The sequence below is a fragment of the Perognathus longimembris genome, chromosome 4, assembly GCF_023159225.1.
Source record: "Perognathus longimembris pacificus isolate PPM17 chromosome 4, ASM2315922v1, whole genome shotgun sequence".
Taxonomy (NCBI): domain Eukaryota; kingdom Metazoa; phylum Chordata; class Mammalia; order Rodentia; family Heteromyidae; genus Perognathus; species Perognathus longimembris.
Genome location: NC_063164.1, coordinates 5,615,274 through 5,684,533, shown reverse-complemented (window position 1 = coordinate 5,684,533; position 69,260 = coordinate 5,615,274). Strand labels below are relative to the sequence as shown.

Genomic DNA, 69,260 nt, shown 5'->3' with positions numbered 1-69,260 from the left:
ATTCCACACGTGACTGGAGTGGAGCTTATTTAACCTTCTGCCTTTGCTGATCTTTTAGTCCTTCCAGTAAGTAACATGAGGCAACAGTTTTACAAATTAAGCTCTTTTTCCCGTGTCTCTGGTGATTTCTCTAAGACATAAATCTATACTGTATAACATCGTGTTGCTGAGAGTGTAGCTCAAGTGGAAGAGTGCCTAATGAGCACAAGCATGAGGCCCTGAGTTTGAACCCCAGTACTTGAAAAGAAAAAAAGGAAAGAAAACACTGAGTCAAAAATATGAAAAATGTTAACCAATGTGGATTTGAAATATAGGTCTAACCTCAGCTACAAAAAGAAAAGGATGTAGTTGTAATTGATAGAATTTCTTAAAATACATAGTGTGTGCGTGTGTGTGTGTGTGTGTGTGTGTGTGTGTGTGTGTGTGTGTTGTCTTACTTAGAGAGGGCTGAGAAGAGCCAAGCAGTGCTCTGTAGGGAAAGCATGTCTGTGACTTGAAGCTTCTGGCTTCATGTGTAAAGAAGGGCTTGTTTCTGGTTTTGGATGTTCATCTGGGTCAGTAAGAGGACAAGCCATTCTTGAGAGCCTGTTCCCCTCTGAGGAAAAGAATTTGTCCAGCATCTAATGATGCAGATCATTAGCTATGTAAACAGCCCTGAAGTTTAAAATAATAATAATCATGTATCCTCCTCATATGCAGTTAATTTTTGTTAAAATTACTTTGGTAATTTAAAAGTTAGTGATGTAAATTACTTTGGTGGTTTACAGTTTACAGATTCAGTAAAGATAGTAATTGGCTCTGGGCCCTAAAAAGACCAGGAGCCTCTCTGAGCTCTGTGGACCTGGGTGCTTACTTGAACCTCCCACCAGAGTCCAGAAAGGACCAGTACTTCCCCAGAGTTGCTGCCCTCATCTTCCCTAACCACATGTCTAAAGCCACACCTATGCCTCCCTCCCCATCTCCAAAGGCAGTCTCCCCTCTCAGCCATGGAATGACCCCTCTCTTGGGTGTTTAGATCAAAATCATGAGCCATCCTGAATTTCCTCCTTTCTGTCCCCTCCATTTCCAATATCAAGCCTGCCCATACACCCTGCTTTTACTCCTAAAAACTTATTTCTAAAGCCAGGCTCTGGTGGCTCATACCTGTAATCCTAGCTACTCAGGAGGCTGAGATCTGAGGATCATAGTTTGAAGCCAGCCTGGGCATGAAAGTCCATGAGACTCTTTATCTCCAATTAACCACCAGAAAACAGGAAGTGGTACTGCCACTCAAGTAGTAGAGCACTAGCATTGAGCTGAAGAGCTCAAGGACAGCTCCTAGGCCCAGAGTTCAAGCCCCAAGACCGACAAACACACACACACACACACACACACACACACACACACACACACACACACAAAACCCACCTTACTTCTACTGGCCTTCCTCTCTAATGTCACAACTCACTGTGTTTCCTTTCTCTATTGGGGTCCACTTTTACCAACCACCCTGTTGATGCAGCTCCTGCCCCAGTACCTATGTACATGCTGTGCCCAGGAGAACTCACTTTGCTTCCTCCACTCACAATCTAGGTATCCCTCTTTCTGCAAATCCCATTCCATTGTTTTTTTTCTTAGAAATATAGGAAGTTTCTTTCATGCTTCAGAAAATCTTCATTAATGTGAAGTTCTACCTCTGTATGCATCATGTTCCTTAATGTGGTGGTTTGATGGCTCCTCTCCTAGACTACAAGCTCTGTGAAGGCAGAGCTGTCTTCTCAGCTAGCATAGTGAAAGCCCAAAGGAGCACCTTGAAATACCTGTGGGATGAACAGTCCTTGTTGATGAGAGAGTTCCTGCAGGTGGGCGGTTCCCAGAGCAGGGACATGTTTGCCAGAGGAAGTTGATTTTGCTTACTAGTTTTTTAATCCATTTCATCTGTTGGAATGAATAGAATGTGCTACCTAGTATTCACTTGTTTTTCTCTTCTTGTTCAGCTAAAGCTTGCTTTCACTGTGGACCACGAGACTGGATTGCCTCAAGGATGCCATATATATGAATACAAAGACAGCAACAAGTAAGCCACCATGAAAGAGTGTCTCTTTGTGTTGTGCAACAGTCGCCTGTGTTCTGACCATTAGCTTCTCTTATAAAGAGTGCTTAGGAATGGCTCATACTTTCTGCATACCTACTAGCTAGCACAAAATAGCTCTTTCGTCTACAACAGCTCTTTTGTCCCTAAATTGAACTTGTGTAAGAGTGATTACAATATACTAGAAGTATATTCAAAGGCATGCTTTTCTTTCCAGCTGTGCTGGCCTCCCACTGTCTGAGCCCTGTCACAAAGCATGTTCTTGCTCATTCAACTCAGGTGTGATTGAGCTTGTGCTACAGTTCTCTAATAGCTGCAACAGTACTTATGGGTTCTGTTGTGATCATCCACCTTTTGTAGTTGGGAGGTTAATTTCTGGACAAGATTCTGGGTGGTAGCCTTATAAGCAAGGTTGCTGTGGGAATAATTTTAGAGCACTTATCTTCTCTAGACAGTGGTAGTGGTGGTGAATGAAGCACAGGGAATGTGCCATGATGGTGATGATGATGATGATGGCAGCTACTGCTGAGTACCTGCTCTGTGTGGGGCTCAGTCCTGGAGATGTCACATGTATTATTGCCATTTTACCACCATAATAGCCTGTAGAGCTTCTTTCATTCCTTCTATATTGTGGAAATTGAGGCCTGGGGAACTCAAATAACTCACTCAGGTAACTTGCACACCTCTAAGAGGCAAAGTCAGCAGTATCATGTTCACATGAGGAAAGGAATAGATAGAAGACAGTTGTCTCAAGTCATTGCCACTCCTGGAATAAAGGAAAGAAAAGAACTCAGCCAGAACTTGAGAACAATGCATTCAAGTCTCCAGTCTCCCTCCTGGGAGAAACAGTAAAGCTGTATATTACCTCCCAAGAGAAAAAGCCAGCGTCTTCCTCAAGAATTCTTGCTTGGTTGTGAGTAGAAGATAGTTACCAGGAGCCCTCATGAGCAAATATCCCAATTGTTTTCAAGGTATTATTACTCTGTAACATATCCTTAGTGAATGCTATCGCTGCTATTGTGTACTCCCAGTTCCCACCACACGAATTATAAGGTTGACCAAGAATTCATTAATGCTGCCATCCCCCATCTGGGATGGTACTGTTTCTAGACAGTTGTTCCAATGCTTCTAGGCTGTTGTGTCAAACCTATCTTAAGCTGGGCACTGGTGCCTATAGAGAATAATCCTAGCTGAGGAGGCTGAGATCTGAAGATCATGGTTCAAAGCTAGCCTGGGCAGGAAAGTCCGTGAGACTCTTACCTTCAGTTAATCACCAGGCTCTGAGTTCAAGCCCCACAACCAACAGCAACAACAACAAAAAAACACATCTCAGCTTCATAGAGTGTTTTATTCGGCTGAGAAGTAGGTCCTGGTACTGGATAGGATGGTTGAGCAGATAGAACCTTGAGTAGCCAGGCAAGAACCTCTGGGAAGTAAACAAGCCATAATGTGACACACAAACCTGCCTCCCTCCTGCCTCCTCCTGCCCTCTCTGTTTGCTGATTGTCATTGGGTGACAGCCCCAAGCACACAGACTATAACAGTAGAAAAAGATCTGCAAAGACACAGGGTTACAGATCCCAGTTCTGGCCATGTGCTCTTTTGGGGGTGGGGTGGGGTGGGGGGACGAGCTGATGGAGAGTATCTGTTGAGTGAAAGAAGAGTGATGGCTCTGCTCCTTCAGGTTCATGTCCTAGCAATGCAGGAACCCAATGATGACAACAACTGAAGTCTACTTTGAATATGAAAGGAGAAAGTACCCAGACCATTCTGAGCTCCCAGAATAGCAGAACAGGGGGAGAATTTAGGGATTGTAAATATAGATCTTTGATCCCCAAGACCCTAAAGGAAAACATCTGTGGAGGAAATCATGATTTAGAAAAGGCCACGATCTAGACAAGTGTGGCCATCAAATGCCTCCATGCCTGTCTTTGTCCACTTTCTTAAAAGACTATATTGAGGTCCATTCTTGTTCCTTAGACTATTTACATCTCTTGAACATCAGGTTTTTTCATCTGCTCAAACTTAATAGGATGAGTCGTCCTGTTTCCAGGGATATCGTGCTAATGTCCACCACCAGCCGCACATGCAAGAGGCCACCCCTCCTTCCAACACAGCAGTCAGCTCTTGGCTTCCTTCTACTTCCCTGTCACAAATGGCTGCAGCCAGGAGTTGCAGCTATAGCTAACAGCTTATTAAGCAGGGAAGAGTCGGTACACTTCCCTCTGACTCACCTCAGCTGTGTGTGTGATGCTCTCTGTTAAAAGAAGAATCTTCTCTGGATTTGTGAATTCTGTGGTGAAACACGGAGCCTATGAGCCTGAGAGCAACTCCTCCCTGCCCTGAGCTCTGCCTACCCTGTTTGTGTCCCTCTGTTTACTCTGAGGACCATTTCCCCTAGAATGCATTTAGGCTATTCATAGCCCAGCCCCTCTGGAGTCCATGTTGTCCCAGCTCTGTGATGCACTTTCCTGCTTGCCTGTTGCATCTGCAGAGGAGAGATATCACCAAACTTCTAAACTATGGCAGTCCATTTGGCAATATGTGGTTAAATGGGGTACACTGCTAGTCTCCTGGACTCAGGTAGTACATTCATTCCACTGTGGCCCCCTCCCCTACCTCCTTCCCTGCTTCCTCTGCTATCTGCCAGAACAGTTCAGGCTCAGCTTTTGCTTACCTATCACTTTCTCATACTTCTCAGGAACACCTAGATCTGAGTTTTCCCCATTCCTAGATTTCTTGCCCAGGGCATTAAATCCTCATCCCAAGAAAACGCCCCCAAATCAGTGAATTCCTATTCGTCTACGCTTATTTCCTGGTCCCGTGATAAAACCCATTCAGTCTTGAAGTTGATGCTTCTCACTCTTCCCTTTGAGGGCCACACACCCAGATGGACGGTGCCATCATTCAGTGCTCCCATTTGGCGCTGGAAGCCAATGGGATAGTCCTGTGAGGGAGAAACCTCCACAGTCTTCCAGCCAGAGGCACGTAGTAGGGAAAGGCAGGCCAAAGAGACCTCAAGCTCTCGCACTGGGCCTTTATTTTTCATATCTTTTTTTTTTTATTAGCTTACATTAGATATACAGAGAGGGACTTCATAGTTACATTTCCACACATGTTTACAACATATTCCTATCCAGTCTATGACTGTCCCTTCCTCTCTTCCCAAAATAATTTCAACAGGTTTTTCATTCAATTTTCATATTTGAAAACAATCTATTTTGACTATTTATCCTCTTTCAAAATGTATTTCAAATTTACTTACTCTCCATTATTTTTCCCTTCCCCTTCCCTTTTCCTCCTAAGTAATCCCTTAGATTCATGTTCTATATTTATCCATATATACTTATGTAAATGGATATGAATGTGGCCATGAATATGTATATCTTCTAGGTCTAGCTTCCATGTATGAGTGAAAACATATGATACTATTTTGTCTTTTGAGCTTGGCTTGTCTCACTCAGTATAATGTCCTCCAGTTGCATCCACTTTTCTGTAAATGACATGATTTCATTTCTCTTTGTTGCTTTGTAATGTTCCGTGCATGGTACGGATGTATGATGCATGTGTATGTGCATGTGTGTGTGTCTATACATACCATATTTTCTTTATCCATCTGTTCTAGGGTACCTTGGCTGATTCCATCATTTAGTTAATATAGACAGGGCTGCATAAACATATTAATGCGATGTCTTTCTTACATATTAATTTACTCTCCTTTGGCTATATGCCCAAGAGTGGTATGGCAGATTCACTGGGAAGGTCTATATTTAGTCCTCTAGGGTACGTCCATACTGATTTCCGCAGTGGTTCCACTAGCTTACAGTGTATTAGAGTTCCTTGTTGTTGTTTTTCTGATGGCTGCCCTACTAACTGGGGTAAGATGGAACCTTAGTCTGGTTCTGTTCTGAATTGAATTTCCTTTATTGCTAAGGATGTTGGCCATTTATTTTATTTTATTCTATTTTGGTAGAGACCAGCTCTGAGGCTTGAACTGTGGGCCTGGGAGCTGTCCCTGAGCTCCTTTTGCTCAAGGCTAGAAGCTGGCTTCGAACCTCAATCCTTACATCTCAGCCTTCTGAGTAGCTAGTGTTATAGGTAAGAACCACCACTGTCCGGCTATTTCTTAAGCCATTTGTGGTGGTTGTGAGAACTGTTAGTTTGGCTCACTTGCTGATTTATTAATTGGATTACTCACTTGCTATTTATTTATTTATTTATTTTTGGCCAGTCCTGGGGCTTGGACTCAGGACCTGAGCACTGTTCCTGGCTTCTTTTTGCTCAAGGCTAGCACTCTGCCACTTGAGCCACAGCGCCACTTCTGGCCATTTTCTGTATATGTGGTGCTGGGGAATCGAACCCAGGGCCTCATGTATATGAGGCAGGCACTCTTGCCACTAGGCCATATCCCCAGCCCTTGCTATTTATTTTTTTAGTTTCTTTTATATCCTGGATATTGATTCTTTATCTGTTGAGTATCTAGCAAAGGTTTTCTCCTCTTCTGTGGGTTTTTTCTTGGTTTTACGGTTCCTTTTGCTGTGTGGAAATTCTTTAATATTATGTCCCATATGTCAATTTTTGCTTCTGGACATCTGGAATCCTATGCAGAAAAATATTTACCTGTGCCTACATCTTCCAGAGTTTTTTCTATGTTATGGTAGACAGAAACTTTCAGTGTTACTTTGAGCTTTTTGATGTAACTAGAGTTGATTTTTGTACAGGGTAAGAGCTAGAGGGTCAGTTTCATTTCCCCCACAGGTAGATTCCCAACATCATTTGTTAAAGAGGCTCTGTCTTTCTCCCATTGTATGCTTTTTGTTAAAAGGAGCCAAAACTATCTGGCTTTAGCTGTGTGGTTTTATTTTTGGGTGTTCTGTATTGTCCCATTGGTCTTCAGATCTGTTTTGTGCAAGTATCAAGCTATTTTTGTAACTATGGATCTATAGTATAACTTGAAGTCTGGTATTATATACCTCCAGAAGTATTCATTACCTAGAATTACTTTATTCAGGATCTTTTATGCCTTCATATGTATTTTTTGATTGATTTCTCTAATTCCCTGAGGAATGACATTGGGATTTCGGGGGTATTGTATTGAATCTGTAGGTTGCTTTTTTTGGTAGGATGGCCATTTTCATAATATTAATTCTGCCAATCCATAAGCATGGAAGGTCTATCCATCTTCTGATATCCCTTTCAACTTCTTTCTTTAAATTTTATAGTTTTCATTGTAGAGATCTGTCACTTCCTTGGTTAATACCTAGATATTTTATTGTTTGGAAGACTATTGTGAATAAAATTGTTTTCCTGATTTCTTTCTCATCTTGTTCAGTGTGTATGTGTGTGTACATGCATACATACGTACATATGTACATAGATACATATATACATGCATACATATATATACACATACATATATACATACACATATATATAGCCAGTTCTGGAGATCTAAGGATCATGGCTAGCTTAGTCTTTGAGAATCTTTAATAGTCTGAGACTGTTATCTCCAGCTAACCAGGAAAAAGCCAGAAGTGGAGCTGGGGCACTTGTTTTGAGTGAAAAATTAAAAGCTAAGGGACAGGGCCCTCAGGCAAGCCACAAGTTCAAGCCCTAGTATTGGGGGGGCGGGGGCAGGGAGGGCCAGGAGGAAAGAGTCTACTGATTTTTAAGTATTGATTTAGTACCCTACTGCTTTTCTAAAGCCATTTATCAGTTCTAGAAGTTTTGGTGTAATCTGTAAGGTCTGTTAAGTACAGGATCATATCCACAAACAGGGATAATTTGGTATCTTCTTTCCCTAGTTGAATCACCTGACTTATTATCTGGCTAGGAATTTTAGTACTATATTGAATTGGAGTAGGGAGAGTAGACATCCTTTTAGGGGAAATGATTTCAGTGTTTCCCCATTTAATACGATATTAGCTATAGTTTTGTTATATATAGCCTTTATTAAGTTCAGATACATCCCTTCTACTGCTAGCTTCTTCAGAGCTGTTATCATATTGACTGTACCGGCATCTAACCTTCCATATGGTATGGAAGCCCACAAGATGGCCCTGAGAGGAGGGAGAGTTCCCCATAGTCTTCCAGGAAGATGCACATACTAAGGAAAGGTAGGCCAAGAGGCCCTTAGGCTCTTTAACTACATCAAAGACCTTCAGTTTGTCATTAGCTTTCTGTAGAGCAACCTTCACCTAACAGGCAGCTACTTCTATGGTCATGTAAATACTCCTTCCCAGGATTTCCTAGTGCCTGAGTCATTGGAAAGTGTGACAGAACCTGCTGTGGTTGCTCCTGACGAATCTTGCTCCAGCACTCTTTTGTGCTAGAGCCTAACCAACCATACCTACATACCACTTGATAGAGAGACCCTTTGCCTATCACTCACTTTATTTTTCTCAGCCAAGGATGGTCTTGCTATGTAGTCTAGGCCAATTTCAAATTCATGATCCTCCTCCCTCATCCTCCTGAATGCTGAGATTACAGGCATATACACCACATGACTTGTTCCCTGACTCCTTCCTACATTTTTTTTTCTCAGAACCACTCTAGTCCCATCTGGGGGATTTTGGGTCTGTGAAGAAGCAGATATCAAGGCAAAGTTAGATGTGCAAGAGACATAGAGGAAGCCACTTGTAAATGGAGAGCAGGGGGAGGACATAGCGAAAAGTCCCAGGCTGCAGCTCACCCTTGAGCCAAAGCAGAAGTTACCTGTTGGAGGAAGAGCCTCGCTTCTGTCTGACCCCTGCACATAGCTGCTAGGTTGCTGTCAGAGAACAGTCCCCATGGCCACAGGAAGATTGTTCCAAGAAGAGGCAGTGGCAGAACCAAACAGCCACCCCTGGGGCCATCAGCAGTTCCATGTTCTGTGGTGGTGATCTGAGTGGTGCCTTTCCCTGGCTGCCACACTTGGGGAAATGAGCAGAGCCACCTGGATCAAGTGCTGCACTTAATTTGTCTCTCTGTCTGCTGGTTATTTTCCTCTAATAAGCAGAGTGAATATTTCCCAGCAGCCCTGACAACTTCGAACCAGCACCAACACTTCCCAGCACTTTGCAATAGGTGCTTTCTGTCTGCACTTGGAGCTGCTGCCAGTTCCTTAGGCTAAGAGTGAGGTTACCTAAAAGCCATTCATGGCAGATGGGGAGTGCCTCCAGGGCTCCCACAGATGCTGCCAGGCCAGGAGGAAGAATGCCTGTCTTGTTCCTGGTTAAGGCCCAGGGTGAGTAGGAAGCAGAGTTCCAGTCAAGGGAGAGGAGGGGCTTGGGGAAGCTGGAGGCAGCACTGCCAGAGGTGACCTCATGGGAGCAGCTGCAGCTGCACCATGCGTGTGGGAGTCAGCCACGCGCAGTGCAGGTGCCAGCTTACCCTGACCTGTGATGGCAGGTGGGATTTAGCAAGTGCACAATGCTGCTGCAGCTACTCCTTTAGCGGCTGGACTCTAGGTCGTGCTTAGTGAAGGGCGGTCTGTCCACTGTCCCATGTTCCATGCTCAGAGTAGCCATGACTCTTCATGTTCTTCTGTGCCAGAATTCAGTGTTCCGTCCAACTCAGTTTTCCATACCAGAACACTACGGGCATGGGTGTCCTAGGTCAGGCTGTAAATAAAATGCAGAGCACAAAGCCAGATGTTGGTAACTCACACTTGAAATCCTCCCTACTCAGGAAGCTGAGATCCAGAAGATCATAGTTCAAAGCCAGCCAGGGAAGAAAAGTATGTGCGATTCCACCGCCAAAATATGAGTAAAAAGCCAGGTTGGGGGCTGGGGATATAGCCTAGTGGCAAGAGTGCCTGCCTTGGATACACGAGGCCCTAGGTTCTATTCCCCAGCACCACATATACAGAAAACGGCCAGAAGTGGCGCTGTGGCTCAAGTGGCAGAGTGCTAGCCTTGAGCGGGAAGAAGCCAGGGACAGTGCTCAGGCCCTGAGTCCAAGGCCCAGGACTGGCCAAAAAAAAAAAAAAGCCAGGTTGAAGGTGTGACTTAAGTGGTAGAGTGCTAGCTGAGCAAGCAAGCCAAGCCAAATATGAGTAAGCCTCAAAACCAAGAGGGAAAAAAAAAAGGAGTAGCAGAGCATAGGTTTCTCTCTGGGGCTCTGCCTTAACCATGAGGCTCACAGCAAGGTGGGCCCAGAGCTGCTAGGGAGAACTGGTGCTATGTTACTAGTGCTCCAGGGACAGCTGTGTAAGTTCTTGTAGTGACTTACATGTTGCAAACAACCCTTGGCATTACCAAGATTCTGCGCATATGTCGTTTGTACTGAGGAGCTATCGATCCACTGTAAGTACCAGAAGCACTGGAGGATGCCTCCTGAAGGCTTGTTCCAAAGCCCTCAACCAAGGCTTCCTGTACTCCCAAACAGGTACTTGCCTTTCACAGAAATCACTAGTCCTGTTGGGGGCTCTCGTGACCCCCTTTCCCCCTATCTCCCCGGGGAATGCCTGAATCCCAAACTATGAAAGAACACTCGGCTTTATCCCTCTCGCCCGCCAAAGGAACAAAGCGTGTTCTTATGGACTGTGCTGAGCTGAGGAGAAGGTTGCCGAGACCCCCCTCCCCGGTCCCCTCACGTGTCAGGAACGGCGGCGGAGAGAGGCATCGGGGAGACGATTCGATGGTCCATGAGTCTCACCCGTCCAGAAGGAGGGGAGAAGAATTTATTATGGTGACAAAGGCGGAAGGAGAGGGACCCGGGGTGACTAGCTGATTGGCTGAGCTGGGCTGCCCATCAGGTGATGTCATGAAACTTCCTCTGTGGGCGGAGATCACAATCCCCCAAGGGCCAGGCCTCCGCCATTAGACACGTGGCCGAGCCGAGAGGCAGGGACCACTTGCTTCTCTTCCGGTTGAGGCCGGAAGGTGGGAGGGGCTCCCTCCCACACTGCCCCAGGGCTGGGGGAAGGGCAGCATGAATCCCCAACATAGTCCCTCAGCTCTTTGCTACTTCTCTGAAGCCAGAACCCAAACAGGGTAAGGAAATGTGGTAGCCACAAAGATGGGAAGATGGTGCACAGATGCAGACCCACCAGTGCATGCGGGTACACACATGCACACATACACATACACTGACACACTAGGCTATGTCCCAGAATGCAGTGTGACATCCATTCTGTTATTTTCATCCCTGGTACAAGCTAGAAAATGAAAGATAGATTTTTTTTTTACAATCACCTGTAAAACTTGTTTTTTTAACTGTGACATGAATAGAGGATACAAGCATCCCGCTCAAGGGATTATTAGAAAATTAGCATGCCCAGGTCCTGAATCAGAACCCCTTGCTCCTTTCAAAAGGATATCACCAGACCAGGAGCCAGTGACTCATACCTGTAATCCTAGCTACACAGGAGACCTGAGGATCACTGCTTAAAGCCATCCCAGGCAGAAAAGTCTATGAGACTCTTATCTCTAACCAGAAAAAAGCCAGAGTAGGGAGCTGCGACTAAAGTAGTAGATCACTAGCCTTGAGCAAAAAACAAAATCCAAGAGACAGCACCCAGGCAGGCCTTGACTTAGCCCTGGTACCAACATTCATACACACACAAAGATATCACCATCATAACTTCTAACACTGGAGATTATTTTCCCTCGCAAACTAATAAATGGATATATGTGGAACTATTCCATAATTCATCCACTCTGTATCTGGTAGCATTAATTTTTTGCTATTTTCTTTCACCAGTGAAGAAAACCTTCAAAATACTCACTTTTTTGGACAGTCCTAGAGTTTGAATTCAGGGCCATGCTTGCTAGGCAGGCTTTCTACCTAGCTGCACCCTCCGCCTCAATATATTCACTTTTGATGTGCATTTCCACCCAAAATGAGTATATAGTTCCCTAATGATTACATACACAAATAGATGACAATGAGAGATGAAGAATAAAAGACAATCATTAAAATAAATGGATTAGGGGTAGGAGGTATGGCTCAATTGGTAGGCAATGGATGAAAGCAATAGATACTGAGTTTCGAGTCTCGTCAGGACCAGATTTTTTTTTAATGGCTTGGTCATTTAGAAGAAGTATTTGGTTCATAGCAATTTAAAAGCAGCAGCTAGGACATGTTAATAGTCAGATGGTTGAGTCATTAGTAAGTTGATAGAATGAAGTCTAGTAGGACCAAGTGGGAATGCATAGTTAGTTACATTGCATTTCTTTACAAATACTCTAAGCCAGTAGGAAATGTTTCATAATTTACACCTCCAATTAGTATATCCCTCTCTTCACTGAGGTCTTTTTAATTCTTTATCTCAATGTCTTACAGTTTTTCATATAGAGGTCTTACCCATCTGCCATTAGATTTACTCATATGAATGTAATTTAGGATCCTCCTCTCATACTGCATAATGACGTTTCTGTCCCATAAGATTTTAAAAGAACTTCAAAATTCTTGCTATATAGTGACATCATAGCCACCCTAACAGCTGTGATGCATGTTTGTTGGGATGCTGGTATAAACATATCTTGCTGCACTGCCAGCAGGTATGTAACCCATCAGCTACTTGCAATTTGAGAAGACTTGTAAGTGTGAAATGTAGCAACAATGATTATAGACTAGAAGTTAGACAAGGCAAAATCTGTGATTTTATTTAAGAGAAAAGTACATTTTACCACAAGTTATTTACTGTAACATTGCGAGGAAGATTTTATCTTTTCACCCACGTATTCTACAATTAAAAATATTTTTGTGAGTTGAGCAGCTGTGGCTTGTGCCTATAACCCTAAGTGGCGGAGATCTCAGGATCACAGGTTGGGGCTGGGAATATGGCCTAGTGGCAAGAGCACTTGCCTCATATACATGAAGCCCTGGTTTCGATTCCCCAGCACCATATATATAGAAAATGGCCAGAAGTGGCACTGTGGCTCAAGTGGTAGAGTGCTAGCCTTGAGCAAAAAGAAGACAGGGACAGTGCTCAGGCCCTGAGTCCAAGCCCCAGGACTGGCAAAAAAAAAAAAAAAAAAAGGATCACAGGTTGAAGCCAGCTCAAATGCTAGAAAATGAAAGACAGATTTTTTTTTTCAATCACCTTGTAACAGATGAAAGGAAAATCCTTGAGACTCTTATCTCTGAATAACCACTAGAAAACCAGAAGTGGGGTTGAGGCTTAAAGTGCTAGAGCCCTAGCCTTGAGGCCTTGAGGGAGGAAGAGATGGATGGATGGATGGATGGATGGATGGATGGATGGATGGATGGACGGATGGACAGATGGATGGATGGACAGATGGAGAGACAGACAGATAGATACAATTTGATTTTTTTTTTTTGCCAGTCCTGGGGCTTGAACTCAGGGCCAGAGCACTATCCTTGGCTTCTTTTTGCTCAAAGCTTGAGCCACAGTGCCACTTCTGGCTTTTTCTATATATGTAGTGCTAAGGAATTGGACCCAGGGCTTCATATATGTGAGGCAAGCACTCTACCACTAGGCCATATTCCCAGCCCTGATAGATAGAATTTTTATGTGAAACCTACTCTTAAGAAGAACATGCACAAGATATTCACACAAGATATTCATCACAAGATATTAACTAGAATGAGGGAGCAGGTAACAAGTTGAACAAGAAATGTACTCACTGCTTTACATATGAAACTGTAACACTTTGACAATAAAAGGGAAGAGAAAAATAAGGGTGTAGAAAACAAAACAAAACCCTGCAAACAGTACTTAATAAAAAACCTCTTATTCCCACCCCCCAAAAAAAGAAAGATAGATATTAGCTAAACATAAAGTCTTTTTTTTTTTTTTTTTTGGCCAGTCCTGGGGACTGGACTCAGGGCCTGAGCACTGTCCCTGGCTTCTTTTTGCTCAAGGCTAGCACTCTGCCACTTGAGCCACAGCGCCACTTCTGGCCATTTTCTGTATATGTGGTGTTGGGGATTCGAGTATACGAGGCAAGCGCTCTTGCCACTAGGCCATATCCCCAGCCCCTAAACATAAAGTCTTGACCATGGTCCCAGTCACTCTCAGCCTAGTAGACATTAGCTTATTTAGCATGCCACTCTGCTTTATGCAGAAAACTAAACAGTATACTTCCCAGATTCCTTGCTTGTGCTCTAGGTGTTATTTAGATTTTGCTAAAGAGACTCATTTCCTTTTGACTTAGTTTTGGGCAATAAATTGGTAGATAGGAGAGGCTGAGCCTAAGTTATTTAGGTTATTTCAAGAAACAAGTAAAGCTAAGTTGACCAGCTACTTATTTCTAGTCACCAGATAGGCAGGGGATTCCTAGAGCCCTCAATTCTACTGTGTATCGATCACCTTGCTCCAAGATTTTGACTGAGGTAGTGTGATTGTAGAACCGATGTCCAGGCTCCTCAGATTTGTGATTATCACAGGTGGAAAGAACCCTTATTAAGCTGATTCTTCACTGGAGTTTTGCTGGAAATGATTCTTAGGGACCTAGCTTCATTACTGATCCTCCAGCCCTTTGCGTAGTTCTATAGGCATTCATTTACTATTAAGATATCACACTACTTAAAGTAGATGAAGAGGCTATAACAGTTCCCATTGGAACCCATGCTAAACAGTAACTTCTGGACTATTTTTACTAGGATTAAATTAGGAGGGTTAATATACAACCATTACGAAAGTTAAGTGCTAGACCATTCATAATGTTAGACAATTAGTGGGAAAAAACTTTAATCAATACATGATATGAATGACCAGAGGATCTCATGATTATACAGTGAACAGGGATTCAGACAGAACTATGGGATCCCATAGCCTAAGCCAATAGAATATTGAATGTATAACCAATCCCCAAGGCCACAAAAATGGATTTGTGTCATGGATATCCATCAATAGTGTTGCTAAACTCTCTTACTTTATTTTGTATATGTTCCTATTCTCATTGACCCCCCTTCTCCAAATCTCCACATAGGCTTGTCATCTACCCATCCCACCTTTCTCTGATGTCTGCTACCAGGGAAGCAAACTAAGGTAGTTAAAGGTCTCAAGCTGAAAGAACCCCTCTGTGCCCGTCTATAACCTTAAATGACTACCTTTGTAGCTATCCCTATAGCCACATGGCTGAGTCCCTACTAAGCCTGTACTGGTGGGGGATTTCATTTTTGCTTCCTGTTGCCTGGCAGGAAGATCGGAAGGGGCATTAGAGTGCTTCCCTCCTCATCCGCTCAGGACGTAGGCTGCCCTGTTTGAAGGTTTTGAGTCCTATGCAGATTCTGGGCTCAGATTCAGACAGAGGAATGAAGAGTGCAGAGAGCATTAAGAACCAAACCTAACAGGCCCTGGAGACTTCAGGGCTGTGAGGCTGGGAAACATGATCCTGGCTCCTCCTTTTGCAGCCCAAATAATTACTCAAGGATGTCCCACAAGGTTTCCCCACAAGACAGAAAACCTATGCACCAGGAACTCTCAAGACTAAATACTTCAAAATTCAAGGCCCTTCTAAGAAAGTAGGTATATTCTTGGTTACATATAATAGGTGAATACAAGGTTCCATAGAGCAGATGACTCTTCTTTTTTCAAGTTAAATTGCCTTTGTGTAACTTTGCCATTCCCTTTCCTTGTCATCATGTAATGAACTATTACTCTTTTCTTTCTGGGGAGTCTCCTGGGTCTGCAGCTATCCAGTGTGATTTGGAACCCTTCTGTTATTTCCTTTCCAGATGCTTCATTGCACATAGTGACATCTTCTTACTAATAACACTGGGGGCAGGGGAAATGAGCATTTTTGTTGTCTGCCACACTCTTACCTTTCTGTTTCCTGGCTCGACCCATGTCTCTTTCTCTGCCTTTCTGGGATTTGTGCATACATCCCCAGAGGAGCAAGTCTATTAGGGCCACCGCTGTAAGCCTATAGCTTAGCCAGGCCATTTTAAAATTTAAGGAGTCCTTTCTAAGATTTCCAGGAGTTCTGGAAGAAGCTGTAATCTTCAGTCTAGTCTTTGGTGAACACAGGGCCTCCCCTTCCTGACCAGTGGGGCATATGCCACAGCTTCTTCTATGCCAGTGTGTTGCACCAGACACTAGGCATGTCTTTACATGCTGAACACGGAAATACCTCTGTTGGACACCCCTACTTGGATACCTGGAAGCCCAGGCCCAGACCACAGAGGCCTGTGACATTCTCACAAAAGTTACCCCAACACAAAACAGCCCGCAGGATTGCAGGCTGGGTCTGAGCCTGAAGAAAGGTGCCCATGTCTGTTACCTCCAGCAGCTGCCTGGCAAGTGACCAAAACGTGCTTGGCTCACTCAGCTTTTGGCTGTGCTTTCTGTGGGGAAGTGTTTCCGATCTGTCGTCACTGCCACTCCCTAGATCTCTGGGGTATTGTGGCTTTTTCTTGGTGGTTGGGCAGGAAGCTTCCAGAGCCTGAAGAAACGGCAGTGCTTGATGACAGACAAAGGCTATCAATGACTGTAAATCTTTTAGAACTGCTTCATAGATGGAAGGGAAATGGGACACGTGGACTGTCTGTTGTAAGGGTGCTTCTCCAGTGGCAGGTACCCAGCTTAGAGGCATTTCCCAGAGTGACACAAGCTTGTGCCCACTGAGCTAAGTGGGAGGAAATGGCCCACTTAGGCATCAGCTCTGAAAAGCCAGCACAGCAAGGCCTGACTGAGAATATAGAGCACAGATCACTCCTCGGACTTGGCACTGCTCCCAGGCTATCCCCATGAAACCCCTATCAGTCCTAAGGATGGGGCTAGAATTGTTGGGCCAGGCTCCAAGGGAGATGAGTGAGACATGGATTGGTCAGTGGGGGGTCAGCACCATGTATGGGGGTCAACTGTGTTGGGTAGGCAGTGATAGCAGGGGACAAGGGACAGGGCACAGCCTTGGGAGTACGCACTAACTCTCATCACCTGGACCCCGAAGGCTATCTAGTGCTCTCTGAGTCTTGAGTCAGCCTCAGATGGAAGCACTGAACTTGCCCTTGCAGGGCTCCCATCTCTGAAAGGGGAGATGGTACCCCTGTCTATGCTCTTTCACTGTCCCCTGCGTCCTCATATCAGATGCATGGTATCCAGCCCAGTGTAGACAAGCTGTGGTCCTTGTACAGTTGTGTTAGTGTCTGAGCTGTCTAGAATGATTGGGATATATCTGTCATTATTCTGTTTTTCACCTGGAAGAGGCTTTATTCTTTCAGATAGCATAAGCTTTGTGTCAACTAGACACTGCAGTCTTTTTCTTAATAATTTAGGGTTATTTAAAATGCTTATATTATCATAGAAAGGTTTTCTTTAGGGTCTGATGCCCTGTGGTGTTATTTGTCCCCTACAATAAATATCCCCGCAAGGCCATGGATTTTCACTGGACTTTGCTGAGGCCTCACCCATCTGCCTTTGTTCCCCTTCCATTTGGGGCTCTGTTGTCACTTCTCTACTATGAGAAAAGCCTAGTCCTGCCCTCTCCAGCCTGGTTGTGGACATGAGGCCTGGTAGAAATATGGAATTCCTTAGGGAGGTGAGGCCATGTTGGAATTAGCATCCCAGTTAATTCTGAAGGCCATTGGTTGGGGCCTGTGCTGCGCTGGGTGCCTGACACAGCAGTGCGCCCAGCTCCTCGCCGGCACACGGTATGTTGCCACCTGGGGCCTCCTTTGTGGATTTGCTTCTGGTTCTGCAGCGGTGTGGAGTTCCACATCGGTGCAACGTTATGCTTATTAGTAAACTGAACTGACTGAATTGTCTACTTTGTTTTTCACATTAGGTAGTTCCTCCTCTAGTGGAAAACCTTCATTTCCTCTCAGTCTTCGGTGTAAACAGAATATGTATTGCACTTACCACATTGTATGTAATAAGTGTTCTAGGATACCATCATTGTGATTGTTTAGTGTTCTGGTCCTGAAGCAGAGCTTTTCACTCTTTTAAAAGGCCTTTTCCCTGCACTATATTTTCCAGTTATCATCTTGTCTCTCACTTTGTTAACTGTTAACTGTTGGTCTCTCAGAATGACTGCTACCCCACTGTGTACCTCAAGAGGCAGGACCCTACCTTCAGCTTTGTGACACAAAACAGTCTAGAAACTCCTTGCAGTAGAATGTGCATGTTCTTGTGAGTCACAGGTGAAGAACGCATGTAAGCAGGCTTTCCTATAGACACCCAACTGCATGTCCGTCTGTGGGTGTCCATCTGTAAGTATCCAACCAGGAAGGTGCTGGAGAAAGAGCCAGATTATGGTAAAGTTCTATGAAGAGGCGGTGGCAGGTGTGGCTCTGACACCCCACTTTGGGCCCCAGCACAATGTGGGAAGCGCGGGGAGGGGCTGTGCGCGTGCCCAAGTGGACGCTTCCCGGAGAAGTCAGGGTTCTATCCCCCTCCTCTCCATGTTCCTAACAAGCTTCTGTTCTTAATATGTCTAAGCTCTTGTTACCTTAACTTAGAGCAGAAGGTTTTTATATATCAGGTGGGGACTCCCTAATCTGAACATCCCAAATATGAAATGCCCCAAAAATCTTGGCTTTCAAATTTTAGATTCTGGAACACTTTAAATTTGGATTTTTTAGTCTATGAAAATATTTACACACACACACACACCCCAAAAAAGAGATCTCTGAAATCTGAAGCACTTCCAGTCCCAACACTTCAAATAAAAGCTATCTAACCTGTAATGTGGATAATCTTTATAGATATATGCTAGACCCTAAGATAAAGGCTTTGCATAGCTTACTACATTTAATCTTCCTTGGAATAACCCAAGAGGAAGGGAAGGAACTTAAGTAGCCTGCCCAAGATTATTCAAGAACTGTATAGTGGCCCTCCCTTCCTATTCCTGTTGACTCTGACAAAATCAGAAAGCTGCTGCCGCCTGCTGGACTCAGACAATGAAGCTGCCTTCCACAAGGAGGCCCTTTGGCCCCTTGAAGGTCATTTTAGTTCAGGTCACCTCCAGGGGAATCTGAGACCGGTGCTAGTCAAAGTCATGCAAAAGCTGGCCTCCAGCCAGGACCCCTACAGCAATCTTCACAAAGCCTTTGTATTCAGAATTGAGTTACATGTCAGATGGGTCCTAAAGGCCCCAGGGCCACACCTCAAAAGTGACTCCCTAGAAATTTCCAAGTCCAAGGAAGGTCTCTGGGGAAATTCTACCCACATACCTTGAGAATTGGAGAATGGTTGATGGGTGTGCTCCAGTCCTGATGTAAACCTCATTCCTTTGCTTGTCTGACAAACTTTATTGGACCCTTGCTGGTGTCAAGCACAAACCTGAGCACAATTTTTATGGAAATGAGAAAGACCCAGAACAAGATTATTTCTCTGTAACAAATACCTGAGAAAAAGAAGAGGCTCCTGAATCATTCCTTTTGCCTTATGGTTTGAGAGGTTTCAGTCTACAGCAAGGCTGACCACCATGGCAGGGAGTATGGAGTAAAGGAAAGCTATTTGCTTCATGGTGGCCAGGAAGCAGGGAAGAACAAGTGGCGGGGGAGTCAGGGATAAGATGCCTTTCCCATGCCCCTAGGATCCAACATCTCCAGCTAAGCCTCCACACCTCCCAAAACAGCACCACCAGCTGGGGATCCAGAGGGCTGGTATTTCACATTGAAACACTGATGCTGTAACAAGGGATGCCGTGATACCCAGCTCATGAAGGAAAGCAGACGCACTGCTGCTGTCTGTCAGCTGGAGCACTAGTTGGAGGCCCTTTGGGGCGGGCGGGGGGGCTCCCAACCCACCAGGGGTAGGCAAGTGCTCGGTGAAAAAGTTGACACATGGGGTTTCACATGCTGAATCAGGAAGGACAGAGCAGGGAGCCTTGGTCCCGCCAGAGCCTTGCTTGTGCTTTGTGTGTCTGGAGAAGGCCTGAGAAAATATCAGGGAAGCCCAGAAGGCTCTGAGTGGGAACATATCCATTTCGACCACTCTGAGCCTACTTCATAAAAATATGTCAATGTTTTTAAAGTCATATAACTAATGAGCCCTGCCAGACCCAACAGGCCACATCCCAGTGGGTGATAAGACAAGTGTTAGCTCAGTGGAAACAGCCTGGGAGGGGAGAAGCTTTTTTTAATCTGCTGGGTTTCATGTTTATGTGAGGAGCTAGCTGCCCTAGAACAAGAATAGTCATTCTTCGGGTCATCAACAAATGAGTCCCAGGCACTTTGTCACCCTGTCATCCCAGGGGTTGCTCTTAGACAGATAGGGGAACAGCTTTATTCGGGTGGTATCCTTAGCAGAGGGCTAAGACTTGATTCTGCTCTATCATCCTACCATACAGCAGCAAAGAGAAAGAGGCAAAACCAAAGTCTGAAAATAAAGTTTCCAGGGTGGTAAGCAATGACCCAGCCTAACCAGGCCCAAAGACAGCCCTGTGCATTTGCCTACCCAAGGTGCCTCCCTCCTCTGACATACAGGAGCAGGGAGCAGTTTGGGGACAGGCTCTATTTCCAGAGGTTGCTGGGCAGATGGAAAGCCAGGTCACAGTTGGTGACCCTGGGCTCCACCACTGCTGTGGCCCTAACTGAGAGGAGGAAGTCCTCCCTACCGTTAAGGAGCACAAATGATTACCACAAGAGCCCCTCTCCCAGGTACCTGCATGGTCTCAGGGGAAGGCCTGTGCCAAGTCCCTGCTTGCAGCAAAGCCTTTGTCTGGAGCTGGAAACCTTGCCACCGCCTCTTCATCTTCAGGGGTCTGTGGTGCAAGTGACCTTTAGTGTCACCCAAGGATGAAACAGTGGTGGGGTTCCCTGTTCCGTGAGCTTGGGAGAGTTGCCTCACTCCTCTGAGCCTCCCCTGCTCACATGAATAATGAGCATTCCAACTTTGACTTGGGTGAGCTGAAATTGCTACCACAGCTGGCATCAGCTTGCCTAGACACAATCCAGAGGCACCTTTCACCCTTGCCATCTGCAGGCAGCTCCGGACGGCACAGCTTGGGGCATGATTTGTACCTCCAGGCTGCTCCACATCTGCAAGATGGAATGTTACTATCCACTCACCTCAGGTACCATAAGGGTCACGTGGCCACTGAAAGCAAAAACAACATAACGTGCCTAGAAATGCGAGGTCCTGCAAGGCCAAAATCAAACTATTACAGATAAGAATAAGTAGGGCTGGGAATGTGGCCTAGTGTAGAGTGCTTGCCTAGCGTGCATGAAGCCCTGGGTTCGATTCCTCAGCACCACATAAACAAAAAAACAGAAGTGGCTCTGTAGCTCAAGAGGTCGAGTGCTAGCCTTGAGCAAAAAGAAGCCAGAGACAGTGCTCAGGCCCTGAGTTCAAGCCCCAGGACTGCCCCCCCCCCAAAAAAAAAGAGTATTTATGCCCAGTAAATATTCAAAGCCCTGGGAAACGAGGCCAGTAGAACTGTCTCGGCAGCCAGCCGAGATATTGGGTAGATGTGAACGGCTCAAGAAGAAAGTGGGGTTGAGGTGGGCCAGGGCAATAAGGAAACCACAGGTACAATTGTGTTGGAGACCCCAAGCCAGGACTGCAGTGCAAAAGTGAGGATCTGTGCAAGCTAGAGGATTTTGAGGGGCATCATGAAGAACCATCTGGTAAAGTTGTGAACAGTGGGTACAAAGTGCACCCAGGACCCAGCATTCCTGTTTCCTCACAGACTTGAGTGGTGGCCTGGCTAGGGGCGTCCCCAATAGAGGGAGCCGTTCTTCTGCACCAAGGGACAGGAACATCTTCCCAGGAGAGCCAGGCATGCTCTCATGTGCAGAAGATTCCTAGGCGTATGTATCATCCTCTTTCTCCTCGAGCTGCCTTTTTTGGGGGAGGGGAAGGGGTGTCTGTGTAAGAGAAAGAGAGAACTAATACCTATAATTCCTGAACACCCTTCTTCCTTCACTTAGTGCCCAAATTCTAGTTTTAAAATTAATCCCTTCCAAAGTCAGTGATGGCCCATTTGTTTCCCCTGAGCTTGTCCAAACTCTGTTCTCTGTCTGAGGCTACAGGGCCGTTACCCACCACTGGGGCATGAGAGAGGCCTTGGCCTTGGCCAGGAGGCAGTAGGGCGGCAAAGCTGTCAGGGACACCCCAGGCCTCCCAGAGGCGGCGGCTTCTGTGTGCCTTGGCCACGCCTCCTCTGGTCAGTGGTTCCAGTTCCAGTTGAGAAGCGGCTGGAACTGAAGAAGGCGTATGTGTCAACACCATAAAGGAGCCAGCAAACCCTAATTACCCCGCACTGTGAGCCACACGGCACAGACTGCCACCTGGTTCTGCTTAAGGGCCAGGGCCATGCCCATGTGCAGGCCTTCCCCGTGCCTCCCTTCAAGCAGAGCTGAGCCTTGGGAAGAGCAAGGATTCGCTGACAAAGGGCTTTCTGCCCTGTCAACTGCTGGGAGCAAGCCCCCTCCCACCTCCCTACCGCAGCCTCCCTTTGGCAGGGCCTGAGGGCCAAACTTGGACGCTTAGCCTCTGGAGACTTCCTTTTGAGCTAGAAAAACAAGCCGCTAAAACGTGCCTTGCCACAGCAGCAGGGCCCCACCCGCTAAACCTATAGAAAGGCCCCGGAGTGGATGGAGCCTCACAGAATAGGAAACCTGGCTCCGGCCTCACCCACAGGGCCTGTTATGTCTGGCTCCAGAGGCCAGTTCCTCTGGGGTTTTCCATGCCTGTGAACTAGGCCCCATTCATTTCCCTGTGGTTTGATGAGAATGTCCAAAACGTTCAGCAGGTTGCATTAAGCCCTGGAGGAGAGGGGTCAGCGAGAGGCCCACACTGTGATGTGGGGTCGGCCCCGTGGCCCCCCTGCGGTGGGTACCTGGGTTGGTCTGCTCACTGCTACCTCTCTTCCTGAGGTTCCCCCACCCAGCCCCTTCCCAGGCCTCCACTTCCCAGCTCCTGGGTCACCAGCTCCACCCTGGCCCGGCTGAGCAGGGAACTGCAGCAGAGATCTGCTCAAGTTCGCCGTCCCCAGCAGCCCTCAGTGTAATGCAGATCAGACCACTGACTTGCTATCATGCCCTGTTCCCTTTATAGTTTTCCACCACGCTACACTTCATTTGGGGCCTCTGGGAGAGCAATGGGTCCCCTGTGAGCGTGGCTGCTGCCTCCCCCACTTCAGGCTGCCCAGCCGCAGAGAGGGAGCAGTGCTGGAGAGCCCCCGCAGCTGCCCTCCGCAGCTGATGAGGAGCCTGAGGGCTCTCGGGCCCAGGGAGGAGGTACCCAAGTGGGGAAAATTCCATCTCCAGAAGAAAGGGATTTGGAACTGGCTAGAAGCAATTCTTATCAAATTTCAAGTTAGCAGTTTTCACCAAAAGCTAATTGAACAATCTCTGCGAGAGGCCTAATTTTATTAGCAGGAGACTTCACACAGCCATGACAAGTGCCTGGACGGCTGCCGGCAGAAGTCTGTTCCTCTCACACTTGGTTTGGTTTGGTTTGGTTTTGCCAGTCCTGGAGCTTGAACTCAGGGCCTGAGCACTGACCCTGGCTTCTTTTTGCTCAAGGCCAGCACTCTACCTCTTGAGCCACAGCACCACTTCCAGCTTTTTCAGTGTGTGTGGTACTGAGGAGTCGAATCCAGGGCTTCGTGAATGCTAGGCAAGCGCTCTACAGCTAAGCCACATTCCCGGCCCTCACGCTTGGTTTTAATCTTTGAAAAAGGGATGCATTCTCAGGTTTGTGGTAACAGCCACACCCCTTGACCCTGGCTCCAGTCAGCTCTGGGTCACTTACCAAGCCACTTACCCCATGTTCTGGATATGGAAGGAATGGAGTGAGGTTCTCCTCTGTGTCTGGAGACGGGACATCCTTTCTTGTGAGACAGGGCTGAGAGGCCTGGGTAAAGAGGCCAAGGGAAGAAGAACAGAGTGAGAGCAAGGCCAGGATGGGAAGACAAGCACTCCCAGCAGAGAGCCTCACCGCCAGTGCCGCCCTCCTGCCGGTCACCTCAAACCACTGAGCTCTCGTGGAGAAAACTAGCCAGCAAGACAACAGAGCGGACCTGAGCGTGCACCCATGGTGCCAAAGAGACAGTCCCTGTGTTTAAGCCACGGAGAGGTAGCCACTTTGTTTGTCACTCTAGTGGGCATAAGTGTTTCTACTCTGTCCTGAGACTTGAAACGACAGTTTCAGGGACAGTATCCTTATGCACGGATTACTCATCTGCCCTTGAGTTTGTCTCTTCCATTCTGTGGCTGCCTGAGTTCTCGGGAGAGTCCTGGCGCTCTGTGCTCTGACTAGCCGTGGCCCCCTCTCCCATGACGGCTGCAGTATGGGTGTCAGTAGCCCGGTGGGCCTGCAGGGTGCTGTAAGGAAGAAGCATTAGCTGCCATGGCCCAGCCTTCCTTCAGGGTCCTCAGTGCCCCCTGCCTCATCTCCACCCAAACCTTGTGAGCTCACCTGGATCCCTCCCTGGGGAGCCGTGCCATCTCTTCCCCTCTCCTGCCGACAGCCCCCCACAAGCTCCCCTGCTCCCCGAGCGTCCAGCCTGAGAACACCTCAGGTTCCTCTGGCTGCCACTGTGTCTTCACTGTAACTGCATTGACAGGGGTCTTCGCTTGATGGCTGGTCACCCTTCTCTTAGGTTTCCTGAATCAGCTTCCCAGCCTCTCCCCCCCCCCCCCCCCGCCAACTTTGAGGCCCTTCCTCAAAGTGAGTACTGGGATGGCTTGCTGCTGCTTCCCTGCTCTCTCCACTGGCTTCTGCCACCTGGGCTCCCCCTCCGCTACTCCAGTGCGCTCTGGCCCTGCCCCTTCCTTTCAGCCTCAAGCTGACGTGTGCAACCTTGAGATCCTCAGGGGCCCCTGCCTCTAGTTTATGCCTCTGTCACTGTGTCCTTTGAAAGGTCCCTGTCCATCAAGCAGCCACCCAGCTCCCCCAGGGAGGCGAGAAGCCAGGAACTGGGCCTCCACTCTAGATTTTTGCTTTCTAGACATGCCCACTGCGTTTTAGTTTTTACCTTTGCAATTTCATTTCTTTCCTGTAAAACATTTCCTTGTGCCTTGTCATCTCTCAAAATGGATCCTGTTTGTAGCACACCTTTCCAGTGGAAACTCCCACGAGCAGGACAACGGCATTCCCAGTGCATAGTCCCCAGGATGCCACTCTAGGCTGCACATAAAACTGCTGTTGAAGGAGAGCGGAGCTTGGAGCCAGTCACATTCCTGTTTGCATGAGGTTTCTCCCACCCAGAAAGAAATAAGAACATCCCAGGGCCATGGAGGCTGGCATGGCGGTGGTGGTGGCATCTGGGGTAGAGTGAGGCTACAGCTTTAAAGTGTGGCTAAGAGAGCGAACAAAGAGCGCGAGACCCACCTGCTCTGGTTGTTTTAAATAACTGCTGCCCTGTGCGTTGGGGGAGTGGTGCTCAGCAGACCTGTGAGGGGTGAGGAGGGAAGAGCAAGATACCACATGACCTCCTTCTGGCCCCATTTGGGAACAGGCAGGCATGGCCTTAAGTGAACAACACTGGCCTAGAGCATTTGGGTCAGGAGCATGTGGAGAGGACTGTGGAACCAAGCCTCCCAACTCCCAAACTGCAGCTGGCCGTGCCTAGCCTAGGAGGCTTTTTATTCTGCACAGGTTGGCTGAGCCTCTGTGCTGGGACTGGAGCATGCACTGTTAGGGGTGGTGAGGACATGCAGCTTGGGACCCAGAGACCAGCACAGTCGCGGAGACCAGGCACCATGCTGGTGGACGAAGGACATGCTGAGAGTCCCCGCGCCCTCTCCCTCCCCCCCACAGAATGAGAGAGCTGAGAGCAGTGACCCAGACTCACACATACTCGAGCTACAGGAACCAGAGAGCCTGGGGGATTCAATGTAGGTGGAGTGGGGACAGGGGGGCAGGGAGTGTGAAGAGGGAGAGGAAATGGGCACACGCTCCTTTTACCAGGTGGTTGCAGTTGCCCCACATACAGTGGGAGCCACCTGGTGGAAGGAAATTTAGGCAGGCGAGAGACCTGATGGGGTTTGATATGAAGAAGGCAGCATGACTAGAAATAAAGAGGCTTCTTGGTTCAAAGAAATGGCAGCCTACACAAAGGTGGTGGCATTGTAGGAGAGCAAGAGAACATTCTAGAAAGTTCTTGCCTGATTGGAATATTGTCCTTGAAGATGTGTCTCAGCTGTGAGGGATGGGGGAGGAGGGAGTTGGCACATAACTGTAAATCCCAGCACTCTGGAAACTGAGGCAGAAGGGTCACGAGTTCAATCCAACCTGGGCTACATAGTGAGACCTGTTTCAAAAGAGTTTAAAAAAAAAAAAATAATAAAGCTGGCCACAGGGGCACATGGTGGTAATCAACAAGGAGGATCAAGATTCGAGACCAGCGTGGGGAAAAAATAAAAATAATGATAAATCATCATCATAAATAAAAACTGAAGTGGGGACAGGTTGGATCCTTGGGTGGCTGTGTGCTATACCCTGAAACTCCCTCTTGCAAGTCCTGTAATACCACGCTCCCTTCTTAAAGATGATAGGTGCCTCTAATACATAAACCAGCCCCAGTACACGGTTCGAGGTGTACGCTTAAGCAGCAGAACTACACTTTGGAAGATGGCATTCTGGACGATAGCCGCCTTTGCTGGGTAGAGGAGAGTGTATGGAGGTTGTTGCTGTCTTTCCCCACTGTTTGCCAGCAGGGGCGAGCGCCTTGTTCAGGGGCTCACTGGGATGAGAAAGTTTCCACCTGCCCTTTCCCCATGCCCTCTAGACCTTGCAGGTCCGGAGCACAGGTAGGGGTGCGAGGAGGGAGGCATTTGTTGCCTTGGCCCTGGAGTCCTGGCCCACTGCCTTCTGTCACAGCCCAGCCCCGCCTAGACCTCCAGAGTTGTGGGGCCCCCGTGGCGCAGGGCTCCAGATGCTCAGCAGATGCCAGGCCTGGGACCAAGGCCCCATCTCGGAGGGCTTGGCTTGTTGTTCTGGAAGGTGATCCTGGCTGGCAGCCATTCCTGAGCCCCTATTTAGAGCAGTTGTCAGGCAGTTGCTGAGTTCCAGCCCCCCCCCCCCCAAGCAGGGCTGTGATCTCATGCTTGTGCGATGCTGTCAGTTGCTGGGGGAGGAGGTGGCTTACAACTGAGGGCAGGTGCCCAGACCAGGGGAGCAAGGTTTAAACCAGGGTGGCTAGCAGGCTCCCCGCTCATCCCTCTTCCCAGTTCCCATACCCAGCTGGATATGTCAGCTCCTAGCACACCCTTGCTGCCCAGGGCAGCTCCTGGCATCATTTGAGCTTAGCTGCCAGCTGCATAAGCATTACTGCCTCTGAGAAGAGGCAGATCTGGTGAGGGGCACAAATGTTAGAGCTTTCTCGGCCACGCTTGCTCCACAGCCCTCAGCTGCAGGGTTGGGGTTTGCTGCTAAGAAAGAAACAGTGACCTGAGGTCTGACACCATGGACCTCCAGCCGCTGGGCTGCAGTTTGTAAACTGTTAAGGTATGGAAGGAAGTTCATGGGTTCTAAGCTTCTCCTGCCACGTCCCAGGACCTGGGACGGAAGCTGCGGAAGGGCCCCTGCTGGTCATTGTGGGAAGTGACGAAGTCGTCGAATTAAGATTAAGAGGCCCGGATGAGCCAGGATACTCTCTGCCCGCATTGCCAGGTCCATTTCTTTGTCCTAGGGCACCTATCCCCATGTACAAGGAACCTTGACTTCTGTGGAGCCCTGGTTTCTGGCAGCTCGGCCTGCCTATTCCCAAGCTCTGCTGGGGACCAGGACCTGAGGGCCAGAGCACCTACAGGCCCTGGAGGCTTGCTCCAATGCACACAGAACTTGTTCTCCTTGCTCCTGCCCCTCCTGCCTGCAGGTGTGAGAATGTTAACGCCAGATAGCGAAGAAGTGGTCCCTGTGGTCATGCTAGAACACCAAATACTTATCACCACGCAGGGAATCAGGACTTAATAATCTATACCATCTGTTTAGTGACAGTGGTGCTTAGAGCTTGGTATTGCTAAATGATCAGAGAGAGTTCTCAGGCTACTGTCTCAATTTCACTCAAGAGGGAGAGGCAAGAGGCAAGAGGGAGAGCCAGAGTGGAAATGGAAATGGAGAGATACCAAGGACATGCCTGAGGTCAGCCTCTGCGTGCAAAGCTTCACCAGACCATTGTCAAGATTAGCAGCAGGTAGTTCTTTTTGTCCAGGTCTCAGGTGACTTGTGGGAGTCCACACTTAGTGGACTTGCCTAAGGTGTTGGTTGCTGCCTGACACCTTCTCCCTGCCCCTGTCCTTGTGCTTACTTGAGATCATGAGAGGTCTTGCAGAAGAGGTCTTACAGAGGATGCGCCTGGCTCTGCCTGAGGAGTCTCTTTGATCTGTGGCTGGAGTCAAGAAGGGCTCAGACTGGCTCCAGATCCTGCAAGCCACTTTACCACAGCTGTACTGTAGGGCCATGCTGCCACCTGCTGGCCTTCCTCATAAAATACAGCCAGGGCCCAGTCCTGGGGGTTACAAATGTCGCCTCTTCATCCAGGAATCAGACTACGTTCCAGCTGGCAGCATTCTGGAACTGCCTGGAGGGCAAAGTCTAGAACTGTGCCTGGATCACCATAACAGAATCAACTGAGTGAAAAAGTACATGAAAGAACAAATGAACATAAGCATCTGAACATTTGGGCAACAAGCTAACCAAGAAGTGTGGTATAGAATGAGGCAGATGCTTCTCATGGGAGAAAGGAAAGCGCCGCTCTCTCCCCAACTACCTGCTCCCTCATCTCCCTCACGCCCTCCCTGTGGCCAGGTGCTGGTGTTAACTATGTCCTGTGTCTGGGGAGGTTGGAAGAGGTCTGTGACTTGACCAGGGTCCCTGAGCAAGAATGTGGTAGAGCCAGAATTCAACTCACATCTCAGCAAACTTGGTGGTCGGTGAAGGTATTGGGATGTAGGTTTTTCTGCAGGCAAGTGATCATCACATGGACAAATTCAAAGCTGAGAAGCAGGTGGTCACAGCCCTGGCTCAGTGAACAATGTAGGCATACCCAGTGCTATACGCGGGATCTTCTACCTGGCTGGCTTGTAACCCCATCCCACTGCGGGCCCAGAGACCATGCTGGAGGGGCCAGATGTTGCTTTCACCCTGGCTGGTGGGGCCTGCACTTCTTGGGCACTTCTCCATAGCATGCCCAGTCCAGGTAGAGTAGGGCTCTGAACACTTTGGGTGCTTTCCCTTACCATGCCTGTTTTTCCTTCTGAGGGTTTGGCCAGGTGACAAGGCTGACCCCAGCCCCCGCCCCTACCTCCAGGGCCTCTAGCTACTGCCAGGCCTCCAGAGCTTCCTCCCTGCATCCTACCTCCCTGGAAGAAGGTTGGAGCTTAACCTGCAGCCTTAGGGGAGAGCCTCTCTCAAGCCGAACAAGGCCCTGATAGAGCCTCCCTTGCTCTGGGAGCAAGCTTTCCCCGCACAGTGCCAGAGCAGCCAGGATGCGCACTCACTTCCCGAGGGCTTCTGATTAGCTCCTCTTGTCCTACCAAGGTAGCCCCAAGGTGGAGAAGAGCAGCACACAGCCTCCCGCCCTGGCCTGGGGGACAGGTAATGATCTCAGGACTGCTATACATGGTCCCACTTTACACGAGCCCTCGGTCTACTGCACTCCCAACATTTCCCCACTCTGGGCCCTTGACCTACTTTTCTTGGTAGGTTGGTTTTGTTTTTTCACTAGAGAGTCATTAGAATTGCTCTCAAGTGAAGCAGAGCTGGAGTGGGCTGTCTTGGGAGTTAGTCATCCACAAAGGTCTTTGCTGTGCTCTATCTCTGGGCCATGTCTGGGGACTGAGCTCTGGGATGGCACTGGGGAATAAAACAGTCTGTCACACTGCTGTCACCTGTCCTCATCTAGCAGAAGCCCAAGCGCACGTTCACCAACCGAAAGAGAAGAAGCATGTGTGGACCTGTTGGCTCGGAGGGATAAATAAGATTGGGTCACACACAGGTTCTTTACATCAACAATTAAATGGTACAAGAGAGCCACTGGGCCGGGGGCTTGGGAAAGGGGCCATGCCACTTGCCTCCAAGATTTCCCCAGTCACCCTCTCTCACCTGCAGGCTCGTGGAGGAGTTCATGCTCTTGGCCAACATGGCAGTGGCCCACAAGATCTACCGTACCTTCCCTGAACATTCCCTGCTGCGACGGCACCCCCCACCCCAAACAAAGATGCTCAATGACCTAGTGGAATTCTGCAACCAAATGGGGCTGCCCATGGATGTCAGCTCTGCAGGGTCCCTTAATGTGAGTGCTGTGTGGGTAGAGGGGTGAGAGACTTGGTCAGTAAACACCGTCTACTTTCCATTCGTTTATGTCTCCCCTGCAGTGGGCCCGGGGATCTGGGGGCAAGGCCTGAGTCACAGGCTCTGACCGGGTCCGGCTCTCTCATCTTGACGGGTCAAGGGACGCCATCAAGGCTTAGCCATGGGCAGAGGTCCTTTGGCCAGAACTGGGCTGGTATTAGGCCTAGAGGCTTTCAGTGTGCAGGAGCTGGTATTCCTGTGAACTATGGGGTGTTTCTGAGGAAACGTGGTTACGGGGACCCCTCCTGGAACTAAGCCTCATAGGGCTTGGGGACCCAGAGCCCAGTCCTCCAGGAGGGAAACTTCTCACGCATGCTCTGAGCCCTGAGGAGGCAGAAAGGAGATATCTGAGTCAGAGATCTAGCCATGCAGCTAGATACGGAAGGGCTGATTCGAGGCCCAGTGTGGGCCACAGGCCATTGGCTTTGCACCCCAGCTACCTGAGCAGGGCTGAGCCCGTGGCCAGGGGATCCCTCCTCATGGTATCAGGTGGTCAGCGTGTGCCAGGGGCTCAGAACTTCTCCCCAAGCTTAACTGCATCTCATACAGGTTTCTGGGGTTTGCTTCTAGGAAAGTCTGACCAAAACATTTGGAGATGACAAGTACTCCTTAGCTCGGAAGGAGGTGCTCACCAACATGTACTCCCGACCCATGCAGGTAAGGGCGGGGGGCGGGGGCAAGCCTCTGTCCCCACTCCTAAGAGTACCCATAGACCTGACCGCAAGACCTATACAGGCCCTCAGCCCATTGCTGTTCCTGCTGTGCTCTGGGGCCTAGCTGGGTGCAGAGGGGCTGAGGAATATGGGAGAGGAGCGTGCCCTCCGCAGCCCCTGGGATGGGGTGCCTGGGTCCAGAGAAGAGCCTGTCTGTGTACAGACAGCGGTGCTGACTGGGGCTGCTAGGGAATCCAAGCAGGAGATAAGGTCCAGGCCCAGCTGCGGAGTCCAGCCTGCAGACCCACAGATAGATTCCATGTGCCTGGGCCCATGTCCTGGGGCAGGGGACAGCCTGTGAGCAGGATATAAGGGCTGGCCCTCCAGGCTGCACTTTAGCTCCTGCAGGGCCTGCACATGCATACTGCCAGATGCTAATAAGGCTGGCCCGAGGCCCCAGGACCGCTAGGACGGTGACAGGCTATTTTCAGGGGTCAGTCACTCACTCAGCAGACTCAGTCAGATCAGGAGAATCAGGTGGTCACAGCTGATTGATTTCCTGACACCTCACACTGTGCTAGGAATGGAGCCACTGGAGGCCATTAGGGCCTGACTGCCCTTCCCTGGTTCCCAGTCCCAATCCCCAGACCACCCCCACAGCAGAGGGGCCCTGTACATGCTCCACCCCATCCACATGCTCACTGGCACCTAAAAAGACTCCATAGCCTCCATGCCTCAGGCTGTGCCTTCTGCCCCTCTCTCAAGCCTTCCCCTGCTAAGGTCAAACTGGTCCTGGAACTCCATAGACAGAAGCCTTCTCCTGACGCTCCCAATGCCTGCCACGGGAGCCTGTGAGCTTCTCCTCCCCTGCTTCCTGGCCCCTCTGGTGACAAGGGACTCAGTGTCACAGGGCTGTAGTACCCCGTGAACTGGAGTGAGACAACACAGGGCAGGGGTGGCAGCAGTAGCATCAAATGCAAAAGTGGTGGTGGTGGTGGTGGTGCCTGGTTCTTTGGTGAGCTGTGAGACAGGACATAGAGCTGTCCGAGGGCTCCACAGGGCTGGATACCTTGTCCTCACTCTACCCAGAAGTACCTGCTCCAGCAGGAGGGAGCAGAGCCTGTCATCCTCCTCACCCCACCTTGTCTGGGGGACTGGGCCACCACTAAGAACAACAAAGCCCAAAATGTGGCTTGCGGTAGAGACGTTGCCCACCTCCTGCTGCAGGTTGCCCCGGACACGGCCCAGACTCCAGCAGGGGCTGCATGGGAAGTGGCGTCAGAGGCCGAGAGCGGACACTGCCTGCTGCATCCTGGATTCCACTGCCGTGCAGGCAGAGTAACCAGAGTCAGCTGTCCATCTGGCCAGGCATTAGCAAGGGAGTGAACGTGCTTCCAGGCAGCAGGCTGCCTGATTCTAGAGGCTCTGACCAGACTTGGCTCTGAGCTGTCTGGGCCTCTCTCTTGGCATCTCTTTCTGACCTCTGTGTCTCGCGCTGGGAGGGTCAGGTAGTCTGGAGCAAGCAACCCTGGCTGGCAGGCTGGTACGGGGAGGGGAGAGTGCAGTGCAAGCATTGCTACCATCGAGCAGAGGCTGGGCAAAGGGATTGAGGTCAGCCCAAGCACGGGCTAGAGAGCCCCTGTGGGCTTCACTCCTAATGGAGGTGTGGCATTTCCCATCGCGGGCAGATGGTAGCATTGCACAGACATTCAGCCTCCTCAGCTTCTGCTTGTACCTCTTGAAGACAAGTCTATAGCCCTGGCCTCCTGGCCTGGGGAGGGGTAGATCACAAACCGCTCCTCCTCCTCCTCCTCCTTGATCTGGCAGGGACCCAGGGCTCTGAGGGGAGGAGGCTATGAGTAGCCATCTTTGAGGAATCCTAACACCGTCCCTGGCAGAGAGAAGGGGACATTTGAGCTGTTGTGAATGCTGCCACCAGGAAGGCATCCCGGCAAGCCTGGGGTGAGGCCAGGAAAGAGGCCTCCTAGCCTGCCCAGCCTCATGGCAGCTTCTTGGGTCCTCATATGTGGAATGACTGACCCCTGACCCCAAGAGCCTGCTTGACTTTGCTTAACTGCCTGTGGCCTATCCGTTCAATCTGTACCAAGACTTTCCCCACCAACTGTGGCCCTCCCAGTGCCCCCCAGGCCTGGCCAGCCTCTGAGACCTGCTCCCACCCACAGATGGCACTGTACTTCTGCTCAGGGGTGCTGCAAGACCAAGCTCAGTTCCGGCACTATGCCCTCAACGTGCCACTCTACACGCACTTCACCTCGCCCATCCGCCGCTTCGCAGACGTCATGGTGCACCGCCTCTTAGCTGCTGCGCTGGGTAAGGGGCACGGCTTGGGGCCAGAATGGGCCTGTGCCAGCCAAGGGGACCCTGAGTGCCTAATGGCCAAAGGCCGGGACTATGGAGATCCTAAAGGACAGACCAAAGTTGGGGGATCCTGAACCTAAAAGCTGCCCCTCCATGTACAGGAGGCTACAGTGGGGCTCCCTGCCAGCCTGGACAGAGGTGGGCTGCAAGGCCCCCTCAGTGGGGTTGCCTTCCTCAGTGCTGGGACTGAGGGGGGGCGGTGTTGAGTATGGGGGCTTAGCTCGTGCCTGGGCCAGGGCACCATGCTGTCTAACGCCACGCCCCTCACCAGTGGCCCTGACCACCTTCTCCTCAGGCTACAGGGAGCAGCCGGACACTGAACCCGATACCATACAGAAGCAGGCGGACCACTGCAATGATCGCCGCATGGCGTCCAAGCGAGTACAGGAACTCAGCACCAACCTCTTCTTTGCCGTACTGGTCAAGGTGAGCTCTGGCCTAGTGCTGCCCCTCCAGAGCCTGCTAACCAGGAGCCTCAGGAAATTCCAATGCCCTTCCCCCACCACTGTTCCCACAGGAGACCGGCCCGCTGGAGTCGGAAGCCATGGTGATGGGCGTCCTGAACCAAGCCTTTGATGTGCTGGTGCTGCGTTACGGGGTGCAGAAGCGTATCTACTGCAATGTGAGTGCCCAGTGTGACAGCAGGCCATGCTGCCCCGCAGGGCTAGCTCCCCATCACTCCTAGGGACTTAGCACAGTGTTCCCGGCTGTCCTCCCTGTCTTCACACCTTCTTCTGGGATTCCTCTCTATGTCCCTGGCCCAGAACAGGCCGTGGTAGCCTCATAAACATGGAGTGCACTGAGGTCCCTGTTGCCCTCCTTCATACTGGAGGGACACAGATCATGTGCACCCCACCGGCATGTGGCAGCAGGGGGTCCAAAACCCTGACCCAAACGTGCCCACTGGGTCCTGCCAGGACACCCATCTAGGTCTGCCTTGGTATGTATGTATATATGTATTGTGAATGTATGTAGGTAGGTATTTGTCAGTCCTGGGACTTGAACTCAGGGCCTGGGCGCTGTCCCTGAGCCTCTTTGTGCTCAAGGCTAGCACTCTACCACTTGAGCTACAGTGCTGCTTCCTAGGCCTGCCTTGGATAGGGACATCAGACAGAGGGTCAGGCCTGGCTGGACCCCTTCCCCAACACCACAGATAGCCAGGAAGAAGGCCATCCACAACCAGTTAGTATGTCAGGGTATGCAGGCATGGGGATGCTTTTATTGGAATATTAGGAAGGAAAGGCCATAGGATGGAAGAAAGAGACCTGACCTTGCCTTGGCTCCTGCCCTGGGTGATTGTTTATTGAGAGTCTTCCAAGGGGCATTGATGCCTGTCCTAATGCCAGCTGGGAGGACCTGGTGCTAGCCAGCCCTGTGGAATCTAGCTCCTGCCCCAGCTTTGAATTTCTAACATCTAGAGTGCTTGGGAGGGTGCAGAGTCCCGCTCATAGTATGGAATCGACATGGTATGAGTGAAACTGGGAGGGTCAGAAGAGAAAGAGTCCCACAGGAAACAAGTGCTTGTGCTGAAGGTCTATCTGGGTCAGATCTACAGTCCACCAGCCCACACAGCCTGTGCTGGCAGACCCCACACCAGCAGAGGGCGCAGCCTGTGCATCCTGCGGGTCCCACACCTCCCTTCCGGAACCCTCCAAGCCCTGGCCCCGCCCAGCTGTAGCTGTCAGGTGCTGCTTTAGCTGAAGACCTTTGAAAGCTGGCTGGTGACAGTCAGTGGTCCCTGTCCTAGTCAAGCAGCCAGCAGTGAGCAGCAAAACAGGGAACTTGCTCTATCAGGCCCAGAGGTAGCCCAGGGTGGAGGGCTGCCTCCAAGCAGGAGGCTGGAATGGCATCCAGAGCCCAAGGCCTAAAGTACTGTGTGTACCCCAGGCGCTGGCCCTGCGGTCCTACCACTACCAGAAGGTGGGGAAGAAGCCAGAGCTTACACTTGTCTGGGAGCCTGAAGACCTGGAGCAGGAGCCGGCACAGCAGGTCAGAACCCCGTTGTGTCCTAACCACCCCCTCGTCCTGCCCCTCGTGCTTACCAGTCCATCAGCTCCCCGGGATGGCAGGCTCAGCCCCCACCTAAAGGATGAGTTCTTAGCTTGGAAGGTCTCTTGAGAAGCTTATGAAAGCTATGGCTTTACACCCCAAAGATTATACAGAGTGCCTCTCACTCCAAAGGCCACCCTACCCCAGACCCTTGTGAATGCTTCCCGTGTAAGAACCCAGACTATCTGGCGGGTCCCCGGGTCTCCCCAGGCCCCGCGGCTGGAGTTTACACGTGAGCCACAGAGGCTTAGGGGCTTCGCAGGCCAGCTTGGTTTCCTGGCGGAGCTGGGCTTGGGCCCCAGAGCCCAGCCCTCCCGGTGCCCTCACTGTGCCTGGTTCTGCTGTAGACCGTCACCATCTTCAGCCTGGTAGAAGTGGTCCTGCAGGCGGAGACCGCGGCCCTCAAGTACAGCGCCATCCTGAAGCGGCCGGGCCCCGAAAGCTCGCTGGGCGTGGAGGGCGTGGAGGAGGAGGAGCCCGGCGCCGAGCCCCAGGACTGAGCACCGCCTCGTCGCCTGCCTCGCCTGCCGGCTGGCTTTCAGGAATGGGACCTTTTGACACCAAAGGGGATTTTTAATTTGGTTTTTAACAACTCAGGGGTTTGCTTTTATTTTTTTTTCCATTTTATTTTATTTTTACAGCTCAGTTTTAAAATGAACTGGATGGGAAAGGATGGGGCTGGATGGAAGGCCGAGGCCTGGCTAGTGCTTCCCCAAACAAAGAGGGCCGCAGTCCTCCCGGGAGGCCAACCTAGCTTCTGCCAGCCCCCTCCCCCCCCCCCCCGCCCGCCCGTCCTCCCCGTCCCAGGAAATGGGGGCTCAGCAAATCAGTGTCATGGAATAAAATCAAGTGTGAAGTGCTGTGTGGGGAGTGCCATTGGGAAGCCTGGCAGCCGGGTGCTCCCCGTGCCCCGGGCACGGGATCCATCTCAGGCTGCCCCTCCCAGCTGAGCCAGGGTCACCAGCCCTGAACCTTTCTGCCAGCTCCGGGATGATTCACGGAGCTGTGTGTGGCAGATTGATGCCAGAGCCTCATTCTGGCTGATTAAAAATGTAATTAGTATGCACAACAGGGAGCTACCCATCACCCTGCACATGTGGCCCCGCCTGTCCCTCCCCCACTGTGTCCTCTGCTGCCAGCCCGCAGGGTTGGTTCCTAGTCCACAGCCCTGGATGGGCGTCGGTGCCTCACACCCCATTGCTGTGCCCTGGCACTGCAGAGGGCGACGGCGTGAGGCCAGGCCTGCCAGGGGGCCGGCAAGAGGGCCCAGACGCCATTCCTCCCGAGCAGGGAGGGGAACTGGGGTCCTGGTGATTCCACCCATCCTGGTTACCTGCCCAGTGTCCTAGGCCCCCAACGGCCTCCCAGCTCATGGCTCGCTGGACAGCCCTGCCCACGGCCGGCCTGGCCTCGTCCACACCCTTGCCCTGCACACTGGAGGGTCACATGTTGGCTTCCTCAAGAGCAGCCCGAATCTAGGGTAAAAAAAAAAAAACATGTCGGGCTGGGGATATAGCCTAGTGGCAAGAGTGCCTGCCTCGGATACACGAGGCCCTAGGTTCGATTCCCCAGCACCACATATACAGAAAAAAACGGCCAGAAGCGGCGCTGTGGCTCAAGAGGCAGAGTGCTAGCCTTGAGCGGGAAGAAGCCAGGGACAGTGCTCAGCCCCTGAGTCCAAGGCCCAGGACTGGCCAAAAAAAAAAAAAAAAAAAAAACATGTCAACCCACGCCCCGTCGCACCAGGCTGCCTCCTGAAGCGTCCGCGTTAAGGGGCTCGTTGGAATTTTCTTACGTGTCCCTTGTGGAGGACCTTGCAGTGACTGGGGCAGCTGAGGTGTGGCCCCCCCTTAGACCTGGGGGGGGGTTGCCAAACCACAGCTCACAGACCGTCCCTCTGCCACCGTCAAAGTGGTGGCCCTGCTTCTATCCCAAGAACTGCCTTCTGGCGCCAAATTTCTGGAAAGCAAGGCAGGTGGGGAGCTGGTAGTTTGGTGTTTGATAAGGAAAAGGCTTTCAGGTGCTTCCCCAACCAGGACAAACTGAAGGCTCCAAAGGCGACAGCCCTATGTCCCTTACTGCAAGACCGTGCCACCCAATTCTTGGTCAGACCCAAGCGTCCCCGCCCCCGGCCCCCTCCCCATGAACCCCTAAAGGAGGCAGTGGCAGAGTGCTGGGTTCCCCTCGGTGCCAGAGGATGGGACCAGATGCTGTCTGACTGTCCCGGTGCAGAGCGGCCCCTTCCATCAGCGAGGCGGAGCTTTGCTGCCTGGGGGTGCTTGGGAGCCAGGTGCCAGCCTCTGAGCTCCCCCCAGCAGACTCCCCTGCCCCTGGGGCTCCCACAACCTCACTGCCCCCACTGGAGCTCGGAGGCCGCGGCAGCCCCTGACCACCACACCCCGCTCGGCAAGTAGAAAGAGCTGGTCTGTGCCACAGGAAGACTGCCCAGCCAGGACCGGGTCTTGGTACCTGTCCTCCACCCACCCTGCTGCTCCTGGACTCAAAGCCAGTGGCCTGACCTCCCTCCATCCACAGAAGCTCCGAGGTGGGCGAGTGGATGCCCAGCCGCGCAGGGTTGTTGCCAGCTTCCTGAGCCCAGAGGAAGATGGAAGAGGCAGCAAGCCTGGCCTGTGTAAAGGAGCTAAGGTATCCTGCCCTCCTGAGGAGGGACGGACCCCCTGCCCAGCCTGCAGGAAGCTCCTGGTTCACCATGTGGTGGAGGAATGGAGGATCCAGAGGCGCCAGGAGGAGGCGAGGCCTTGGCGGGGACAAGTCTGGTGCCCACCGCAGCCCCTCTGGCCATGCAGCAGGTGCAGGAAAATGGAGAAAGGCCTGAGGGGAACACATCCAGATGCCCAGAAAAGCCGGGAATGGACCGGTGCCCGGCACAGGGGCACATGAGCACGGTGGAAGCTGGATTGGCGACAGCCAAGGCCAGACTGGGCTGCTGCTATGGGACCTTCAGAGAAGGGCAGCTTGGAAGGAGGGCGGAGCACCGCACCAGGAGGAAGAGGAGGCAGGGTGCAGGGGGCCAACCCCGGAGGCTTGAGGAGGAGGGGGTTGTGGGTGGACCTCAGGAGAAAAGGAGTGGGCATTCCAGGCAGGGAGAGCCTAAAGATCACAAACACCCCTTCTCACGACCTCCCCAAGCCCGCCTAAGAAGGTGATGCAATGTCTGTTTTAAGGCATTTATGACAATGGAATGAAAACAGAGCAAACTTCCTTTGGAAGCTGGACTCCTAAGACCTGAGAAAGGCGAGTCCAAAGGCCACCACCAAGAAACTTGGGAATTAGCCCCTCTGCACCACAGAACGAACACGAACACACACACACACACACACACACACACATACACACACACACACCCCACACACACACAGCAGCGAGTTCTTGCCACTGGGGAACAGAGCGGGATGCTGCAGTAACTACATCAAGTAAATCAGCTGCCACCCAAATGCCCAGCCTCCTGCAGAGCCCAGCAATCGCCCCTTCCCCACACCAGCAGAGATGGAAGAGCCATCACTGAAGAGGTAAACTCAGCACACACATGGCCAAGAGATGCCGAGACCACAGCCCCCCTGTCCAACCAGCCCTCCAGACACACAGCCAGGCAGGAGCTGCACACTGTCTTCCCTGGGGGTTCCTTGTCCTCATATAAAACACAAGTACTCCAGCATCAGAAGTTCCCCAACTAAATGTCCCAGCCAGGTGGCTTACAGGCCATCAATCAGTCTACAAACTCCCAGGGTACTCAGAGCTTGGTATTTGCATGCCAACCATAAATATAGATAGACAGTCAAGGACAGAAACACACAGAAAAGGTTCATAGAGAAAACAGACTACAAGGAGGGGGAAGAAAGTGTCAGGAAAGCCATTGCCACTTAGAAAAGAGGTCAATTTCCATTGAAGATGTCTGTTGGCATTTGCAGAGAGGAGAGTCATTGTAAAACAAGAATGGGGTACTTGCAAAAGTAGCCAGCGGGGGAAAAACACAGTTTCTAAGCATTTTTGTTAGTGTTTTTTTTTGTTTTTTGTTTTGTTTTGCCAGTCCTGGGCCTGGGACTCAGGGCTTGAGCACTGTCCCTAGCTTCTTTTTTTTTTTTTTTTTTTTTTTTTTGGCCAGTCCTGGGCCTTGGACTCAGGGCCTGAGCACTGTCCCTGGCTTCTTCCCGCTCAAGGCTAGCACTTTGCCACTTGAGCCACAGCGCCGCTTCTGGCCGTTTTCTGTATATGTGGCGCTGGGGAATCGAACCTAGGGCCTCGTGTATCCGAGGCAGGCACTCTTGCCACTAGGCTATATCCCCAGTCCTGTCCCTAGCTTCTTTTTGCTCAAGGCTACCACTCTACCACTTGAGCCACAGCGCCACTTCTGGCTTTTTCTATATATGTGGCACTGGGGAATGGAACCCAGGGCTTCATGTATATGAGGCGAGAACTCTTACCATTAGGCCATATTCCCAGCCAGCATTTTTGTTAGTTTTGCTATGATACTGAGGCTCAAGCCCCAGGCCCTGCACGTGCACTCTTAAAACTGAGCCTCATCTCTAACTCAAATGTTTAGACATGCTAGTTCTTCAGCAATGCATGTATTCATTCTCAAGAAGGATGAGCTCTACCAAATGAGGACATAGGCCAAGGAACAGGAAAGTAGACAGGAAAGGGCCTTACCAGTCAGCTGGTAGGAGTCCAGTTGTTCTTCCCAGAAGGAAATTGTGAGGTGAGAAGCTCTTGTGTTGACAGTCCCCAATCCTTGGGTGCTCAAACCCTATGGGATGGACTGAGTGACCCAGCACCTTACAGCCCTCCAAGCCCTGGAAGCTAGGAGCCCATAGCTCCAGACTTAGAAGCCAGTGTCACTGGAATTGGAGGCGTATTACTCTTGTCTTGAACACCAGTGGCCCCATCCTTGGCAGCTGTTGTAATCCTCAGTTTGCAGAAGCAATGAGCAGTAGCAGCAGGCAGTGCATGCTAGCGATTACAACTCCTACAGCAGTTAATGTGTCAGCTCTTAAGCCTAGGGTGTCTGGGAAGCTTGGCCCTGAAGTCTTGGCAGCTCCTGCGGCTCTCCCAGCAATCGGAGCCCATAATTTCTTGCCTTCATTTCTCAGCCTGTCTGTATCACCTCCTCTCTGCTGTCCACTCCCTACCACCCCTGGATAGCCACATAGGCCCATCTCCCATTTATGTTACCAGCTCAGCCTGCTAGCCAGATGATAAAGATCAAAAGTAGGCAAGAAAGGTCCACTTGAGAGATGCCTTCTATTGGCCCTAATGTGGCAACACAAGGGTACAGCACAGGAGGATGTCTCCCAATTGATCGAGCTGAACGCCCTGCCCGTATGTAGCTGGAGAGAAGGTGCAGCAAGGGTGTTTGTACCAATCAGCTGACTCCTGTTGGGCCATCCGAGGAAGCACTTCTCCTTGGGTCCGGGTGAAAATTACTGCAGGATTATCTAGTTTTAGTTCACTAGTGATAGAAAAGAAACATTCAAGCTATTTGAAATAGCCCTGGCTGTATTCGAACACTGCCTCTGGAGCTGGAGTTGTGCTTCAGCAGCGAGTAGTTGCAGTGTAGCTTCCTTGAGGTACGTGGAGTCTTCATAGGAGCTAGGCAGCCATGAGGCAGACCGGTTGGTTGGTTGGCTGGCTAAAACTTCCCCTCAAAGCAGACAGGGTACCATGAAAGAGTCTAACAGCCATCAATTGGGAAACCAGAGCACCCCAGCCCCCATCTTAGCTTACTGAAAAGAAAAATAGACAAAAGAGGTATATACAATTAAGGTCTGTGATGACTTAAGTACTTACTAGTGTTTAGGACTGATAAGAGTTTTGAGAAGGGCAGGGAATGTGGCTTAGTGGTAGAGTGCTTGCCTAGCATGCATGAAGCCCTGGGTTCGATTCCTCAGCACCACATACACAGAAAAAGCCGCAAGTGGTGCTGTGGCTCAATAGGTAGAGTGCTAGCCTTGAGCAAAAAAAACCAGGGACAGTGCTCAGGGCCCTAGGTCCCAGTCCTCATGACTGACAAAAAAAAGTCTTGAGGACTTTCCTACCTGGTTGGTTTCCAAAGGAGATCCCCAGATCTTAGCCTCTAAAGTAGGTAAGATTACAGGAGTGAGCCATGGTACCTGCCCATAGGATCTCAGAGTCAGCCTCAGATTGGGAGCTTCCTACCCATGCCTCCTTTATAGCCAGAACCACAAGCACCTTCTACCATACCTAGCTTATTGGTTGAGAATGAGGTCTTACTGACTTGCCCAGGCTTTGGCCTCCCAGTTTCCACTTCCTAAATAGCTAGGATTATGGACATGCACCATCATGCTTGGCTTTTGTTTGTTTTCTTTGTTGAGACTAGATCCCTTTATGTACTCCCAGCTGGCCTTAATCTCTCAATCCTACCTCATCCTCCCAAATGCTAGGATTACATGCAGTATCACACCCAGTGATGTAACAACGTTTAATCATTTTACCCTTCTGTGTGTAAATGTGTGTGTGGTATTAGGAATTGAACCCAGGGCCTCATTTACTAGGTAAGTGTTTTAACACTTGATCCATTTCCCAGAGGTTTTATAAGCATTTTTTTATATAGAGTCTGATTAACTTTACCCAAACTGGCCTCCAACTCTTAAAAATTAGCTTTTTTTTTCATTGTTATTAGAAGGGTGGTATTTGGAGTGGTTACAGTTACATAAGTCAGGTACATAGTACCGCTCCTTGTGGACAGTGTCACCCTTCCCTCACCCTCTCCCAGTTTTTCCCTCCCATCCCCACCCCACAAGTTGTATGGTTCATTTTCAACGAGTGTCCAGTGAGTACCACTGCTGATTTGTTCACCCTTTGTCCCTCCATTTCTGTGTCCCCCCCTTGCCCTCCCAATGACAGATAAATGAACAAACAAGACAGAAAAGAAAATGAAAACATCAACAAAGGGGAAGAAACCCCTCTTGTTTCCGTTTCCTTGGCCTCCAACTCTTTATCCTTCTTCCTCCACCTTCTGAGTAGCTAGGATTACAGATGAGCCACCACACGCCAACTATGCTTTACTCTTAGCCAAATCGATCACTAGTTTGGGGGAGACTTACGCCATTTTCTGTGTCACACGCAGATGGTTGTGGAGTACTTGGGATGGTGGTGAGGGGGCGGCCCAGCACCAGGTGAGCCAGGCATCTAGAGTAGAGGGCACTGGCCATCGGCAACAGGAGAAGATTCATCACAGGAGACTTCCAGAAGATTCAGGTCATTTAAAAAACTTCAGGATAGGGGCTGGGGATATAGCCTAGCGGCAAGAGTGCCTGCCTCGGATACACGAGGCCCTAGGTTCGATTCCCCAGCACCACGTATACAGAAAACGGCCAGAAGCGGCGCTGTGGCTCAAGTGGCAGAGTGCTAGCCTTGAGCAAAAAAAAGCTAGAGACAGTGCTCAGGCCCTGAGTCCAAGGCCCAGAACTGGCAAAAAAAAACAAAAAAAAAACTTCAGGATAGGAATGGTAGTAAGTACATAGAGAACTGTCCATATGTAACAATAAGAAAAGTATTGACTTCAGGAAAAACAATACAAGAAAGAAAAAGCAATTCCTCACAGTTTACTATCTGACAAGAGAGAGCATTGTCCGCCTTGTCAGTGAGCCATCTTGGAAGTGGACTCCCTAGCCCTACCAAGCCACCCCAGCGGTGTCTTCATGAAGCAAGCACAAACTCTCCAGAAAGCCTGGCCCACACTGCAGATTTGTGATTTTAAAAATAGATTCTTGTACAAGGTAGCTTTTAAAATAGTTCATTAACATAAAAGATAACAGTATGAATAGAACATATCAGAAGATGTAGGTTAAAATGTTAAGAATGAAGTATGTTAAAGGGACAGTGGTAAATATAATTGAAAAACAAAAACAAGAAGTGATTGTCTCTGAGCTGGAAAAAATGAAGGAGACAGACAGGAAATGCTGTGTTTTAACAAATCTTTTGATCTATTTGAAACTACATTAATGTATAATTCGGATTAAAACTAAAAGTAAAAGGGGAAAAAAGCAATCTGTCCTTTCAGGAATGGATCTACAAGTGGCTTAAAAGGCTTCTTGTGTATTCAGCAAAGGATGCATTAAACCAACCATTATTCTGGCAACTAAGATAAAATTCCTGCTGACAGGCAATCTGATTTTCCCAGCTAGTTAAAATGCTGCCTAAGGTCTTCTACGTAAAGATGAAGGTGGCAGGCATAGCAAGGACAAATCCTAGTCTGCCTCACAGCCTGAGAGTCGGGGCAAGGGGAGCAGGGCCCGGACAGAGTGAGCAGGAGCCACCACCGGGTCTGAGCAGGGCTTCCGGGGATGCTGGACAGGGTCTGAGCAGGGCTTCCGGGGATGCTGGACAGCATCACGGCTTTCACAGGTTGCACTCACAGAAAGGGTGACTTAAGAGTTGGGATGGAGGCAAGAGGCACTGAAGAAGATTCAGAGATATAGAAGGGACTATATCTTATTCTCTGAAAAAGTAAGCATATGGAAACTCCTCATGAATAGATAACAAATGAAAGGACATACCTGGCTCTATGAATTCCTGAAGGTAACCCATGTTTAGTTGGGCCTCACCCATTTTTCCCCACCCCAGACCATGGTCTGAGGTTTTGTAGTGGCTAGACCTTGTGTGTATACCCAACTCAAAAGGCATAAAAGATAGAGTCAGGAACCACCTTGTGAATCTTTAGCTCTCTCATTTCCTACAAAGAGAACAGAAAAAGCTTCTCTCTATTTCTCCAAAGTTTAATCCTGTTATACTAAGATAGATCCTTGTGTAAAAAGAAAGAATGAGCCCTAAACTGAGCATGGTGGTAAGTACTCCAGAAGGCAGAGGCAGGAGGATCTCGAGTTTGAGGCCAGCCTGGGAAAAGTTAGCAATACTTTACCTCAAAGACAAAGTTGAAAACAAAAGGACTGGGATTGTAACTCAAGTGATAAAGCACTTGCCCAGTAAGTATGAGGTTCTGAGTTCAAGCCCTAGTACCATCACACATACACACAAAGAAGTGGATGGTGGGTGGAAAAAGGAAGGAGTTATGACCATAAAGAAAGTTCTGGCTGAGTGCTAGTGGCTCCCACCTGTAGTCCTAGCTGCCCTGGAGGATGAGATCTTGTTATGCCCACATTTGGGGTCCCCAAAGACCACCAAGGAGCCAATTCCAACGCAAATGCACGAGTCTTTATTGCAAGCTCGAGCCTGGGCTCACGATCATCACCGATGTAGCAGGTCTGAGTCAAGAGCCCGACCCCTCAGTTAGCAGGGTTTATAAAGGTAAAAGCGTAGCACAGATGTAGGGGCTTGACGCAGGGGGTAGAGTAAGCAACACACAAGCAAGCATGGCACAGATGTAGAAGATTGACACAGGGTAGAGCAACTAAGCCATTTACAGAAGCAGAATTTTGGGGTCAGGTTGACCTAATAAGATTGAGTCAGCTCTACAACATCCTCCCTTTTCTTTCAGCCTAGTCAAACCCTTGACTTACTTCGTTTACATTGAGGGGTGTGTACTGGGCTCGTAGGACCATCAGTTTTATGGCTCCAATAGAATGTCCCACCGTCTGCTGGGTTGCCTGCAGCTTTCTGCATAGACTGGTTGAAGAACCGCCTCTCACAAGTGCAAGTCTCCACTCTTGTACATTTGCTACCGCTGTGTCTGTGCCTGTAAGTTATCCTGCCTCATTTTCCCAAAAATCACTCTGGTATCTTGACCTTAAAGGGGAGCTGATGGGTGAAGATCATTCATCTTCTGTAACTTCTTCAGGCTGACTCAGGGGCGATGACCTTGTTTGGACCTATTCTGCTTCCCGAGATTGAGGCCTTGTGAGGAGGCGGACAGCAAACAAGGCACGGGTTCTTCTATCATGGACAAGCGCACGCCCCAGATGAGACCTCCCCAGCGAACATCTTTTTTTCCTGCTTCAGTAAACCGAATTATCACTGAATTACAATATAGGCAGTTTGTTCCTGTAAGAATTCATCGTTGCATCCTAGTCTAAGCAGGTAGGCAAGGTCAAAGGTCAGGTCAGGGAACCAGGTACCTGGAGGGGCCATCTTAGAAGTGGAGTTCAGAATTTCTTGGGTTGCCAAACTAACAACTTGCCAAGTGAGATTAAGGGGCTGATGGGCTTTGTATGGTTTAAAGGCAAAAACGATAAAAAAAAAAAAAAACACCACCATTATGCCGTTTGGGGGAAGCGGCACAACTTAAGCTTGAGGGGATTGTCCTTGTTGCGAGAAACTTTCCACTTCTGAGCAGGGATGAAGTCCTTCCTCACTGCACACGGGTCTGCTAGCCCGGCATGGGTGTCGTGGATCCAGGAGGCGACTCCGTCCACTTTGAGAGTGGTGGGTGTAGTCAGGATTACCATGAATGGTCCTTTCCAGCGAGGTTCCAGGTTTCCCTGACGATGCCCCTTCACGCGGACCCAGTCTCCGGGGCAAAAGCAATGGGGTTCAGGCGGGGGTGGGGGGGGCTGTGTCATATAGGGCTCTCAGTCACTGCCAAACACTCTGGTGGGCCCGTTGCAGGGCCCTAAGGGAAATCAAAAGCTCATAGTCAAACTCAGTCAGCAAATGCGATTGCAAATTAGGGATTATAGGGGGAGGCACACCAAACAATCTCAAAGGGGGTTCGCCTATTTCATACGGAGAGTTCCGTACTCTGTAAAGCGCGTAGGGGAGGAGAGCTACCCAGTCTCCGCCAGTCTCCATGGTCAATTTAGTAATGGACTCTTTTAGGGGTCTATTCATCCTCTCTCCTTGCCCTGAGCTTTGGGGTCTATATACACAATGTAATTTCCAATCAACCCCAAGAACCGTTATTAGATTCTGTATTACCTTAGACACAAAAGCAGGTCCGTTATCTGATCCTGTCATTACTGGAAGGCCATACCGGGGTAGGATGTCTTCTAGCAGCAGCTTAGCTACCATTTGCACCATCTCATGCTTGGTAGGGAACGCCTCTACCCATCCTGAAAAAGTATCTACGGAAACTAACAAATATTTGTAACCATACTTTCCAGGCTTTACCTCAGTGAATTCCACTTCCCAGTATGCCCCTGGCTTATCTCCTCTTTGTCTGGACCCAGGGTTTGGTGCATTCCGGGTTGCATTTGTCAACTGTCAGGCTTTGCATTTGGCCACAATCTGTTCAGTCTTGGAATTGGCGTCCCTGGTTTTTATTTTTGCATGTCTCCAAAGGTCCTGCATCTTCTTGGTGCCCAGATGAGTGGAGTGGTGCATCTTGAGTAATACTTGCTCCCCCAGTGTCTCGGGGAGAATAACCCTACAGTCAGCTGCTTGTCACCACCCATGCAAGCAGCTTTTTGATCCAATCCAAATCTTCTTTGGTGTAACTGGGGATTTCAGGTAACTGTCCCTGCCCGGGGTTGGGCAGGGTGGTGACCACGGCTGCGTCTACTTTGAGGGCCACTCCTCGGGCAGTTTTGCCTGCTAAATTGTTCCCTGGTGCCACAGGATCTTTAGAGTCTTGGTGCCCTGGGCAGTGAACAATAGCCAGTTTCTTTGGTAGCCACAGGGCTGCTATCAGTGCTAGAATTTCTTCTTTATTTTTAATAGTCTTCCCTTCAGCCGTTAGCAACCCTCTTTATATATGGCCCCACGGATGTGAGCCATGGCAAAGGCATAATGACTGTCAGTGTACACAGTCAGTCTCTTGCCTTCTCCCAAAGTTAGTGCCTTAGTCAGTGCCACCAGTTCTTTTTTTTTTTTTTTTTTTTTTTTTTTTTTTTGCCAGTCCTGGGGCTTGGACTCAGGGCCTGAGCACTGTCCCTGGCTTCTTTTTGCTCAAGGCTAGTACTCTGCCACTTGAGCCACAGCGCCACTTCTGGCTATTTTCTATATATGTGGTGCTGGGGAATTGAACCCAGGGCTTCATGTATACGAGGCGAGCACTCTTGCCACTAGGCCATCTCCCCAGCCCCAGTGCCACCAGTTCTGCCCGCTGGGCAGATGTGCCCGTGGGAAGAGGTTCAGCCCATATGACTTCCGTCTCTGTCACCACTGCTGCCCCTGCATACCTCTGGCCTTTTTGGACAAAGCTGCTGCCACCCGTGTACCAAGTGAGTTCAGTGTCTGGTAGGGGTGATCTCTCAAGTCTGCCCGAATACCATGTACTTGTGCCAGGATGTTGGTGCAGTCGTGTAGAGGCACTCCCACATCTGGGTCAGGCAGCAAGGTAGCAGGGTTCAAAGCAACCGGTGCCTGGAAGGAGATTCTGGATGGGTTTAACAGCAAGTTCTGATGAGGAGTGAGCCTGGTGTTGCTGAGCCGGCGGTCAGGTGGTTGTTTCAGGATCCTTTCAACAGCGTGGGGGGTAGTTATACGTAGTTCTTATCCCAAAGTGAGCTTATCACTGTCCTTGACTAGCAAGGCAGTAGCAGCTGTCATCCGCAAACAAGGTGGCCACCCAGCTGCAACAGGGACCAGTTTCTTAGAGAGATAAGCTACTGGCCTTTGCCAAGGGCCCAAACACTGGGTGAGCACTCCCTTGGCAATGCCTTTGCGCTCATCTATGTACAAGTAGAAGGGCTTGGTCACGTCTGGCAGCCCTAGGGTCAGGGCCGACAGCACAGCAGTCTTAATCTGTGAAAAAGACCGATTCATATTCTCAGTCCGCTGAAACGGCTGTCCCTCTTTGGTGGCTTCATAGAGGGGTTTAGCTAGTTCAGCAAACCTGAGAATCCAGTCTGTAGAAGCCAGCCGACCCCAAAAACTCCCTCACCCATCTCTGTCCATCTTTTAACAGGTACCCCCAAATAAATTACCTCGGGCCTTCAGATCTGGGCTTCCTTGGCAGATGCCTGGTACCCTAAGTTTCCCAGAGTTTGGAGCAAGTCCTTAGTCCCTTGCAGACATGCCTCATAGTTCTTGGCGGCAATCAAGAGATCATCTACATACTGTAAAAGTGTCATATCAGGGTGATTAGAATGGAACTCACCCAGGTCCTCATGGAGTGCCTTGTTGAAGATGGTAGGCCAGTTCTTGAACCCTTGAGGCAGCCTGGTCCAAGTTAAGTTGTCCGTTGATGCCTTTCTCCATATCAGTCCACTCAAAAGCAAACAGATTCTGGCTTCTGGGTGCCAAGGGCAGGCTAAAGAAAGCGTTCTTTAAATCTAAGACCATATGCCACTGCTGGTCCGGGGGCAAGGAGCTTAGGAGGGTATAAGGGTTAGGAACAGTTGGATGTATGTCCATCACCTTCTTATTGACTTCCCTCAGGTCTTGGACCAGCCAATAGTCATTGGAGTATTTCATGCGGACTGGCAGTAAGGGAGTATTCCAGGCTGACTGGCAGGGCCTTAATATCCCCAGTTCTAATAGGCGCCTGATGTGGGGAGTTATTCCCACTCGAGCCTCAAATGGCATGGGGTACTGCCGGACCCTGACTGGGTCTGCTCCAGATTTTAACTCTGTGTATATGGCCGGCCTGTGTTTCGCCAATCCCATTCCCCAGTCTCGGCCCACGCTTCTGGAAAAGCCTGCAGCCAATAGTCTGTGTCGACCTCTGGTGGCAATGGTTGTTTGTACAGCCGGCGTTCATCATTTAAATCAATAGTCAGGACATGAATAGGGCACCCTTTCAGGTCCAATATGGCTGCCCCACCTGGATGAAAATGAATTTGGGCCCCGATTTTGGTAAGGAGATCTCGTCCCAGCAAAGGATATGGGCACTCCAGAATGACCATGAACGAGCGGGATACTCGGCCCACACTGAGGTCCGCTGTTTCTGTGACTAACACGCAGCAGGAACCACGCCTTGAGCCTGAGTCACAGTCTCTTCTTCTTGGATTCTTAGGGCAATTCTTGGCCCAGTGCCCCGTTTCTTTACCATAGGCACACTGACCTTTCTGTAATCTGGAACGTTCCCATTCCCTTGGGTTCATGCCCTTACCTAGGCCCTGAATCAAGCCCCGCAGTTGGCGTCTTCTTTCATCTGGGGTGCGGGTTGTAGCTGCCAAGAGAATCCTTGCCACGTCTTGGGTCTGTCTCGCACTCTCTGCTGCTCTAGCTCTTCTTTCTTCGGTCCTCACCTTCCTCTCTCTCTTATTGTACACTCTTTCTGCTACTTCCATCAAATCCTGTAAAACTCTTTTCCCCTAGTCTCTCTACTTTCTGTAACTTTCTTCTAATGTCCGGAGCTGCTTGATTTACGAATGCCAAGACTACAGCCGCCTTAGTTTTAGGCGCCTTGGGGTCCATTGGTGTATATTGGCGAAAGGCCTGCATCACCCTTTCCAGAAATGCAGCTGGACTCTCATCCTTACCCTGCTGTACATCTCCTACCTTGGCCAAATTAGTGGGCTTTCGAGCAGCTGCTTTGAGACCCGCCATTAGAGTCTGGCGATAGACCCGGCGCCTCTCCTTACCGTCAGCTGTGTTAAAGTCCCAATCGGGGCAAGTGAGCGGGAAGATGGCGTTTATAATATCAGGACTCATAGTAGGCTGTCCATTATCTCCCGCAACCAATTTCCGGGCTTCCGCCTGGATCCTCTCATGGTCCTTGGTAGTGAAGAGCACCTGTAAGAGCTGCCGGCAATCATCCCAGGTGGGCTGATGGGTAAACAGAAATTATCTGAAAGGCTAAATCTTTAGGGTTATCAGAAAATCGGGCATTTTGAGTTCCCCAGTTATACAGGTCACTAGTAGCAAAGGGCCAGTAGTGATGGGGCTGGTTACCAGCTTCATCAGGGGTCGTGCAGCTCGTAGGGGCAGAACAACAGTCGAGCCTCTGGCCCTTGGGAAATCTCACAAGCCGCCCTGTTAGTCCTCCCTCGGGTTCCCGCGGCGGGTCCCTTCACGGCCGCTGCTCTGCCATCGTCGTCGGGCAGCAGCCACCGAGTGGCCTGTGCACCCCTTGCTGGTGGAGGAAAGAGTAGTTCCTCGCCAACACCATCCTGCAAGAGGGGGCGTGCAGACGGGGCTGGAGTTTTGGTTTCGTGACGATCCTGGACTACCAAGATCTTCTCCGACGAACACCCCTGGGGAGGCAAAAAGGGTTCTAACCAAGAAGGGAGAATTTCAACTAGATCCTGCCAAGCCAGGATGTACGGAATTTGGTCCGGATGGCCGTTTCTTCCTGGAAAGAAAATCACACCCTTTACTCCCTGAATGGTGGTGAGATCGAAAGGTCCCTCTGCCAGCCACCTGACCTCAAAGGTGGGCCATTCTCCACACTCAAGTCTTGTGCCCTTTTACTCACGTCATTAAAGTGGCCAGTCAGAAGTGAGACAGGAGTAGCCTGAGTCTGTCCCATCTCTCAATATAACAGACCACACACAACACAGATAACAAACAGGGATAAGGACACAAAAAACAATACACAAAACAAACGACGCTGGCGTGGATTGGAAATGCAATTGCAGAAATAAATAAATAAATAAACAAACAAACAAACTCTAAAGAGGTGAAACAGAAACTGCTGGCCTATCTGTAATCCCGAACAGATGAACCAGTGTGTGGAGTGGTGGCCCCTCCCCATGGTCACAGGCCCCGTCTAGCAGAAGGCTGCCGGACTCCAACTCTGACACAGATGGGACAGAGCTCATACAAAAACAGATGGAACTTCTCCAGAGGCAAGAACTAAAAGTGGAACGTCGGCCTCTCACACCGCTGTGTTCCTTCAAAAAATACAAAGGGGGGACTTGAACCCCAAAATGAGGGCTTGACATGTCCTTCAAGACCCCCAGTTGACGACACACCAACGTATCTGCTTAGGCCAATGCCAACTCTTACAAATGCTAGTACCCAAATTACAAATTGAAAGTAAAAATCCGGACAGACAAAAACTCACCAATCGGTGTAAGACTCTCCGATTCAGGAGTCCTGGGATCTGGGGGATCCCAGACGAGCCCCCAAATGTTATGCCCAGATTTGGGGTCCCCAAAGACCACCAAGGAGCCGATTCCAATGCAAATGCACAAGAGTCTTTATTGCAAGCTCGAGCCTGGGCTCACGATCATCACTGATGTAGCAGGTCTGAATCGAGAGCACCGACCCTTCAGTTAGCAGGGTTTATAAAGGTAAAAGCATGGCACAGATGTAGGGGCTTGACGCCAAGAGTAGAGCAAATAACAAGTTAAGCAAGCCATTTACAGAAGCAGAATTTTGGGGTCAGGTTGACCTAATAATCAAAATGGAATCAGCTCTACAACAACCTAAGGATCACATTTTGAAGCTAGACCAGGCAGACAAGTCTGTGAGACTGTCTCCAAAAAGCTGGAAGTAGAGGCATAGCTCAACGGATAGAGTACCAGACTTGGTCAAAGAAAGCTAAGCAAGAGTATGAGGCCCTGAGTTTTAATCCCAATAACCTACCTGCATCCCCATCCCCACCCAAAAAAGGCAACAAATTTCTGAGCTAAAGGTATAGTTTGTTGATAAAGTCCCTGATTCACATGAAAGGGGCCCTGGGTTCAATCCCCACCCCTGGACTCTTGTCAAAAACCAGTAACAACAAAACAGGTTCTAGAGAAAGAGGGGTTGTTTGCTGTACTGGAAGTATGAACTTGGCCTTAAATTTGAACATAGCTAAGTCAGGTTATGAGTGTAAAGCCTTATTGTACGATAATCACTTTAAACCTGCTTTTATCTTTTTGAGTTTTCTAGTCATCAAAGGGTTTTTTTTCTAATATATTGAATGTTATTTTTAGGAAATAGGATCCATTTAAATAATTATTTTTCTCAAAAAGAAAGTTGTGCTCCAGCAGTTTTGTGAACTGTGTGATATCTTACAATGTTCATACATTGTACATTGCTCTGCTCTGAAAAGCAGCTAGGCAAATGGAGTAAAACCAACAGAAATTGGATGCAAATATGATACAAAACTACAATTCGCCTTTCATATATTTCACCTTAATAGATTTTCAAACTAACAAGATGTGATTGGAATACAATTGTTTTCCTGGCTTTCTAGACACCAAATCACGGTGAAATTACAGAACAAAGGTGCAGGACATCCTCTACTTTGATCGGCTCTCCTCCACAAGCAGAGCACCTTGCTCAGCCATATCCAGAAGGATGATGGCTTTGAGCTACAGCCCAAGAGAATGGCCCACCTATCAGCTGTCCTTTGCTGCCACCACAGCCGAGCACAGGGCCACCCGAGCCCCTGCCTCCTCAGCGTAGAAGAAACCAGGCAGACACCTGGTTGAGCGAACTTCATTCTGCCTGACCCTCTCACACCCGCGTCCTCACAGGCTGAGGCCCTGTGCCCGGGCTCCTGCTGTAGATGGAGCCCGATAGTCCACTGAGGATTTCCAGGGGCAAGGAGGGAAAGGATGTCCCCCTACCTCCCCCCCCCCCCGCCCCTCGCTGCTCTGGGACCCTGGAGAGTTTTCCTGCATGGTTCCACCTCCAGGGGGTGGGCCTTGCCAGGTCCTGTCACTCAGGCCCCATCAGCCACGGAAGGGGAGCCTCCCTAGGAATGAGTCACCTCCTTTACCACCTCCCACGAGCTCCAAGACTGGCCTCTGCTCCAAGGTCAGGTGAGTCCTCCTCTCCCTCCCCTCCCCACCCCAGCCCCCACCACTCCAGGCCTCCAGCCAAGTCCCCACCCCAGCCCTGGGACACACATATTGCCATTCTCCATGTCACAGGCCAGGGGGTTGAGGCTTGGAGACATTCAGGTCAGTGGACACCCAGAAAGCAGAGGTGGAGGATGTGAGTTGGGGGCCCAAAGCCTGGTGCGGTGCTGTCCTTGTCCCGCGTCCCCTTCGTGATTTCTTCTCATAGCCACACACGGCCTCAGTATCATTCCATTATGATGGCCAGTGCCATCGCTGGCACGTCATCAAGTTCACTTTTTTCTCCTAAAATAATGAGGTAGGGAACTACTGAGAAGGGATGGCCGCCCTCGGCCGTGAGCAGCAGCCGCTGTGGCCGTCACCAGCGAGCACCGCGAGGCCCCTCAGTCGTCCCAGCTCTGTCTCCCGCGGGGCTGCTGTGCAGACAGCTGTGGCGGTCACGGGAGTGTGCGTTACACGCCCTCTGCCCACACTGAGGTGCTGTCCTTGGTGTTTCCAGAGCGGCTGGGAGAGAATGGGAGGTGAGGGCTTTCTCCTGGGCACAGGCCTGCCTCCTCGGCTCAGTGCGAGGCCGAGGCAGGAGGATCGCTGGAGCCTGGGCAACAAAGTCAAATAAATCCTGGCTCAAAAAGCCAAGCTGCTGGGTGCTAGTACCTCAGATCTGTAATCCTAGTTACTGGGGAGCCTGAGATCTGAAATCATAGTCCCAAGCCCTTCCAAACAGAACAGTCCATGAGGCTCTCTGTCCAATTGACCGGCCAAAAGGAATGGCTCAAATGGAAGAGCACCAGCTTTGAGAGGAAAAGCCAAGGAAGAGCTGGATCCCCTGAATTCAAGCCCCAGGACAACACACACACAAAGCAGCTAAAGAGCCCTTGTTCCATCTAAAGTAATCCGAAAGTCCACGCTGTGGGCACAGGAGTGTGCCACGCCACCTATTGGGAAATGCTGATTCCACTGAAAGTAAACATCGCAGAACAGAGGTATCTAATCCGGAGCGCATTGCAAGCCCGTTCTCCTTTCTTCCTCTTCCTCTTCTTTCTCCCCCTTCCCCTCTCCCCCCTCCTCGTTTTTAATCAGTCACAGTGCTTGAGCTGGGCCTGATCCCTGTTCATGAGCTTTTACAAGGCTAGCACTCTGCCACTTGAGCCACAGCCCCACTTCTGGCCGTTTTCTATATATGTGGTGCTCAGGAACCGAACCCAAGGTTTCATGCCACTAGGCCATACTCCCAGCCCTAAGCTAATATTTTGAAAAGAGTCTTTTGCATGATCAGTAGATCTCACCAGTGGGCTTGAAATATGAAGTCAACTGTATTGTCCCCGATGTGCTGTCATCCAGGCGTTCCTCACAGGAAGAAGAGGTTCTGAATCATTTTTAGGATCTCTCTAGAGCCAGACGCCAGTGGCTCATGCCCGTAATCCTAGCTACTTGGGAGACTGAGGTCTGAAAATTGCACTTTAAAGTCAGCCAAGGTAGGAAAAGTCCCTGAGATTGATCAATTAACCATCGAAAGGCTGGAAGTGGAGCTGTGGCCCAAGTGGTAGAGCACTAGCTTTGAGCAAAAAGCGCAGGGAGAGTGCCAATGTCTTTTGAGTTTAAGCTCCATGACTGGCAACCAAAAAAGGAAAAAAGAACACTCTAGAATTTTAGAAATGGTAAACGAGCTCCGCCTCAACCTTCCATTACCGACTGCCTTGGTCCTTGGTGAGAGTCAGCCTGTCTTCGCAGCTTGGGAGCCCAGCTTTCGCCTCTCCTCTCCAGCTACGGATGAGGGGGGGCACTGGTAGCTCACACCTGTAATTCTTGCTACTGAGGAGGCTGAGATCCAGAGGACTGACATTCAAAGGAAGCCCAGGCAGATACAATCTAGGAAACCCCATCAGCCAAAGGATTGGAGGTGTGGGCGAAGTGGCTGAGCAACAAGCAAGCAAGGCCCTGGGTTCAAACTCTAGTAGCAGGCGAGACAAAACAAAAATCCTAGACAGCCTCTTTCAATAGTGAGTACATACCACTACCACCCCCACCCCCTTCCAGAAGGCACTGTGTGAAATGGGGGGCAGTGACAAGACCCACGAGCCAGCCTGCGTCTGCAGTGGCTCTTTGTGCACAAGTACAGCTCAGCCCGCCCCCCGCCCCCCCCCCCCAGCAAAGCCAAGGCCAGGCTGCCCTGGGGGCGGGGGCAGTGCAGGGGGCGTGGCTTGCCCAGCCCGCTCATCATCTTGATCAGAAGCTGGGACACTACGCTCCCTGAAGCCCCCAGCCTCGGCCCGGGGTCGGCTCCCCCTTGCACACCGAGCGCAGTGGCAGGAGGCTGGGCCTGCAGCTCACACGCGCCCGCCTGGTGCTCACCGCACACCCACCGTCCCTCTGCGGTGCTCATTTTCCCAGCCGGCGTCTTGGAGGCCAGGCATCAGGATGGCCATTCCACTGCGAAGCGGCCACATTATTGCTGTGTCCCCCGGGAGAGGTTTCCAGGCGTGCAGCCGCAGGCTGGGGGGGGGGGGACCTGCACGGGGAGCCACTTTTTTTCGTTGTGGCTGGCCGTGGAATGCTGTCTCTGGCTCCTGGGAGGCAAGCTGGGTGTGGATGAGACGGGGGGGGGGGGGGGGGGGGCGAAGGCAACCGGGTCCAAGCCCTGCTGGGGACCAGGCCCGCCCGTGCCGCTGAGGAGATGGCACGGGCCCCCTGCAGTCCTGGCAGTGTGGATGGTGGGGTGGCGCCACCGCCCAGGCCCAAGAGGGGGGGAGGGTCTGGGGGGAGGGTGGGCCTCTGCGGTGGCTGGCTGGGTGCGTGGCCGAGGCCCCAGGCGGGAAGTGTGTGTTGGCGTCTGGGGCAGCTACACGGAACGGCTGGCCGGGAACAAGCGGAGGGGAGCGGATGGCGCCGGCTCACTGCGGGGTTCAGGCCTCAGGGGCAGCAGCAGCGGGGTCCTGGGGGCAACACTTGGGCTGCTCCACTGAACTGCGCAGGGACCAGCTCGCCGCCTTGTATCTTATTTATTATATTTTAGGCCAGGGTCCATATTGTAGGGGCCCCAGACTCCTGGGCTCCAGCGGTCCTCCTGCCTCGGCCTCGCACTGAGCCGAGGAGGCAGGCCTGTGCCCGGGAGAAAGCCCTCGCCTCCCATTCCCTCCCAGCCGCTCGGGCAACACCAAGGACAGCACCTCAGTGTGGGCAGAGGGCGTGTAACGCACACTCCCGTGACCGCCGCAGCTGCGAGACACACAGCTCTCTGCACAGCAGCCCCGCGGGAGACAGAGCTGGGACGACTGAGGGGCCGCGCGGTGCTCGCTGGTGACGGCCACAGCGGCTGCTGCTCACGGCCGAGGGCGGCCGTCCCTTCTCAGCAGTTCCCTCTCTCATTATTTTAGGAGAAAAAAAGTGAACTTGACGACTCAAAAACGAATGGAATGATACCGAGGCCGTGTGTGGCTATGAGAAGAAATCACGAAGGGGACGCGGGACAAGGACAGCACCGCACCAGGCTTTGGGCCCCCAACTCACATCCTCCACCCCTGCTTTCTGGGTGTCCACTGACCTGAATGTCTCCAAGCCTCAACCCCCTGGCCTGTGACATGGAGAATGGCAATATGTGTGTCCCAGGGCTGGGGTGGGGACTTGGCTGGAGGCCTGGAGTGGTGGGGGCTGGGGTGGGGAGGGGAGGGAGAGGAGGACTCGCCTGACCTTGGAGCAGAGGCCAGTCTTGGAGCTCGTGGGAGGTGGTAAAGGAGGTGACTCATTCCTAGGGAGGCTCCCCTTCTGTAGCTAGTGGGGCCTGAGTGACAGGATTCCTCCCCACCCCCCGACCGCCCCCCCTCCTTCCTTCACGAAAACTCCCCAGGGTCCTGGGGTGGGGACGGGGAAGAGACTCAAGGCCTCTCTCTGCCACCGGGGTGCCATGGAAGTCCTCAGTGGACTGCTGAGCTCCTGGCTGGCGATTAGGCCTCCATCATGGGGGCCCGGGGCGTAGGAGAGGCCGGGAGAAGGGCACCGGGGGTGGGAACCCCCAGTCTGGAGCGGTGACGGCCTAGCTCCGTCTTCGTGAGGACAGAGTGTGGACCTTCGCGCGCGTTTCTGAGTCTTCCAGACGGCAGTGGAGAGGGGACAGCGGCTACAGAATGGCTGACAAGTCCAACCAGTTCCCCGGCCTCCATTCTGCCCCTGGCTGGACCACAGCTTAGGAGCGACCGTGCAGGCAAATGCGCCAGTGCCAGGGCGCGAGCCTCCTGCCCGGGGCCCCCGAGCGAGCGGGGCAGTCAGGGTACAAGGAAGCCCGACTGCGCCCCGCGCCGCCCGCTCGCAGCCTCCCCTCCCCTCCTTGCCGGGTGGCAACGCCAGGCCAGGCCCTGGGGAGCCGGGGGGGAGGGGAGTGGGGTGGACTCTAAGGGCCTCCCGGCCCCGCTCCGGGGCTCCTGCTGGCGGCGGGGCCTCCCTGAGTCGGCGTCTGCCTCCCGCAGCCTCGCGCGGCCGCGGACCGGGGGCCATGCGGACGGCGGGCAGGAGGCCAGCGGCCGGCGGCCTGGCGGCGTAGGCGGCCCGGGCGGTGCACCGAGGCGCGGGGCGCCGGCCGGCCGGGCGCCATGGAGGCCCCGTACTCCATGAGCGCGCACTACGACGAGTTCCAGGAGGTGAAGTACGCGAGCCGGTGCGGCGCGGGCGGGGCGCGCGGGGCGTCGCTGCCGCCCGGCTTTCCGCGGGGCGCGGGGCGCGGCGCCGGCGGGGCCCGGGCCGGCCTGCCGCGCTGGAACCGGCGCGAGGTGTGCCTGCTGTCGGGGCTGGTGTTCGCCGCCGGGCTGTGCGCCATCCTGGCCGCCATGCTGGCGCTCAAGTACCTGGGCCCGGGCGGCGCGGGGGGCGCGGCGGGCGCGGCGGGCGCGGGCGCGGCGGGCGGCGGCGCGTGTCCCGAGGGCTGCCCCGAGCGCAAGGCCTTCGCGCGCGCCGCGCGCTTCCTGGCCGCCAACCTGGACGCCAGCATCGACCCGTGCCGGGACTTCTACTCGTTCGCGTGCGGCGGCTGGCTGCGGCGCCACGCCATCCCCGACGACAAGCTGACGTACGGCACCATCGCGGCCATCGGCGAGCAGAACGAGGAGCGGCTGCGGCGCCTGCTGGCGCGGCCGGCCGGGGGCCCCGGCGGCGCGGCGCAGCGCAAGGTGCGCGCCTTCTTCCGCTCGTGCCTCGACATGCGCGAGATCGAGCGGCTCGGGCCGCGGCCCATGCTCGACGTCATCGCCGACTGCGGCGGCTGGGACCTGGGCGGCGCGGGGGCCGCGGCCGGGCCGCCGGGGGCGGCGGCGGCGCGCTGGGACCTCAACCGGCTGCTCTACAAGGCGCAGGGCGTGTACAGCGCGGCCGCGCTCTTCTCGCTCACCGTCAGCCTGGACGACAGGAACGCCTCGCGCTACGTCATCCGCGTGAGTGCCCGGGGCGCGGGGCCCGCCGCGCCGCCTCGCCCCCGCCCGCCCCGCCCCGCCCCGGCCCGGCCCGGGGATCGCGGCGCTCAGCCCGGCGCGCGCGCGGGAGCCGCGATCCGTTCCCAGCCCGGGGCCCCGCACGCCGGGCCGGCGGGAGAGGAGCGTGGGCAGCGGCGGCGGGCGGGCTGCGCTCTGCCCCGGCGCCCCGACCCGCACCTCCCGCGGCTCCCAGGGCGGCCCAGGTGCGGGAGGCCGCGGGCCGGGCTGGCAGGCTCAGCCCAGCAGGACGGGGCTGAGGGCTGGGCGGCGGGCGGCGGGCGGAGGGGCGTCTGGCCGGTCTTTCCGGGGCATCCGGGTGGCCGGCGGTTGACCTCGGGTGTGGGTGCCCCGTCTGCTTCCCCAGATTGACCAGGACGGGCTCACCCTGCCCGAGAGGACCCTGTACCTAGCTCAGGACGAGGAGAGCGAGAAGGTGCCCGGCGATGGGGCGGCTGGGCTGCTGGGCGGGCCGGGGGCCGTCGCGGGGGAGCCCCGGGGCCAGGCCCGCCCCCCCCCTGAGGAGTCCCTGTGGGGCGGCAGATCCTGGCGGCCTACAGGGTGTTCATGGAGCGTCTGCTGAGACTTCTGGGAGCCGAGGCCGTGGAGCAGAAGGCCCAGGAGATCCTGCAGCTGGAGCAGAGGCTGGCCAATGTGAGCCGGGGCAGGGGCTGCTGGACGGGAGCAGGGGCCCGGGTGGGGGGGGGGGAGAGGGCGGGCAGGCTCAGCTCTGCCCTCCCCAGATCACTGTGTCCGAGTACGATGACCTGCGTCGCGACGTCAGCTCCATGTACAACAAGGTGACGCTGGCCCAGCTGCAGAAGATCACCCCCCACGTGAGTGGACGGCCCCAGGCCTGGGGACGGGGCGGGGCCTGGCGGCAGGGGGCGGGGCCAGCGCCTCCCCACACCTGGGCTCTGAGTCCCGCCCCTCGTCCCCCTCCCCTCCGTCCTCCGCGGCCGCTGTCCTGGCCCCACAGCTGCGGTGGAAGTGGCTGCTGGACCAGATCTTCCAGGAGGACTTCTCGGAGGAGGAGGAGGTGGTGCTGCTGGCCACAGACTACATGCAGCAGGTGTCCCAGCTGATCCGCTCCACGCCCCGCAGGTGAGGCTGCGATCGCCCGCCGCCCCTTGCCCCTGCCGCACAGCCCTGCTGGGCACCCAGGCCCTGTCTGCTGGGCAACCGCAGGATGGCCACCTCTGTGCAGAGCCCCATGAGGGGAGGCCGGTGGGAGCACTGTAATAGGAGTCCAGGTCCCAGGTCTCGGGGTCATTGTTCCCTCCTGCCCCAAGGGAGCTTGGGCCACCTTCTGGGGTGCCATGGTTTCCTCTAGGTCTGGGGAAACTGAGTCTGGATGGTTTCTAGGGAGGGTGTGGCTGATGAAGGGCAGCTGGGAGGCAGGGTCTGCCCAGTCCCTGGTCCCAGGGAAAGTGGTGGTGCTGAGCGAGCACCTGTTGCCCCCGTTCCGAGAGGCGCTGCACGCGCTGGCCCGGGAGGTGGAGGGCAGCGACAAGCCCCAGGAGCTGGCGCGCGTCTGCCTGGGCCAGGCCCGTTGCTCTTTGTACACAGACATGTCTCAGCTGCCAGCGATGCCAAGGTCAGCGTGAGCCGCGGGCGGGTGTTGACGCACTGACTGGGCAACCCCGCCCTCTCTTGGTCTCGAGCTGAGACCTGGGAGCCCAGGAGCTGTCAGCAGCCACAATCCCGGGCTTGTCGGGGCTCCGCTGTGAGAGCCGCCTCCTGCCCTCGCTGCCGCCCGGTCCTGCGGCCCTGCCCTCCCTCTCGGGCCCTCCAGGACAGGACCTTGGGCATGCATGAGCTGGCGCCGTTCTCCCTTGCAGACTGGCAGCCCCTCACCAGGCAGCGCACGCGGGCCCTGCTCTCCCTGCACCCCACCGAGCCCCTCTGCTGTGCCGAGGCCTCCCTCCCGTGGCCCAGGATTCTTGTGCAGCTGCTCACCCTGGGGCCCTCCGTCAGGCTCCACGTCCTCCTCCCAGGCCCGTCCCATCAGCACTGTGCTAACTCGGCGTGAGGGGCTTTGATCCCTAATAAGGATTGCCGGCGTGGCCTTCTCCTCCCATCGCTTTATTCCTGCTGTCTCTCCAGGGGGAACGGGAGCCTCCGGAGGCAGGAGGGTTCTTTTCTTGGAAATTAATATGTTGCCTGACAGAGCCTGGAGGGGCTAAGCAGTCTGGGCCCCAGCCCCTTTGCTCCGCGGCCCCCTTGGATTCCTCGCGTGGACAGGGCGTGGATCTCAGTGAGTGACGATCTCTGCTGAGCATCTGAGGGTGGCGGGAGCGAGGTGTGGACGTGGCGGTGAGGACTGTCAGGCGGGGGCTGGGAGCTGTCCCCTGCAGCCCCCCTGGCCAGCGGGGTCAGGTGGGGGTGGTAGGAAGCCAGCCCCCCGCGTCTCCCTCGCATGCTGCAATCTTAGGATCCTGTGGGGACCACGGAGGCCAAGGACACCAAGATGTGACAATGGGTCAGGCTGACTCGGTGTGTGATGCCGCGGGATCAGTACCCGCTAAATCCTCTGCTGAAAAGCCACACAAGGGGTGGAGTGGTTGTCCAGGCCCTCTGCTTCACCTGGTGGGGGTCGAGAGGAGGTTGGTGAGCACCCTGAGAGTGGAGGAGGGGAGACCCCCGGCAGTCTGAAGCATCCCCCCCCCCCAGTCAGGGGGTGGCTCGGGACCTGGCAGCTGGAGCTGGGAGCGGGAACGGGCACAGAGGCGGGGCTCACACAGGGGCTGAGGAGACAGCGGCCCCCCCCCCCGGGATGTACTGATGGGGACCAGGGGTCAGGGGGACAGCAGCAGTGTCCCCGCCAGCAGCAGCAGCAGCAGCGGAGTTGGAGTGGCGTCCACGCTGCTCCCCGCGGCTCTGTTCTGGCCAGGGGTGGGAGGATCGGCCTGCCCGGCGGGGGGGCGGCAGGCCACAGTCGGCGTAGGGCTCCAGGCAGCCGGCGAAGGCCATGACGTGCGCGATGTAGTTCTGCTCCTGGACGCCGTGCACCAGGTGCGCCTGCGGGCCGCGCGCGAAGATGGCCACGTCCTCCCCGCCGTGCGTCTCCGACGCCAGGGGCACGGCCGCCTGCTGCAGGTAGGTGGGCGCGCCTGGGGGGGGGGGGGGGACAGGCAGGACCGTCAGGGCTGTGACCTGCACCCCAGAGTCCCCGGGGCTCCTGATCCCCGACCTCCCCCCCACTCACCGCTCTCGCTCGCGGTCACGTTGGGCCGGGTGCCTTGCAGGTAGCCGGGGCCGTTGCCGTAGAGGATGGACGTGTAGGACTTGCCGTCCGAGGCCCTCTGGGGGGCCAGCCCTGCGCAGGGAGAAGCGGGCACCTCGTCCTCTGTGGCCCACCGCGCGTGGGCGTGGGTGCCACGGGCCGGCCACCGAGCTGGGGCCGTGCAGGTGCTGTGACAACCCGGCTCCCACCGGAATGAGGCACGGAACCAAGGCCCAGCCTGCTGGCCGAGCCTCCCGCCACGGGAGCCACGCGAGCCACGGGAGCCACGCGAGCCACGGGAGCCACGCGAGCCACGCGAGCCACGCACCCAGGCCTTCGGCTTTTGGACGGGATGGGCTTGCCCGGGCTGATTCCACGCCAGGACTTTGTGCCTGGGCTTCCCAGGTAGCTTACAGCGGTGCGGCGCCCTAGCTGGCTTCTTCACACCTGACCCCCTGCTTGGCAGTACTGGGGTGCAGCCCGGGGACGTGCGCCCCTAGAAGCCAGCGCTGGCGCACGTGAGCCTCCCCTCCACGCGGGACGGGGGAAGGAAGTGACACGCAGAGAGATGCCTGCCATCGCGATGACCCAGCGGCCCCCCCCCCATACCGAAGATGGAGGTGCCCCGCAGGGTGTAGCCCCCGAAGGAGAAGACGTGGGAGTGGTCGGCGGTGACGAGGGTCAGCGTGTCGCGCGCGTCGGTGAGCAGCGCCGCCTTCTCGATGGCGGAGTCGAACATGACGGCCTCGGTCAGCGCCCTGTAGGCGACGCCCTCGTGGTGGCCGTGGTCGATGCGGCCCCCTGCGGAAGCCGTGGCATTGCCGGGGTGCCCCCCTCCTGCCCCGGGGCCCCCCCCACTCCTGCCCCGGGGGCCCCCCCCACTCCTACCCCGGGGCCCCCTCCTGCCCCGGGTCCCCCTCCCCTCCTGCCCCGGGGCCCCCCCCACTCCTACCCCGGGGCCCCCTCCTGCCCCGGGTCCCCCTCCCCTCCTGCCCCGGGGCCCCCCCCACTCCTGCCCCGGGGCCCCCTCCTGCCCCGGGTCCCCCCCCCACTCCTACCTCGGGGCCCCCTCCTGCCCCAGGTCCCCCCCCACTCCTGCCCCGGGGCCCCCCTCCTGCCCCAGGTCCCCCCCCACTCCTGCCCCGGGGCCCCCTCCTGCCCCGGGTCCCCCTCCCCTCCTGCCCCGGGTCCCCCTCCCCTCCTGCCCCGGGCCCCCCTCCCCTCCTGCCCCGGGCCCCCTCCCCTCCTGCCCCGGGCCCCCCTCCCCTCCTGCCCCAGGCCCCCCTCCCCTCCTGCCCTGGTCCCCTCCTGCCCCGGGCCCCCCCTCCCCTCCTGCCCCGGGCCCCGCCCCCCTCCGGGCAGCCGCTCACCCTCCACGAAGAGGTAGAAGCCCCGGGGGTTGCGGCCCAGCACGCGCAGCGCCGCCTCCGTCATCTCCTCCAGGCTCGGGTCCCGCGCGGGGTCCCGGGAGACCTCGTACTTCATGTCCGCGGGCTCGAACAGGCCTGCGGGGAGGGCAGCGGGGAGGGCAGCGGGGTGGGCGCGAGCCCGCGGCGGCGAACGCGGCGGGGGCGGCGGTTCTTACCCATGAGGTGCGTGGCCGCGGGGTCCCCGACGGCCCGCAGGAGCCCGGTGCGGTTCCAGACGTACTGCGCCCCCTGGAGGGACAGCGCGGCTCAGCAGGGAGGGCCGAGCCCCGGCCGGCCCGCCCCCCCCACCCCACCCCCGCCCCCCCCACCCCACCCCCGCCCTGCCTGGGCCCGCCCCCCACCCCCCCCTGCCTGGGCCCGCCCCCCCACCCCCCTGCCTGGGCCCGCCCACTCCCGCCCCCCACCCCACCCCTGCCCTGCCTGGGCCCGCCCCCTCCACCCCCTGCCTGGGCCCGCCCCCTCCACCCCAACCCTGCCTGGCCCGCCCCCTCCACACACACACACCGCCCTGCCTGGGCCGCCCCCAGCGCCCTCACCGGGTGCTGCTCCTGCCAGGCCTGCACCAGGTCGCGTCCGTCCAGCCTGCTTCCTGCCTGCGTGGCGTCCGCTGGGTATTCGGGGTCGGGGGTCCCCTTGGGGAACATGTACTTGCGGCCCCCACCCAGGATCACCTGTGCACCGAGGACCAGGTCAGGGCGCCGGGCTGCACTGGGCTCCTGCACCGTGGTCCGCCCCCAGCCCTCCCTCCCCCCAGCCCTGCGCGGGGAGCTCACGTCGATGTCCGTGTTGGAGACGAGCTGGGTGGCGATGTCCCGGCAGCCCTCCCGCAGCGCCGAGGCGGGCATGTCGGCGTCCGAGTACCAGTTGCGGTTCACCGTGTGCGCGTACGTGCCGGCCGGGGACGCGTGCTGCACCCGCGTGGTCGTCACCACCCCCACGGACTTCCCTGCGGACCCACGGCGGACGGGGCTCAGGGGGGCCCTGCCTCAGGTCCTCAGCCCCTCCCACTGGCCCCCAGATCCACCCGTACCTAATGAGCCACTCCTACTTCCCCTGTACCCCCAGAGAGAAGCTGCCCCCTGGACCAGGTGCAGACGCCATGTTCCCGTGGGAACTGTGGCCCCACTACTAAACCTCCTTAGGAACCTTCTTCTCCTGCCTGTGATTATCTCCCATGGTCCTCTGGGATGGCTGAAACCTATGCTTTCATTGGTGCCGAACTGGGATAGGCTCCCCGGTGGATTTGCTCCCCCATTTATGGGGGTCCAAGCTGCCCCCGGGACCTATTCTGCTGTCCTAAGCCCACCCAGAGGACCACCGAGGTAACTTCTCCTGACCAAGCGCTCTACTTCCATCCACCACGACAATCTACAAATTCGCCCTCACACCCAGGGTTAGTGATCATCTAAACGAGGGCTCGGATCTGATTTTCCGATTTACCGTAGGGCCACAGGGCCGTGGCTTCAGGGCCACACCAAAAATCTTGGCGCCAAGTTCTGAGCCCCACTCCATGACCGTAGCATAGGGCTACAGGGCCGTGGCCACAGGGCCACACTCCACGCTCGGTTCGAGACACAGTGATTGGGGTGACGATCCCATTGCTGATTGTCTCCTACATTTCGGCTGACCAGAGTAATATCGAGGACGCTTGGTATTTAACTCCTCAGCTCCACTGATCACTTACCATGGGAGGGGCACAATCTAAAAGCTGCTCAAGTTTGAGCCCAATCTTACAAATTTGGAATATTTTACAGGACTTACATAACTTCTATAAGCACTCGGGCGGGCAGATGGAGTTCTCTCTCTCTCTCTCTCTCTCTCTCTCTCTCTCTCTCTGCCTCTCTCTAAACTCTGCCTGCCTGTCTGTGATACCAACAATTGTTTAACATCTGCTTTGAAAGACACAAAGAAGGGTTTTCTGTTCTTGTTATTGATGTTTGTTAAGCTTGGAGATTCGGTTAAGTTCTGCTTGTCGTTGGCTAAATCCTGTTTTTTCTAGCATTGACCACGTGGTGGACAATGGAATTGGTTTTAGCAGGCGCCATCTTGGTTCCATCAAGGTTCCAAAAACTCTTGGAGGTGGAGTCCCACTCGTCCCCCAAGTAATGGGTGTGCCGAATTCCTGGAGGCAGGGCCAGGATGTGGGGCCTCAAGCTCCCTGTAACCCTGCCCCCCACCCTAAACTCTGTAACTGTGGCCTTGCCATTCAAATGTGCCTTGCGATTCAAATGCTGGAAGGTGAAGGTGTCTTGCTGTGAGCCTGCTAAGGCTCTGACCAGCTCCGCCGCCATTAAGCCGTGCCACATGTCTGTGTTCTGTTCATGTCCTGTCTCCCATCTCCTGGACCTTCTCTGGTCATAGCATCCCACTCCAGCTCCCCATTGGAGCTGAACTGGTTTCTCAAAATGTGGCTTCTCCATTTCCTCGCCGGATAATCTGTGAAAATTTTTGATTGCTGGAAAAGTTTTTTGTTTTCTAACTGACCACGTGGTTCTAAAATATGGGCAAAATAATATCATTTTGCCACTGGAATTCCAGAAAACTTACATGGCCAATTAAAAAAAAAATTCTAAGCGCACCCCAAAGCTTGTGCACAACTGTCTGTATGTCTGTTTGTCTGTCTGTTGGTAAAACATGTAAAAACTGGCATCACGGTTTCAAAATTACTTGCTTTTTGACTACTATTTTAACTTACTTTGAAGTCTTGTGTTAAACTGATCTTTGCAGCCTGTGGGTGGAGTCACAGTGAACAGCCTGGAGGCAATCCTGACTCTTATCACCAGACTCAAAGCCAAAAGAAAAAAACCCAGGTTTTAAACCCAAACTGATCATGTTTGGGTGCAAGCAAATGTGTCTAAGAAAAACTCCAAAAGGTTCAAATATGCAGCATGTAGTATAACTACAATGATGTAAAACCAGTGTGTTATAATAACACACTGCACATCTGATCCTGACAATTCTTTGGTATAGACTAAGATTTTGCTTCTCCATTTTTCTCTCCTGTGCTCTCGTAAACTCTTTAAGATCAAGGGACCAGAGTCATTTTGGAACGAGTGTGCAAATGCGGCTGCTAACCTTGATTTTCCTGACCCAGGATTGATATTTTGCTTTATAGGATGCAGGTCGACATGTGTGCTAGCTGCGTGGACTGTGGCGGTCCATGGCTACAGGAAGCTGCCTCCGCAGTCTGCTCCCAAACTGCCTAGTTTCACTACTAGTGATTCCTTATTCTCTCTTGCATGGAAAACTGCTCAGGGAATCTAGGAGTCCTGTGAAGATTTTGACAGGCCCAGAGTGCTCCTGCCCTGGCTCTGTGCCTCCCCCCCCCCCTCCCGCCACCCCAGATTAGAGCTGGGCTTATAGCAGGCCTATCAAGACAGAATTGCAACCAAGACTTACTCCAAGGTTAAAAGCATCAGAGTTGTGTTTGGTGGCCACAGGGTTGCCTTGGGGTAGCATTGGTCTTCCCTCTCCATGTCTCAGAAACTATTGTGGCTGCTGCAGAGAGCAGACTTGGTTGGCCTTTGGTCTGTGTGGATTTTGTGACTAGGAAGATGATTAAAGGCCCAAGCCAAGCCTTCTGCCTTCTAAAATCTGTTTAAAGTTGTCACCCTGCTTAAACAAGTAGGGCACCAGCCTACAAAAGCCAGAGTACTCAGAGTAAGCAACCAGGGAATACTGGGAGATTTCAAATGTCTTTAACCAGTTTTGTGTAGAAATTTGCAGGCAACCCAGCAGGAGGTGTGACAGTCTATCCAGGGGACTCTGAGAGATGCCACTACAGCCTTGCCCAGATCCAACTCATCTCTCCTGCCTGCCTCCATCACACATGACTAACAAAGCCTGCTGATTCGGCATGGAAGACACAGCCACTTCCAATCCACTGAAGCTGAGACTTTTACATTGTCCTGACCCTTTGCCCTCTTGATTGTTATTCATTTGTGCTCTCTTCCACCTGCCGGTAAGGTTAAATGATATGATTTGATTTGATGACACATGAATCTCATTCAGTCTGCTGTTCTGTAAGTGTTACAGCAGAACTCTGGCAAGTCTTTGTTGGTCAATTCTCAACAAGTTACAGGTAAGCTCTACTCCTATTGTTCTTCTGTTGCTTTAATTGGAAATAAAAAGGGCTTTTATGGCTAAGACTCCTTGGGTTACAGTTCGAAGCCAGCCCGGGCAGAAAAAAATATCCCTCAAAAATTCTGTCTCCCAACTAACCAGCAAAGAGCCAGACTGGAAGCTTGGCTCAAGAGAACCAGCCAAATGCTGAAAGTAGCACCGTGGCTCAAGTGGTAGAGCGCTAGCCTCGAGCAGAAGTGCTCAGGGACAGCGCCCAGGCCTTGAGTTCAAACCCCGTGAATGCCAACTGGGACCAGCTATCCAAGCAATGAGCACCTAGACTTTTAAGACGAGGTCAATCCTGACAACGAGGAACCATGGAGAGGAGTAAGAGGCGATGAAGTCTCATCTTAAATGGAGTCCTTTCAAAATTAATCAGAGCCGGGAGATCAAGAGGAATAGTTGTTTACCCACCTAATGTCCATACCTGTCCATTTTCCAACTGGACAGAAACTTGCATTCTTGCCTTTGTTACTTGCTATATATATAGATATAGATATAGATAGATAGATATAGATATAGATATATAGATAGATATTAGCCTCTGACTGGTTACTCCCAACCAGTCCACTATCCCTAAACACTTCCTTCCTGCCTCCAGTCCAGTTATTCCTCCTTCCTGGTAATGGGCCACAATTGGGTTTATGTTCCAAATGGAACTTTTCTGGCTTGTGCCCAGGGTGTGTTCTCCCATGTTGTCTTTTAACAGGATAACATCCCTCACCCAGGACGCCACCTGGGAACTTGCAGTTCAAGGCCATCCTCTTACTACACTGCTCTGCCCAGCACAGATCTGGACCCTAGCCTCAGGTCCTCAGCTCCTCCCACTTGCCCCCCAGATCCACCCATACCTAATGAGCCACTCCTGCTCACAACCTACCTGCTTCCCCTGTACCCCCAGAGAGAAGCTGCCACCCGGATCAGGTGCAGACGCCATGTAGCGCCCTCTCCCGTGGGAACTATGGCCCACTACTAAACCTCCTTAGGAACCTTCTTCTGCCTGTGGTTATCTCCGCATGGTCCTCTGGGATGGCCGGGACCTGTGCTTTCAGCCCCGCACCCACCTGCTTTCTTGGCGCGGTGCATCACCGAGGTGACCTCGTTGCCAAACGTGGTGCTGCACTGATCCACGCGCGCAGCCGCACTCAGCCCGATGGTCTTGTAGTTGGCCTTGACCCCGCACAGGTAGGCCGTGGCCGTGCCCGCGCTGTCCGGGACCTGCCTGTCCACGTTGTAGGTCTGGGGACGGAGGGGCTCAGCTCTGATCTGGGTCAGAATTGCCCCCAGACAATTGTCCCGGCAACTCGGGACTGGTCCTCATTGACCCGGGCTCCTCACGGTGCACCCCGGCTCTCCCAGGGCCCCCCCCCTTCTCCCGCCCCCTCCCCCGGCTGTGCGGCCCGGACGACCGGCGCTCACCTTGGACAGAGCCATGTAGGGGAAGCGGTCCATGGCCAGGGGCGTCTCAGGGCCCAGGTGGCCTCCCATCTGCCCCTTTAGGATGCGGGTGGCCGTCACGGTGGGCACCCCCATTCCTGAGGAAGCAGAAGCCGGTCACCTCTGACCCCCCCAGGCCCTGCAGTGGCCTTGCCCCGGGTGTCCAGGCCTCGAGGACTCACCGTCCCCCAGGAAGAGGATGAGGTTCCTGGCGGAGGTCTGAATGGGCTGCAGCTTCCTGGCCGCGTTCAGGGCCTCGGCTGCCTTCCGGTTCCAGAAGGCTGGATTCTCCTCCGCCACTGGCCGAAGGGAGCACGGGACCCACGTCAGACAGGATGGATCGGGGGCAGCCCATGGGCGGGGGTCAGGGGCGCACCCCGTTACCTGGAATGACCCCGAGGGACAGCCGGAGCCTCAGGGCCAGGAGCAGCAGCAGAGCCCAGTTTCCCCGCATGTCTGCAGCTGGGGCTTGGGGTCGCAGTGGGCTGGCCGGGGGGGGGGACACCAGGGTCCCCGCTACAGCACGGGCTCCCTGAGCTCAAGTCACAGGAGGACTTTGCTCCTGGCTGTAAAGGCTGGGGCCCTCCCCCCTTGGAGGCAGCTCCCGGTCCCCACCCCTGCCCTGTGAACTGATGCCCTGCTGGAGGCGGGGCGGCTCGCCTGGGGCAGGAGTCTCACCGGGTACGAGGGTGGATGGAGGGCGGCTGACATCTGCCCTGAAGTATTGGCCCCGGGCTATAC

At 53.1% G+C, this 69,260-nt stretch overlaps 3 protein-coding genes and 1 long non-coding RNA gene across 5 annotated transcripts in view; 2 read left to right on the top strand and 2 right to left on the bottom strand.

The window, feature by feature from the left end:
- Dis3l2 (DIS3 like 3'-5' exoribonuclease 2) overlaps window positions 1-36,418 on the top strand; it is a 312,571-nt gene extending 276,153 nt beyond the window's left edge. Inside the window, exons 14-21 of one of the 2 annotated variants that reach the window (XM_048344518.1) lie at window positions 1,977-2,056; window positions 29,970-30,153; window positions 30,783-30,869; window positions 33,049-33,196; window positions 33,540-33,670; window positions 33,762-33,866; window positions 35,132-35,233; window positions 35,641-36,418. In XM_048344518.1, coding sequence (XP_048200475.1) covers window positions 1,977-2,056; window positions 29,970-30,153; window positions 30,783-30,869; window positions 33,049-33,196; window positions 33,540-33,670; window positions 33,762-33,866; window positions 35,132-35,233; window positions 35,641-35,793 — 990 coding nt within the window. In that variant the 3' untranslated portion in view covers window positions 35,794-36,418. The remainder of the gene's footprint in view (window positions 1-1,976; window positions 2,057-29,969; window positions 30,154-30,782; window positions 30,870-33,048; window positions 33,197-33,539; window positions 33,671-33,761; window positions 33,867-35,131; window positions 35,234-35,640) is intronic. The other variant, XM_048344519.1, reaches the window with a different exon arrangement.
- LOC125350197 lies at window positions 18,114-31,740 on the bottom strand. Its single transcript, XR_007210695.1, has 3 exons — window positions 31,291-31,740; window positions 31,218-31,220; window positions 18,114-18,125 (listed from the first exon to the last, which is right to left on the bottom strand). It is a non-coding gene; the product is annotated as an uncharacterized LOC125350197 (long non-coding RNA).
- Window positions 36,419-57,434: 21,016 nt separating the features above from the next.
- Window positions 57,435-60,336, top strand: LOC125350820 (endothelin-converting enzyme-like 1). The gene is made up of 7 exons (XM_048345719.1): window positions 57,435-58,268; window positions 58,672-58,740; window positions 58,848-58,958; window positions 59,048-59,140; window positions 59,284-59,408; window positions 59,638-59,901; window positions 60,165-60,336. Exons 1-7 carry the CDS (start codon window positions 57,435-57,437, stop codon window positions 60,334-60,336), a joined length of 1,668 nt encoding a protein of 555 aa, XP_048201676.1.
- Window positions 60,337-61,102: 766 nt separating this feature from the next.
- Window positions 61,103-68,973, bottom strand: LOC125350106 (intestinal-type alkaline phosphatase 1-like). Its single transcript, XM_048344339.1, is given in 12 exon segments — window positions 61,103-61,231; window positions 61,233-61,417; window positions 61,513-61,623; window positions 62,140-62,331; window positions 62,901-63,035; window positions 63,116-63,188; window positions 63,497-63,631; window positions 63,734-63,906; window positions 68,147-68,321; window positions 68,502-68,617; window positions 68,702-68,818; window positions 68,904-68,973. Coding segments are annotated over 12 exon segments (1,611 nt in total).
- Between the last annotated feature and the right edge of the window lie 287 nt (window positions 68,974-69,260).

Bases quoted from the DNA above. Each gene is read 5' to 3' on its own strand.
- LOC125350820 (XM_048345719.1), top strand. From the start codon at position 57,435: ATGGAGGCCCCGTACTCCATGAGCGCGCACTACGACGAGTTCCAGGAG. The intron at 58,959-59,047 runs GTGAGCCGGGGC...TGCCCTCCCCAG, and splicing joins TGGAGCAGAGGCTGGCCAAT to ATCACTGTGTCCGAGTACGA. The intron at 59,409-59,637 runs GTGAGGCTGCGA...GGTTTCCTCTAG, and splicing joins ATCCGCTCCACGCCCCGCAG to GTCTGGGGAAACTGAGTCTG.